The sequence below is a fragment of the Leopardus geoffroyi genome, chromosome B3, assembly GCF_018350155.1.
Source record: "Leopardus geoffroyi isolate Oge1 chromosome B3, O.geoffroyi_Oge1_pat1.0, whole genome shotgun sequence".
In the NCBI taxonomy this organism is placed as follows: domain Eukaryota; kingdom Metazoa; phylum Chordata; class Mammalia; order Carnivora; family Felidae; genus Leopardus; species Leopardus geoffroyi.
In genome coordinates this window covers 56,122,111-56,194,199 of record NC_059337.1, presented here as the reverse complement: position 1 = coordinate 56,194,199, position 72,089 = coordinate 56,122,111, and positions in this window count along the sequence as shown.

The window sequence follows — 72,089 nt, the reverse complement described above, 5'->3', positions numbered from 1 at the left end:
CTAAATTCCTTAATTCTCTCTGTATGTGTAGCTATAGAGGAAAACTTGTTTCTCTGAAAATAAAATGCTTCCTAAAGCATTTTTTAATTCTTTCTAAATAAAGGCCAAAAAAGAAAAAATACTATGCTTTGTTGGAAGAATGTCTCAAGTTTAATTCAATTACAGAATCACATGATTCAAAGGAACTTGAGAGTCATCTGAAAGAAGCCTTCACTGAATTATTGAATCCTAGAGCAAGGAGACATCAGCCTGCACTTGGCTCTTCTAATGACAAGATGTACAAGGCAGGGCATCTAATGTGTTTCCAGAAAGTTCTTATTGTTTCAAGTTTTGAGTACAATCTGCCTCCTTGAAATTCAGTTCTAGTACCGCATACTGGAACCACACAAAAACTTCCTCTTTTACATGTCAGCTTCACATACCACCTTCAGCCTTGAGTGGAATTAACATAGTCAGGAGTGTGCCACTCAAGAAGTCAGGTTCTGCCTGAATGATAATACCCCTTTGTGAGAAAACTAGGGCAAGTTCCTGGTCAGCACCTATAAGCCTTTGAGAATCTATACGGCTGTTCCAACTAGTAGGGTAACCATTGGCTATATGCGATTATTGAGTACTTGAAATATGGCTGGTCTGAATTGAGATGTCCCGTGTGTGTAAAGTACACAGCTGGGGTTTTAAGACTTGTGTAAAGGGGCGCCTGGGTGGCTCAGTCAGTTAAGCAGCCGACTTCGGCTCAGGTCATGATCTCACAGTCTGTGAGTTCGAGCCCCGTGTTGGGCTCTGTGCTGACAACTCAGAGTCTGGAGCCTGTTTCAGATTCTGTGTCTCCCTCTCTCTGACCCTCCCCCATTCATGTTCTGTCTCTCTCTGTCTCAAAAATAAATAAACGTTAAAGAAAAATTAAAAAAAAAGACTTGTGTAAAATAAGGAAAATATTAATTTTTCACCCATAATGATTACATGTTGGAAAGCAGTATTTTGGATATGCATAAATAAAAAATAAACATATTTTTATTAAAATTAATTTCACCAGTTTTTCCACATTTTTACATAGTTATTAGAGAATTTAAAATCACAGATCCTCCAGTCATTTTACCACAACTTATACCAGACGTTATTATGCATGCAGGTATGCATGTGTGCGTGTGTGTGTGTGTTTATGTATTTGCTTAATATCTGTCTCCCTTGTCAAGTATGAGCTCCATGAAGGAGGAGACTCCACCTCATTCACTTTTCTATTCCCAATAATCAGCACAGTACCTAGCATATCATACCTACAAAAAAATTTTATTGTATGTTTGAGCAAACGGAGCTTAGCAGATCTAAGGCCAGTTTGTGCATCATTAGAGTCCTCATACAGGTAGTTCTGAGTTCTGAGTATTCAGCTGAGGAGCCATATAAAAACTTGAGACTTTGTTGGACAATAGTGAGGATAAAGACAAGACATGCTACCAAATGCACAGAACAAGGGACATGGGCTGGTAGGATTGAGGAAAGACAGAAGCAGGCAAAGACAAAGCAGAAACTAGGCTAGTCTTGCATTTGCCACCCCCTTATAGCTTTGTTTCCTATAAAAATACAATGTTAGGGACCCCTGGGTTGCTCAGTCAGTTGAGCATCGGACTCTTGATTTCAGCTCAGGTCATGGTTCAAGGTTTGTAAGATTGAGCTCCACATCGGGGTCTATGCTGACAGCACAGAGCCTGCTTGGAATCCTCTTTCTCCTTCTCTCTGCCCCTCCCCTGCTCATTCTCTCTCTCTCTCTCTCTCTCTCTCTCTCTCTCTCTGAAAATAAATAAATAAATACACATTAAAAAATACAATGTTAGCCATATATGTGAGCTTATAGAGGAACTCATAGAGAGGACTTTTAAGAAGTGCCATTAAAGGGAAGATCTGGAAGTAGGAAGGAGTCATTCAGGTGGAAACAAAGAAGGAATTTTTCAGCAGTGTGAAAGCCTTACAGTGAGAAAGAGTGGTCACATTTAACTAATTGCAAGAAGGTCAGCATAACTGGAGTGTGGGAATCAGGAGGAGAATGGGCCACATTCTGGAGCCTGAAGAAGGAATCAAGGGCCATATCAAAAAGCCTTATAAAATACATTAAGAAACTTAGACCTTAAGCTCAACAGTGACATGGTGAAATCTATGGGTTTGGGTTTTTTAAAGATCATTCTAACAGCCATGTGCAGAATGAACTGCAAAGGTACAAGAAAGGGATCAGGGAGACCAATGAGATTATCATTGTCCAGGAAAGAGATGTGGGTGGGCATTCAGACCTGAGGGAATGGGAGTGTAGACAGTGAATGAACTCAAAATAAGGTCTATAGAATTTGGAACAGACCGGATAGCGTGTGTGATAAAAATATAAAGATGAAGCATTGCTCACTGGTTTCTGACTTCTGCACTTGGAAAGATGAAGATACATTCACTGAGTGGAAGAGGCAGATGAAGGAGCAGTGGACAGAAAGGTCAAGAGTTACGTTTACAAAGTCCAAGAACTCTGTTATTAGCAAGTTGCACACACTACGGTGAAGAGGTGTTGGGGACGGGGTGGAAGTCAAGGGTATGTGAAAAATGGTCAGTAATAGTCACCACCCTCCTCACAGGTGAGAATGAACAATCCTCTGGACCAATCCTGCAGTTGTGAGAAGATTGCCTAATTTTATGACCAAGGGAACATCTGCTCATCTGATTGTAACAGGATTGGTGGCACTGAGACCATCCAGCAAGCTTTGTATTTGCTTTCAGATCTTTTTCTCAAATGGTTATAAAAATGATTTAAAAATTCTGTGAGGCACCTAGGTGGCTCAGTCGGTTGAGCATCTGACTCGTGATTTTGGCTCAAGTCGTGATCCCAGGGTCATGGGATTGAGGCCCACATTGGGCTCCTTGCTGAGGGTGGAGCCTGCTTAAGATTCTCTCTCTCCCTCTGTCTGCTTCTCTCCCCTGCTCATGCTCTCTCTCTTTCTAAAATAAAAAAAAATTTTTTCAATGATTTTCTGAATGTAAGGGCACCTGGGTGGTACAGTTGGTTAAGCAACCAACTCTTGGTTTCAGCTCAGGTCATGATCTCACAGTTCCTGAGTTGCAGCCCGATATGGGTCTGACAGTGTGGAGTCTGCTTGGGATTCTCTCCCTCTTTCTCTCTCTCTCCCTCTTTCTCTGCCTCCCTACTTGTGCTCTCTCTCTCTTTCTCTAAATAAGTTAAGTAACTTAAAAAAAAAGAATTCTTAATGTAACATTGAAGACACAGTATTAGGTAAAAGTAAAAATACTAGAAGCACGAGCCTCCCAGGAAGCTTATAAAAACCAGATCATTGTGTGTTTTCTGGTTGGTAACAGGAGTAAATGTCTGCCTAACATACCTAGAGGGCTTCCTAATCACCACACTGCTGTACATACAGGAGATCCAGTGAAAACAGAGCAAGTCCACTAACCTCCCAGGAAATCAAATATAGCTAAGCCTGTTGTGTCTTTCTTAGAGCCACAAAGAATGCTCCATGGGAAGAAAGAAGCAGCACAAAAACTCAATCAGATGGAAGGTGATGGAAGACTTTTAATGATGAAAAAGGCAGGTACCACCCTGTATGCATAAGGAGAGCCTCTCTGTGGGTCCATTGCCTACCAAATCCTAAGTTCCTATTGGAAAGATGCCCCATCACTCAGGTTCCTCTCTGCTTTTGTTCTTTCTCAAATTCTTCAGTGAGATACTCACCAGATTCTCATGTCTTTTGGAGGGAGAATGCTGCCCCACCCCCATACTTTCAGCCACCAGTTCCCCTCCCCACATGCCCTGCCACCCACCTCATATTCTAGCCATATTATTCTAGAATCTCCTAATATGAATGCTGTTGTTTCTTACGCTGTGTTAACTCCTTGAGTTAACTATGCTATCCATGTTCTACACATTCACATCTCTTAAGTAAACATTTTTTTAAATAAGCAAAGATTATTTAAAATTGTCTATGAACAATTAAGAAAGATGTCAAGCACACAATAAGGGCTTGTCAAGATTGAAATAGTACCAAGGAAAAGTGTTTCAAGGCAGACAAACTGACCTAAATTCATAGTCGATTGTTCTGCATTGTTAGGATTTCACTAATGATTGTATTTGTTCCATCTTGTCAAGGTTGATCCGCCATTTATGCAATGCATTGATCTACAGACAAGAATTAATTATGGAATTCAACAACTTCTGTCAAAGTAAGGTTCTTTGTTTGAAAATATAGTTTTCTTTGGCAGATCTTTATTGGTGGCTTCTAAAATTGAAATTCAGGAGGTAACAACATGAAAGAAGAAAGAAAGAAAGAAAGAAAGAAAGAAAGAAAGAAAGAAAGAAAGAAAGAGAAAGAAAAGAAAGAAAGAAAAGAAAGAAAGAAAGAAAGAAAGAAAGAAAGAAAGAAAGAAAGAGAAAAGGAGAGAGGGAAAGGGGGAGGAAGGAAGAAAGAAAGAAAATCACTCTATGCAAATCTATATTTGCCAAAAGGAATTTGAAAACTTATTTGTCCTATATTTCACAATGAGCTCACATATATTACATCCCTAAAATGTCTCTTTAACATCTTTATGGGAATAATTTTCAGTAAAATTAAAATAAACCATTGCTCTTTAGTTGTGTACCTGACAAAAATAAAAAAGGGGACATGCCATAAGCTATTTTTTAAATAATCCTGGTTTTGAATCTGTTTTTAATATCATGTTTTTCTTCTGATGAAACAAAGGAAATAAATGAATGTCATTTTGGTAATTTTTCCATCAAAGATGCTTATTTATTTAGTTTTAATTTAATGTTTATCCAAGTTACATATACACATAATAACAACTCAAGAGATAATGATAGAAAGCAGGACTCCTTATCTTACGTCCCTTTACTACAGTCCCACTCCCCAAAAGCAATCCCAAATCTAGTTGGTTTTCAGTTGTTCTGAGGTCATCATCATACCTCTAGAGAGAGGCTTGTCACACCATGTCTCAATTTGTTAAATTTAGAAACTTTTCTATTGACTTCCAAATATGAAAGATGAGGATCTGAGTCACTTACCCTGCCCCCTTCTCTTCTTCAGTTCCCAAAATCTGATAGTTAAATTTGTTTCAAAAAATGTCTAGTGTTGCGTTGCCTGGGTGGCTCAGTCAGTTAAGCGTCTGACTCTTGATCTTGACTCAGGTCATGATCTCAGCAGTTCATGGGATCAAGCCCTGTGTCAGGCTCCATGCCTACAGCATGAAACCTGCTTGGGATTCTCTCTCTTCTTGTCTCTCTGCCCCTCCCTTGTTTGTGCATATGCTCTCCCTTTCTCTCTCTCTCTCTCTCTCAAAATAAATAAATAAACACCTTTAAAAATTTTGCTAGTGTCTTTCTTTGTAGCTTTAAATGTTCTCCTATTTCTTGTCCCACTGACTTCCAGTATATTACTTATAAGGTTGAGGATATTTGTGTCCCACCTTTTCCTCCACCCTTTCTCCTACTCTCTACACCTCTCTTTCATTCACCCACACTTTGGCATTTACATTTGCATTCTGTGGTACAATCACAAGCAAGTGTACTTTATTTGTAAACTGATGGTAAACATCAAATGCAACAACAAGGAACAAACAAGATTTTGTTCCTCCCTGTGTCACATAGTACTGGAGGATTATGTTCTTTCTTTGCTGATCTCACCTCCTGATCTCTGAGTCATTGGTAGGAAAATTTCTAACATCGTAGTTTAAAAGCACTTTATTCCATTATACGCAATCAAGTACATAACATCAAATATTCTACTTTGCTTTATAGTGCGACCTTTATGTTCCTTTGCTTTTGTTTGTTTTCTTGAAGTTTTCAATTTTATTTTTTATTTTAGTTTGCATTTTGGCCTTTAAGATATCACCAAATCATCTTGGGAATTTTTTAAACTCAGAATATAACCTCTCTTTTTATGTATGGGGAATTTTCTACTGGTTGAGGCTTTAATCTCCTCGGCATGGACAAGTTACCTATGACTTACCTTCAGATTTCCCTACTCAGCACTTTGAAATGAAAGCTAGTGACTCAAAGAAACAGAGACCCTGGAGAATTTGCTCTGGATGGGATGGTGGTATTGGTGGCAGTGGCCAGTGTACTGGATTCCAGTACTCTACAGTATTCTGTGGATTCCAAGGTAGAGAGTGAGGGTCCAGGGTCCAGCGCCAGCAGCAGCAGTAAGACAAGCCATGTGGTCAGTGTCCCATGGTGTCCTACCTAACTAACTTAGTTGTCATCTAATTCGGGCAACTCTCTGGTTGCTGTGGAGTGCCTCCTTCCCCTCTAATTTTCTCAGGATGATGCTTCAAACTTGCCAGTCACAAGATATACATTTTCTGAGTCTTTGATACCTGAAAAGGTTTCTGTTTAGACCTCCCACTTGAGTGGGCATAAAATTCTAGGTTGAACATTATTTTCCTCAAAACTTTGAAGTTCCTTGCTCCATTGTCTTCTTCCATCCAAAGTTGCTTTTGAGAAGAGTGATGTCAATCAGATTCTTTTGTTTTGTTTTGTTTTGTTTCATTTTGTAGGTTTAACAAAAATTCTGAAATGCGTGAGGGTCTTCTTTTTATCCTTGGTGTTCTGGATTCACAAGGCTATTTGTAGATAAGGATTTCTTTCCATTATTTGGTCAGATCTTTGTGTGCTTCCAATTTAATTGGAAGATCCCAGTATTTTGACTCTGGGAAAATCTCTTTTCTTATTATGTACTTCCCTTTGTTTTCTCAATTCTTCCTTTCTAGGAAGCTTATTGATCCAATGAACTCTCTGGATGTTTCCTTTCCCTATGTCTCTTACCTTTCCTTGCATTTTTCTCCCTCTGTCTTTTTCCTCTATTTTCTGAGAAATTTCTTAGGCTTAATCCTTTTATTGATTTTTCCTTTACTTTAGGCAATGTGTTTTAATTAGTAGGAACCTTTTCCTTTTTCTTATTCTCTGAGTGTTTCTTTTTCATAGGATTCAAATCTTTTTAAAGTATATTTTCAAATCTCCCTGAGTTTATTAGCTAGGACATTTTTAAGCTATTCTCTTTCATTTCATGACTTATTTCTTTTCTCTGTAGATTTTCGATGGTTTGGTTTCTGGTTGTTCTCTGTTGCTTTGTGCTTTTTAGCTGTCTAGTTACTAATTACACAAAAGATTGGGTAACAGCAACGGTGTTCTTCTGATATAGTGAAAGTAAAACCATGACTTGCCAAGATACAACACAATTTAAATTTGCAAGACTATCTCATTTTCTCCCATGAGAAATCTGTGAAATTATAATTTACATATGATGAAAGTGAGGTGCGTCTCTGGACAAATCTTTTTCATAAGAAACACGACACAGGATGGAAGGGTGAAGTCTCTATGAAGCCAAAACACAGACACAAAAACCAAAATACATTCTCTTTGAGCCAGGTTCATGTTATAATGTTCATACTTGCAAGTGGTCTGAGAATCACCCCTTACTGCTGACAGATCTTCCCCTTCTCTCTCTCTCTCTCTCTCTCTCTCTCTGTCGCTGTCTCTCTCTCTCTCTCTCATTACAATTGACCTCTAATCTCTATCAGTCACCTATCAGCTACCAAATTTAAGAAAACTTTGTCTAGATCAGTGGGTTTTAATATGTTCTGGGACACTGACTGCTTTGAGAATCTGATAAGAACATCAGTTCTTTTTCCTAGAAAAATATACGTATCCAAAATTTCTCACATATAATTATAAGGATTTCAGCCCATTCACTGAAAGTTAAAAGTTGTTTTCTATGTTCTGTAAAGTCCAAGTTAGAACACTAATACACAGGCATCACAAATATTAAACTATATCAGAAAGGCACTACCAACATCACTCTGCGAAAAATGAGCAAAGAAGTCTGATATAGCACTTTATCAAAAGATCTTCTGATAAGGAGAGCTAAAAAATAAACTAAATGTCTGGAGCACAAGGGCTCGAAATTCCAGGACTTCCCTGTCAAGGAAATTTAGACAATGTGAAATGTGCTTCAGAATTAGTTCCCAGTCTGATTTTGTTCCTCTGGCCTGAGAATAAACCAGCTATCTGGTCCAGTGACACAGGGACATCTTTCTGGAATTTGTGTGAACACAGGGCTGAATTTGGTTCACAGAAGAAGCTACGCAGGGTGGGAAGCCAATTGCACAGAATTGCTGTGGGTCTGACCCAGATCACTGTTCTCTATGAACTCTTGTCCTTTGGCTTGTCCTTCTGAAAAGAACGTTCCACCCAGTCTGCCTTCTACTCTGGGTGCTGGGAGATAGTCTTGTAGTCCAGAAGATGGAGTTTCATGATAGAAAATTGCATCTAGGTCAAGAGTCACTATTTCCTTACAGGTAATGTTAGGGGATATAATTTCTCTTCTTGAAGTTTGTGTGAAGGCAGCAAGATAAACAGGTACTTGATACTGAATATCCTTGCCCACTTCCCCTTCTACCTGGAGGAATGAGTTCTCTACAAGCCACCTAATATTGCTCTAACTAATACACCTTAACTTCTGTTAAGTACTTGGAGAAGTACATGACCTTTGAAATTGATTCATTTAGAAGTAACCACTAACTAGCTATGAAAACACATTTTGAATTGCTAATAAAAATGCCCATGCAACTTACTTATATTAAGATATAAGTGATAATTTCCCGGCACACACCTTGCACGTTAGAGCTACTTAACCACTATGTTACAAAGGTGTCTGATAGCCTTGGGTCACTGCTGAATGGTGAAAGCAAAGGACCTCCATGGGGTTATTTTGGCTATAATTTACCACCTTGCTCAGGACTTGCTTGTGCCAGAATCAGGAGATGTTGACCTTTTATAATTGAGGCAATCTCCTCAAAGGTCAGTCCTGACAGAAAATGCTGTAATTGCTGTGGTTGGAATTGCTGAATCCCAGGGCTATGTCTACTTACAGGGTGTTTGCTGTTTCCTTTTACTGCTCCACAGACAGCAAATCTACTTAGGCCACCTGGGGTTTTTATATCACCAACTAGGGGGAAAAATGGGTCAAACACAATAGCCACCACTCCTTGAGGGCAGGGATTGTGTCCTTTTCCATCATGGTGTCTATAGTATTTAGTCCAGTGCCCAAGGTTTATTAAATATTTGTTCTCTCCCTGACTGAATGAACAAATGAGCACATGTTCTTATAATACCTAGCTATGAAATGTCGGTACTTCCCTGGAATTTTCCTGGAGGGATTTCACCATTTCCTGAAACACTAATGACTCTACGTTACCTGTGCCTAAAAGCAAAACAGGGAGATAAATTTTCTCACGGTCTCATCCTGTGCTCCCTTTCATGAGGAAGAGCCTGCTTTGTACCTTCATAACCACCCCCTCAATATATGTCATGGTTCTCTTTTTACAGATGAGGAAAGATAGGCTCAGGAAGATGAAAGAACTTCCGAAGAACATACGGATAAGTACGTGCAGATCTGGGATTTCAAATTCCAGTCTATCAGAATCTGACATCTCAAGATTTCTTGAACAAAACGCAATACTGAGGTAGCCTTCTGAGTGGTTCTACTTGTCCCCAAATGCCTTTAACTTCATCCTAAATTCCTGTCACCAACAAAGATGGAAATGATGTCTCCACTAGGCTACAGGTCAGATACAGCATAACGTTTATCTAATGGTGGGCCTGTAGCCTTTTACCACTGGCTCTTTATTAAGTCAAATTTCAGTTAGGATGAACTCAAGTGTGCCATGCTCCAGATTAGAATGAAGACTGAGGGTGCAGAGCATGAAATAAATGCCTGCACTCACAGACAGCTTCTTAGATGGACAACACCATAGACAATCTTTCATTGCTAGGGCAATCATAGAGCCCAATCCAATGCATCTTCAGCAACCTGATCCTAAATGCATCCAATATCCTTCAGAGGAAGAGGTCCTGTGTAATAGGGAGTGTTCTTGACTCTACCAACAGAAGTCCATGAACTGCCATGAGAACATCAGAAACCAAGATCAACAAAATGCCTAGGAAGAGGCACCATGCGCAGAAGCTCATCCAAGAGGCTGCACAGCTCCAGGGACAGTGGGGCACCCAGGTCAGCTGTGGGTCCTGAAGGCTGCTGAGTGGCCCAGAAACTAAGTGAACTCTTTCCCAAGGTATGGGTGCAGGTATTTCACTCTGAGGGACCTCTTACCTCCCTTGGCATTCAGCAACGTGTAACAGGAAGTCAGGTGCTCCTGGGAATGATTCATTAGCTCTCTTGCTACCAGACCGGGATGATTTTGTCTGGTTCCAGTTCAACCCAAATACACTTCAGTAAACAGTGTTTTTTACTGAAGATTGCCTATTCCTGTCTTTTACGTCTCTTGCATGTGGCAAGGAGAAATAAGATAATATATGTGCAATGCTTTGAGCTCCTTGGGAAAGGAGCTCTCTCTAAGTGCACGATATTAATAATAGCAATATTTCTGTTACCACGAAGACAGGCTGAGTCCATCTTTCATGTGTCCTTTCAAGTCATTTTCCCTGCGGCTGCCTCTTCTGGTAAAATGGTTCTGAATGAGCCATACAAATCTCTAGTTTTAAAATACTCATTGGGGAAAACACTAGTTAGGCTCTGTATTACCTGGAAGGGGAATATTTAGATATTTGTTTCTTGAAATGATAGGGCTTTAGTAGGTCAGGAATGTGAGCACAGTCAACCCCTAGGTAACAGAGCTGTGAAAGAGGCAAGTGGTGGTGAGGGAAATAGAAATCCATGGAAGCCCTTTCCACCGTGGTCAGAATCCCAGGCCCACTCTCTGCAGAACAATGTGGTCGAGGGACAAGAAAGTCTTTTCTTGGGAGTCATGAAACACAAGTGTTCTTGCCTTAAGAAAATACGCCCAGGTTCCTACTGAAAGAGGACTTCAGTTACCTCCATTTTGACCTAGGTCAGTACTTTCCAACTGATTAAGATATTCTTTCCAGCTTATCTCTTTAACTCAGGCAAAGGACCCTGCGGGCAAAGCATTCTGCGGTGGGTGCAGGAACTACCTCCTCAAAGCAATAGGGACTGGTGTCACCAGATTGACCCCAAGGCAATGATCCACCTGACCTTTCTTGCTTACCTGCACGTACCCATGGACCTTTGTCCCACATTGTCCTTATGTAAACCTACAAGTATTTTCAGCATTTTGGAGATAGTCTTTGAGATGTTGGTCCACTGTCTTCCCAGTATTGGACTCACTGAAATAAATCTCTTTCTTGTTTCAACACCACCTTCGGATTGTGTTGGTGGTGAGACGCTGACCCTTGTCTGTTTGGGACCCTTGGGAGCCAGGTGCTCTTGCGCCTTTGGGCTCATTATACCACGACTGGTTAGCCAAGAGCCTCATTCTATTACAAACCTGCCTGAAATTACCATTCCCAACATTGGGAAAATACCATGATGGTGACAATAATGATAGCCACCATTTATCAAAAGCCTGCCCCATCCAGAGACTGAGCTAAACTTTTTATACTCATTGTCTCATTTTATTTAATTATCTCAAGAAAATCGCGTGATCATATGGTTATTTTTAAAAGTCATAGACATTTAGTACCTTGCTCAATGCCACACAGCAACAACTTACAATTTGAGGTTCAAGCTAAAAGAACTAAGCTACGGTAATTCTTCTAAAAAAGAAAAAAAGTGGGACCTACTCCTTTGCAGTGATCCCCACCCCTCCCCATCACTGCCTTCCATCCATGCAAATGCATTTGATGCTTTTTGCACATATGTTAGGTAGTGTTTGTTTCAGGGAATACAGTGATGAATCCATAGATGTCTGCATCCTGGAGGAGCAGGAAGCAACCCCAAATAATAATGTGAGGGCTTAAAGTGAGGTCTGTGAGCTTGAACACAGAAGCGAAGTCTGTGTTTCTTGGTTCGCTTCTGGGAAAACCCCCTGAAGGGCAGTCTGTAAGCCTGTGGCTTCCAAGCATTCAGCTTCTGTGCCTGGACTCTGCTCTTCTAATGCCTTCCTTCCTTAGGAGGCTGCAAACATATCACACACACACACACACACACACATACACACACACACACCAGGGTGGAGCCTTGGGCAGTGAAAAGCACAGGCTTCAGTGTAAATTAAAGTTGAATTTGAACTCTGGGTCTGCCACCTACTTGCTGTGTATCTGTGAGCAAGTCACAACCTGAGTCTCATCTGCTCATATTTTAAATGGTGATAATACTACACATTGCAAAGAATTATTGAAAGCATTAAATGAGCTATTGCTTACAAAGGGCTTGGCAGCCACAGGCTCCTCAATTATGATAAATGTTCTTTCTGTTGTAAAATCCAAGAAGACAACGTTCAAAAACAACCGGGCTTTAAGAGCAAAAACCTACTGGCAACTGGCAAAGTGCCAGTGTGATCATTCTGAGGCCCTGTGAAGTTTGTAACATAACCTCCTTCCAGCATCCACACTTGTCCAAAACTCCTCTGCACAGGGAGATTGCTAATAAAATGGGAACAAAAGAAATCATGAGGAAACCATCCATTCAGGCACTAAATAAAGCCAGTGTAAAACCACCCACTGTCCCCTACCACAACAGACTGGTGGGCCACAAGGCAGGGGGCCAGGGGTGGCTGGAGAGCCCCTTATTAAACAGAGCCCTGAAGAGAGGGCATCCATTCACTGGCTGCAGCCCCTGGGGTCTCAGGATTTTTCCCCCTTTCCTAACAAACATCACGTCATCCATAGAGGATTGACACAGCACTGGGAATAATTAACCATCTTCTAATTCACCCCGGTCCTGGGCCCTGTTCTTAGGAAGCTGAGAACAACTTTGATATTTTGCCTTTCATGGAGGAAAACAAGCTCAAGTGTGAAAAAAACCCTCCGACTTTCTTGTGTCACTTGCAAGTGTATCTGGTCTTACTCTTTCACACTGACCACAAACTCTATTTTTCTTTCCTTGCCGAAGGATGTCATTGTGAGGCAGACCAAGTATGACAATTTAAATGTGTACCCCGGGGCTTAAGTAGCACAATGTCAAAAATCTCGTGATCCTGGTTGATACAGACAGTCTGACCCCCAGCTGCAGCCCTTGGAAAAGGAAACTCTGCTGCCCAGAACACAGAATAAGACCTTTTTTATAAAGGGTTCTGTCAAGTGTCTTTTTTATTTATTTTGCCTTTTGTCACACTCAATCAGAAGTCTGAGTATTAAAATTCTTTCCTGCTGTTCTTGGTCTATTTTCCTTTTCTCATTAAAAATATTCAGGCGCCTGGGTGGCTCAGTCGGTTAAGCGTCCTAACTTCGTCTCAGGTCATGATCTCGCGGTTCACGAGTTTGAGCCCCGAGTCGGGCTCTGTGCTGACAGCTCAGAGCCTGGAGCCTGCTTTGGATTCTGTGTCTCCCTCTCTCTCTGACCCTCCCCCACTCATATTCTGCCTCTCTCTCTCTCTCTCTCTCTCTCTCTTAAAAATAAATAAAACATTAAAAAATAAATAAATAAAATACAATAAAAATTTTCCATGCTTCCTTGGGAAAAAAAGATACACAAACAAATAAAGTTAATTATTTTAAGGGAGAGCTTTAAAATGACAACTGATTAAAAGGAAATGGATCACACTGACCTATGTACTGGCAAAAATAGTAGCAATCTTAGGAAGTTCCACAAATACACCAAAGATGCTGAAGCGGATCTCTAGGTATTAATGGCCTTTCCTCCCCGCTGACAGGGATGTAATTTGGTTTTGGCATCTACTCTTTCCTCTCATGAGTCATGGACACATCCTGAATTGCATAAACCAGTGATGGAGATACCATTTTCCTTCATTTAGAGGTGGGCAAGGACGCCAGTCCTGGTCAATGAAATGTGCAGAGAGGCCTGCTGGTTGTCTTCATGGGAAGGTTTTAAAAAAGAATTAGCAAGCCTAAGAACCATCTTCCTTTCATTTTCTTATGTAAGATAATTTTTTCCCATTCTTTAAGCTTGTAGAGTTGGAGGTCTCTTATCTGTCACTGAAAACATTCAAACTGATAAACTGTAACTACTCAACTCATATGTGATCTCCTCCATGGAAAACGCTGTCAGAATCAATGTAACACCATCACAAGGAAATTTGTGTAACAGTTACCTGTTGTCACTGTTCAGCATCCATTCCCCTTTCTTAGCTATCAGTGCTTCTCAAAATCGAATGCGCAGATGAGTCATCTGGGGGTCTTGTGAAAACAGATTCTGATTCAGTAGGTCTGGGTGGGACCTAAGACTCTGCTTTTCTTCCTGGTGAGGCCCACACACCACCAATCTTTTGTTCAGCTAGAGTCTGTGTTTCCTTCTCCACAGACGCATGAGCTCTGACATGTTTGCCTAACTCACGTTTTCCAGGTCCAGCGGTCTGCAGATACACCTGGTTAACAGAAGCTCAACACAAATTTTTTTTTCTGGCTCCACCTCACCACATTTATTCCGCGGGAAATTTGTCCCTCTTCAAATCCTCAAAGGGTTCTTATAGCTATAACCTCTGTGGGCTCTGGATATTAGTCCTTGTGGTTACATTTCCAAAAGTTCTTGCCTCTTCTTCTCTAGATTTATGTGGTAATAACAAAGATGATAGCTAGGCCATGTCAAGGGACCATCATGGAAGCACATGGTTCTACCACTGTCTTCTAAGTTCAGGTACTGAGTCTGAGGCCAATGGCACTGATATTACAGCCATCAGCACTATATCACGTGCATCAGTGACTAACGGCGACACACTGAAGCTTTGCTGCTGCCTCACTTTTGCTCCTGGGTGCTTATTCTAGTCTACCGCCATCTCCACTTGGATAAAATGGCTTGGCTTTTTCAAGGTAATTTCCTCCTTGACAATCTTATCACAGCTTCCTTGACCTACAATTTAGGCATGAGATTTTTGCAGGTGGGCCTAATGGTAGGCCAAATAATGATCCCCCAAAGATAGACAGGCCCCAATCCCTGGCCTCTGTGAGTGTTGCCTTGAATGGCAAAAGAGACTTTGTGGCTATGATTAAGTTCATGATTTTGAGACGGAGGAAGTATTCTGAGTTATGTTGCCAGGCCCTAAATGTAATTACACATGTCCTTAAAAGAGGGGACAGGGGGCACCTGGGTGGCTCAGTTGGTTAAGTGTCCCACTCCTGGTTTCGGCTCAGGTCATGACCTCACGGTTTTGTGAGTTCAAGCCCCGAGTTGGGCTCTGCACGGACACCACAGAGCCTGCTTGGGATTCTCTCGCTCTCTCTCTCTCTCTCTCTCTCCCTCTCTTCCTGCCTGTCCCTCACTCGTGTTATCCCTGTCTCTCTCAAAATAAATAAATAAAATAAAATAAAAACCGGTATTAAAAAAATAGGGGGCAAAGGGAGATTTGTTTAAAGAAGAGAAAGTGATGTGACAAAGCAGAGATTAGAGTGATGTGGCCACAGACCAAGGAATGCCTGCAGCCACCAAATGCCGGAAGAGACAAAAATGGGATTTTCCCTGAAAGCCTCTAGAAGGAACCACCCTTAACTTGCTCTTGACTTTAGCCCCACAAATTTCAATTAGAACTTTGGACCTCCAAATTCTCAGAAATATACAGTACGTTGTTGTTTTAAGCCCCTAAATTGTGGTAATTTCCTACAGCAGCAACAAGAAACAATACAGGCCTAGAGATGGTCATCCTTGTATTCAGAACTTTCCATTCCTTCCAACATCCTTGGATCAGCTGTTTCCTTAGGTCGCTTTTATTAGGATACCCCTGGCAGGCCCACCCTACCCTTCCTCTGAACATAACCACATATACCTAAATCCAAGCTTATGCAAATGCAAGGAAATCTTGATACTTATTTCTTTATAAGTTACTCCTATTACTTTTATTTTTTTTATTTTTTTTAGGGACAGAGAGAGACAGAGCATGAACGGGGGAGGGGCAGAGAGAGAGGGAGACACAGAATCGGAAACAGGCTCCAGGCTCTGAGCCATCAGCCCAGAGCCTGACGCGGGGCTCGAACTCACGGACCGCGAGATCGTGACCTGGCTGAAGTCGGACGCTTAACCGACTGTGCCACCCAGGCGCCCCTCCTATTACTTTTATAAATGACCATAGGATGGTAGCATTTTGAAATACCCTATCATTATTTTTCTCCTCAGTTCACTCACACTCAAGTTAAATTATATTAGTGAGAATAAGGAGAGAGATTGTCCACCCACATTCTAAAGTTCTTTGTAGGTCAATGTTGCTATGGTTCTTTCATAAAGAGAATGCAAAACAATAAATGTCATACTCCTCAAGGGGGGCCATCTATACCATGCAATGCAGAGTGGTCTTCTAGGAAGAGACACCCTGGTGTTACAGAGAAGGACCCCTAGTCAATTTGGCAGAATGTATCAAAAGACTTTAATAAATATGTGTAGATTTTCACCCAAAAAGTACTCCTAGGAATATATTATAGTCAGATTAACCCAGATGTGCATGAAGAAGTGTCTGCAAGGATGTTTATCACAATTTAGTTTGACATTACAAACGGGAAGAATGAAAAAAAAAATAGGCAAACATCTTACAACAGGAGATCCATTAAATAGATCATGCTACCACTTTATATGCAGCCATTAAGATGATGTTATAAAAAATTAATGACATGGGAAATCTTCACATGAAATTATAAAGAGAAAAAAAACAGGCTGTAAAACAATGTTTATATTAGGTTACCATGTATACACACACACACACACACACAAACAAAAAGACTGGGATGACATACATTAAAATATTAAAAGTGTTTATTCCTTGGTCACGGGATTAAAGGTAATTTTCATTTTCTTGTACATGTCTGCATTTTTTAGGTTTTCTACAGTGACGATCTTATTTATGTGATCTAAATGAAAAACGTGAATTAAAAAATAAAAATATCCCTAATCTGAGTCAGAATCCTAAATTCCATTCCTATCTCCATCAAAAACCAGTTAGGTGACCTTAGATAAGTCATTTAATTTCTCTGGAATTTAATGCCTCATCAAAAAGAGCCCCAGGGTTGCACTCAGGTGTCTGAGGGGAGGTTGAGTATATAGACACTTTGGAACCCCCATCCCTGCTTCATCAGATCAGTTGTCCTTTTACCTGTTCTCCACTTGGGTCTTGGATCTTATATTTTCTCTCCTTTCTTTTTTTCTTTCTTTCTTTCTTTCTTTTTTTTTTTTTTTTTTTTTTTTTTTTTGATCTCATGTTTTCTTTGAGAAAAACAGGTTAAGATAATTTTTTTAATGTTAAGAATTACTGCTTGAGATAGTTTCCAAGATTCCTCTCAGCGATAATATACTTTGACGTAGTGAGATACTTGTAAGAATTTCCCAAAGTATGCAATAATGATCGGGAATTCAGACCATGTCCTCCTTGACTTGGAGGCAGCTACCAAGTGGACCTGAGATAAGGTAAAAGTCCCAGAAAGAAGAGTAAGAAAGTTCATCTGCAGGCTTCGGGCATGGGGATGCAGCATGTCAAGACCATTTTGAGTGTGGATTTGATCGTCCATCCTATAAGCCCACCTCCGCTTGGCGCCCTCCATGAGTGAGGTCTGTAGCTCACTTTTGACTCACTCTGCCAACAGTCTATGTGTTCTGCGGATGGATGATCATCTTGGGTCTTTTTCGTCCTTCTTAATGACAACCAACATCAACAGCTGGACATGTGAGTGAAGATGCTTCCAGATGATTTCAGCCTCCAGCTGTCAAGTCACTGTCAACCTTTGATTTCCCCAGCTGAGGCCCCACACACCACGTCTCTGCTGCCGTCTCTCCACATTCCTGACCCATAGAATATGTAAGCAAAATACAGTGGTCGTGTTATGCCACTAACTTTTAAGGTGATGTGTTGTTCAGCAACACTAACTAGTGTGTCCGTAGGCCTCATCAGCTATGGATTCCGATGAAATTGTATTACCTTTAATAAACCAGCTCCCCTGCTTTTGCACTCACCTGTTTAACACAGGCCCTCCAACCCCTGTCAAATCCCCTTGGAGTTTCCAGAGGAGTGTCAGGTGTCTTTTACCGGCCTCTTCCCAGGGCTCGGATGATGATCAATCCTGTCCTCTGGGCATTCACAGTGTCTGACGAGTATCCACCATCTCCTCCAGGTGCCCTGCCACCTCTGCTCCCCATGCAGGTGAGTGCTGTCCTGTTCTGTGCACCCTCTTATCTTCTGGACAGAACTGGAGGTGCACCTGGGTGGCCCAGTCAGTTAAATGTCCGACTTCGTTTGAGGCTACGATCTCATGGTTCTTGGGTTTGAGCCCTGCATTGGGCTCTGTGCTGTCAGCCCGGAGTCTGCTTGGGATTCTAGCTCCATGCTGAGCCCCCAGAAGCTAAAATTGTAACTACAGTGCCTACTACCTGTGTTTTAGCTCAGGAGAAATCAGTGGCTGGTAGTTGACAATATGTCCCAGGCTGGCTCACCAGAAGAGGGGTGGGGGAAACTTTGACCCTCAGTTTTTGTTTATGATTGAAACTGTCCTCTGGCACCTCTGCTTACAAGCTCCTCAGCCTCTGCCTAACAAATACGAAGCCACCATCTGCTAACTCAGAGAGAGCCCAAAGACAGGAAGTTGGCATTTGGGTTTGGCCTCAGGTTTGCCGTGTGATTTTGAGAAGGCTCTTTCTTCTCATCTGTACTTGGGACTGATACCACCTACCTTAGGCTTGTTGGGAGAAGCAATGTACTATGAATCTCTGCAATGTCTGAAAATGTAACGCCATTATGTATTGCCAGAAAGAAAACTTTCATTCAACAGCCACACATACACATGGAATCCAGAGGATGATGTGAAACGTGTTTTGTTATCTCTCACCCAGTTGACTTCTGGCCCAAACAGACCCAAACCTGGATAACATCTGGGAGCCTTTTCTCTCCACGGTCTCTCCCTCTTCCCTTTTCTCCCTGTCTGCCCTCACCCAGAAATTCCTGGCCCCAGCAGGGGTATCTGCTGTTTGCTGAGAGCCACACAATCAAATCATGGTGACCATTTTCCTAACTCCACCCTGGTAGGATGTGTGAATGCAAGTTCCCTCTGTCTCAGGATGACCGTAACATGCCAGCAAGTGCTATAAGCACCTCGGATCATTCTGTCACTCTCTGTGGTCCCCTCAAGTGTTCCCTCCTGGCATCTCTGGCTCTTTTTCTTTGCAGGGATTTCTCTTCTCCTTGTTTAGCTGTCCGGTGCATGACCCCACTTCACCCCAACACACTGGCATGTGAGTCAGAGTGGTCAAAGAGAACCTATCTTAAGGGATTGTTAAAATGCTTAAGAGAAAGAGAGAGAGAGGAGCTCTCCTCATGTAGGGAGACCATGTACAACTGGAGCTCCTGGGGCTCATTTTGATGCCACATGGAAAGAATCAGTCTGAAGACGAAACCAAGACGGAGAAGCATGGAGAAGCATGATGGGAAGTATCTGAGATTGGACTGGCTAGAAGAAGAGCCTGAGAAGAGGATCCTTGTCCAAGTTCTTTATTAAGGAACTGCTCTCAAAAAAAGGAGGGTAGGTGGTGAGGAAAGGAGACCAGGACAAGGAAATAAAGGTAAGCAAAGATGTTAACTCAACTGAGACCTGGTTCTACAAACAACTCCGGAGCAGCAATTGCATGTGACGGGTGGTTATAACTTGCGACAAGGGGGGCTTTCGTACTCCCAAGCTGGCCAATTAGTGCTACGAGCTACTCCTGGAATTGAAGAGGCAGGGAGGGGGTTATTACCTCCCGGGGGTTGAGAAGGCCATGAACTGTTAACAGTCAATACTGACCATACTTAGTGGGTGGTGCACTGCCTGCTAAAGGGGTATCTGCTGTAGAGAGGGAGAGAGAGAGCAAATATTGGTGAAAAGGGCAGGGATGAAGGGCGTGAGCTTTAGGGCCCATATGCCTGGATTTGCATCACACCTCCTATACTTGCTCTCTGTATCACCTTGGGAAATTACTTAACTTTTTGTGCCGTGGTTTCTTTACTTGCCAGACGGGAATATTAGTGACACCTATATAATGAGAAAATGTGAATCAAACACAAAGGCCTGTGCTTGCCACTCAGAACAGATGTGTATCCCTGCACTGGGGTAAGGCAGCCCCTAAGACAGCCAGTTCCCAGAACATCTGATGAACTCCTAATGGGCCCCCGAGCCTCCCCCTTTCTTCCTATCCATGGAAAGGGAGGAAAGAAGTAAACAACAAAAATATCCAGGAGTCTCCTGCATTACTGGGGTTTGATAATACCAGGAACAAGTGTCTCTAGAGAGGCGCTTTTCGGAGACACTTAGCAGAAGGAGAGGGAGGGGGGAAAGAAAGAAGAATTGTTCATCGGGCATTCCCTTGAGTGATTTCTGAGGGTTCATTTCTAAAGGCAAATACAATAAACTGTCCCCCTAAGGAGTGACCCAGTGTACCAGAGGCTCAGAAAATATGCAGATGGAATTTCTGGGATTCGCAATGTTGCAATCGTTGTTTTCCCTTTTTTCAAGAGGCAGCCCCAGGGGAGCTGGGAGCAAGCTCTTCTCAATACCAGAGATAAGCAAAAAGCAGCTGAAAGAGACTCTCTTGCCAGTCCCCAAGGTACAGACAGGCTAGTGACGCAGCAGAGCACACAAAGGGACACAATTGGCATTGACGCTAACGATGCCACGCAGCTCTAATCTTGTGCCCTTTGACCCTGCACTATATTCCAATAGGTCAGAACATCCTTGCTCGGCCTCCCTAATGCATATTATCCTCTCTGGTCAATAAAACTCCCCTCTGTCTCTGCGCTGACAATAGATGTGAAGGTCAGCTTGCCCCTCCAGCTGCAATAGTGTCTGAGCTGTCAGTGGGAATTTACATTAAGGATATAGGTAATCATTTCCTTGCTTTTAGGTAAAAATGGAAGAGTCTGTTGCTTTGGTTGCAATCAGATTCTCGAGAGAGAACTGAAAAGATCTCTAGGCTCCCAAGGGAAAATATTTTAAAGTGCCTGAGGGGGTCTTAAGCACACAGTGGCCTTAAGTGGTAAATTTCCTACGAGAGAGACTAGCCGTTTCATACTGAAAGCTGCGACCAGAAAAGGAAGGCAAGCGGAAAGGAAGACATGGCTGGAGAAGTGGGAAGGGGCGGGACAGGATGCAGATCTGGGGGCCTAGGCTCCAGGCCCCCTGCAACCGACCATTTGTGGGACCTTGAGCAGATCTATTAACCTCCCCGGAATTCTGTCCTTACCAGCAAAATGATTCGACTGAGGTTAAAAGTTCTCAAGGATCCTTTAGGGTCCCAGTATTTCTTAAGCTTAGAACTCATTTCAGCTTAGAGTTGTGTAGTATGCCCTCATCTTTTTTAGAAAGACAGGATGAGAGATGTGGTTTGCCCTCCAAATCCTCAAATCCCATAAAACTGAGCTGGAACGGAGCTCCACAGATTATCCTGTCCAGCCTGCTCATTTAGAAGATGGAGAAACCAAAGTGACTTTTCTACTTAGCTTTTTAAACCAAAAATTTCCCCTTGATCTCCCTTTTCTCTCTTCCCTGTCTCCCTAGCTCTCTTTTCTTGACCTCTACTGATGGAAGATCTTCAAACTCAGTTCAGATTTTCTCAAGAAGTCAGTGAGAAATAGAGTAAAACAACACAGAGAGAAGGAAGTCAGTTCCCACTTCTTTAAAAAGAATCAGAAGAAGATTTCTATTGCACACTTTATATAGAGAATTTCCAGGATGACTAAACATTTAATTGCAAAAATCAAACAGCAAAATACTAGATTAAAACACAGAACAAAAAATATTGCAATATGGGTATTTTTGAACATGATGCTAAAGGCAGAAACCAAATATATTCATATAGTGTAGTCATATAAAAATTAAAAAGAATTGCACATCAAAACACCTACACACAATTAAACGTGAAAAGAAAGTCATGGGGAAAAAGGTGCAATTTGGCTGATCATGTCAGTCTTCTCAATACATAAAGATTTCTTACAACTTAACAAGAAACACACGAGCACAGAGCAAAAGGAACAAAAGGTATAAATTGTAAGTTACAGAAGAAATGTAGATGAGCATGAAAATATAAAAATGCCCCACCCTAATAATTTCCAAATAGATAAAAACTTTAAAAGCTGTCAGGTGTGCTTTGCTGATGAAGTTAACAAGGTTTATTTTGCTTTCATCTTTTATGATAATAATAGCCAACATCGGTAAATGTGGTAAAATGAGTACTTTTAAAAACTCTTAGAAGTATAAATGGGCATAGTTGGTATACTGGACAACACATATAAACAGTCTTTAAAACTGAATATACCCCTTAACCCAGAAATTCTACATGAAGGAGTAGGACTCTGTACTTCTCGGGGACTCTGTACTTCTACATCAAGGAGTTAATTCCAAGGGAATGATCAGAGATGCATTACGAAAGCCCCTTTCCACACCTACTGCAGGAGGACATCACATCTCAGCCTAAGGATAAATGAGCTCTGACCTATGCAAACCCACAGGGGCTCCCAGAATAGACAAAGTTTTCTCTCCATCCCCTTATCATAACCTCCTCAACAAGGCCATGGAAGAGAGACCAGTCTATTCACCTGCTTAAAGAAGCTGAAAGTCCAAGACTGAGGTGCTAGGGTTGGTTTCTGGTGAGAGCACTCTTCTGGTGGTGTAGATGGTAACCTTCTCACTATGCCTTCCTTCAAAAGGCCTTTCCTCTGTGTGTGCATGTGAAAAGAGATGGAGATCACTGGGGTCTTTCCTCTTTCTTATAAAGACACCAGTCCTATCAGATGAGGGGCCCAACTTTATGACCTTGTTTCACTTTAACTATGTCCTTCAAGGCCCTGTCTCCAAAGGCAATAACATTGGAGTTAAGGCGTTAACGTATGAATTTTGAAAGGACAAGATTCAGTCCGTAACGCCCCAAGGGAGCCTCATTATTAGGTCATTCAGTTGTTCGTTTTGCCATTATTTACCAACCAGCAATAATTTCCCAGCAGGGTGCTACATCTGGGGTGTGCAGTTAATACTCTTGTCTTTCTTCCTTGGTCTGTGAGGTGTGGGAATTCCGGCGGAGTTTACCTAACCCCAATTTTCAAAGTTCCATGCTAAAAAATAGTGTTGACACAAAAACCTGCACTTGGATGCTTACAGCAGCTTTTTTCATAGTTGACAAAACTTGGAAGTAACCAAGATGCCCTTCACTAGGTGAATGGATAAATGAACTGTGGCACATCCAGACAATGGAATATTAGTGGGCAATAGAAAGAAATGAGCTATCAAGCCATGAAAATACATAAAGGAGCCAACTGGATATTACAAAGTGAAAGAAGCTAATCTGAAAAGGCTGCATTCTGTATGATTCCAATTATATCACGTGCTGGAAAAGGAAAAACTATGGAGACAGTAAAGAGATCAATGGTTGCTAGAGAAGGGAGGGACACACAGGCAGGGCACAGAAGATTTTGAGGGAAATGAAACTATTCTGTATGATATTACAGTGGAGGATCCATGTCATTATACATTTGCCCAAACCCACAGAATATACAAGAACAAGAGCGAACCCTCCTTAAACCATGGGCTTGAATTCATACTTGGGTATGGCTCATTTGTGTGGCCAAAAACACCACACGAATGCAAGATGGTCATAATAAGGAAAACTGTGGGGGAAGGTGAGGGAGTATATGGGAGTTCTCTATACTTCCCACGTATTTTTCTGGAAACCTAAAACTCCCTAAAAATGAGTCTATTAATTTATTTTTAAAAGGGAGGAAAACAGGGGTGCCTGGGTGGCGCAGTCGGTTAAGCGCCCGACTTCAGCCAGGTCACGATCCCGCGGCCCGTGAGTTCGAGCCCCGCGTCAGGCTCTGGGCTGATGGCTCAGAGCCTGGAGCCTGTTTCCGATTCTGTGTCTCCCTCTCTCTCTGCCCCTCCCCCGTTCATGCTCTGTCTCTCTCTGTCCCAAAAATAAATAAACATTGAAAAAAAAAAATTTAAAAAAAAAAAAAGGGAGGAAAACAGACTGTCAGAAAGAACTCCTCTCTGTACCCTTTCTCGAACTCTCCATGTGCACTTATATATGTTCATTCAGTATTCAATGTTAAGTGAGAAGCCTTAAAATCTGAGTATCTTCACACTTGGGACCCTGTCCCAGCCTGCCTGTCCGGGTTGCTCTTCCTTCAGTCTGGCACTGTGTACACTCATTTGTCTACATGCTAGAGAGAAATTCAGCCACAGCTACTTTGTTCACTATTCTCCAAGTTCAGTCTGGGGATGCCAAAACAACTCCATGATGCCCCTGGCGTGGTAAGTCAGCCCAGGAAACATGTCCAAAAAGGATGACCCCTCCTCCCTACTGCTGCCTTTTGGTTCTCAAAATCACTTACAGGCAGGAGAGCTCTGTCAAGGCACAGTGGAGTTAAGCTCGGAGGTCAGTGGTCAGGAGGAAAAAAACTGAAAAGGAGATTGCTAAGGATTTGGAGTTAGCCGATCTTGGGATTTTCTTTTTCAACTCATGCAATAGAAGCCCGTTGTCTTTTAAGAATAGTGAAATCTGCATCTGAAGCTTGATGGTTTATGAATGGGTTCAGAAATCTGTTACATAACACAAAAATTAGCATGTCAAAGAGTTTTCTATCCAACTCCAATGCCCACTGCTCTGCCTGGTCATCAGACCTTCACATGGATATCTCAAGGCATGGCTCATTTCCTCATGTCCTGTTGGCATCAGTGGGCGCTGACCACTGGCTGGCTGGCTCTCTACCCCATCCCCCATGTTCCATGGTTGGTCCTGTGGACAGTGGGTGAGAAAATACTTAGTCTTATCTGAAAGAACACAGGACAAGGAGCATGGTCCCACTTCCGAATCTCTCTTCCTCAGAGAGATAAGGGCATTTGATTGCCAATGCAATTCTGGCCTTAAAGGAAAGAAATACACCCGATGACAAGCAAAAGGAGCAAGTGATGCTTTCAGATACTGTGCCCAAAGTGGTTTTTGATTACTAGATATTTACTGTCAGTATTTGGGACTTTAAAAAAATACTATAATTATAAAAGCCCAAATTTATGTCTTAGTTAAGTGCAAGCTGCCTCCCCTGCCCCACAGTTGACAATAATATATGGAGCTACTCTCCCTGGAATTGGCATGACTAGAGATGGTTAGGAGGATGTCAGAGGCCAAGTTTAACTGACATTTCTCCACCTCCCACAGAAAGGGCCATTCTGCTCCCTTGCAAGGGTAAGAGTGCATTACTGTGGCAATAATGGCAATAATGCATTAAATCGTATTCTGCATGGCCTTAAATAGTTAATAGGCATCTTTAAGCACCTAACGTGTTCCTGGGGAGGGATTCAGACAGAGGGGATGATGGCGCTTATAGCTTATTATCTGTACCGCACAGGCTTCAGATGACCAATGAGAGCTCATGTTCTAGCCCCTTAGTAATATCACTGCAAATTGGAATGCATTGAGCATCTCTGTCTGTAAACTACTCAAAATTGAAGCTGTGTCTAATCAGCTGGAACGAAAAGACCATAGAGCAATAGAACCCGTCACTTTGGATCACTGTGGCCTGTCTACTCAATCCAGATGGATGTGTCTCATGTGCCCCGACCACTCAGAGAGTGATGCCCTGTTAAGATGGTGCTGTGGCTGGCTCAGTGATGCTTCCGGATGGTTGTTTCACTGCCCAGAGGCATGACCTTGAATCAAGCCATTCATTCTAACTGTCTGGCAAATAGTGTTCAAAGATATAAGTATTTAAAATTTTAAACTGATGGCTCTTCTCCCCTCCAAATGATATGCCAGAAAAAAATAATTATGTCTGAAAACTGACATTCATCTATCCTAAGGGCTGCTAAGTTAATGTCTTTATGTGAAGGTTTGCTTAGGGAAAAGGGGAAGAGCTTTCTGTCCCTTCCACAGGCCCATCCAGGCCTGCTGGATAAATTGGCCCTAAATGGCCCCCACCAGAGCCATGGCCTTTTTCTTTTTTCAGTCTCCAGCATCCATTGTCCATTTGTCCAGTTGTGCTAGTGGGTGACAGACTGGAAGGAGAATGAGGTTCTGCCAAATGTCCTGGTTTTACGGGTCTGGCTTCTCGTGCCAGTCGATTTTATTGACATAATTGTTTGTCCCAGTTTCAGTATATAATTGGCTAATTTTTTATCTGTGACTGTGAGTCACTCATTTCTCTTTGATGTTAATTGTATGGAAAGCAGTTGAAAGGAGAGTTCTGTGTTTCTCCTCTATCTAATAGGAAGCAGGGCTGAAAGTCAGAAGAGAGGAAAATGAGAGGATCTGATTAGTCAAATGTGCCTTTGGAAGATAAATGGCGGTCATTGATTGTGTTAGAAGATTCGATTTCTGAATGATCCCCAATGCTCAGAAGTGCAGCACAGGGCTAACGCCATTTGACGTCACATTGCAGGTCAGCGATTGATCAGCTTTCAGACAAAAACCAACTCCAGATTCTAGTCTGCTGAATTTCAGCAGGAATGTCTGCTGAAAATGTGACTCAAAGTGCATTCTGCTTTAACCAAAGGCCATCTCTCGCTTCGGTGTTCACAGAGGGTCTATTCTGATTTGGGAACTATCCAAATGAGGAGTACCAAGTGTACAGAACATAAGACATTTTCCACTTTCCATTCAGATAAATAAGTGTCATTGAAAACTGACATTTCAGAGACCATACAGAAAAGCCTGGAGAAATGGGCAGTCAAACTGCTTAAAAGACATTTGTCTTTGATTATTACTATGTTTATCTAAAAAAATATTTCCTAGCCTACAGAATTCAGGTCTTTGACTTTTAAATATGTTCTATGATCTCTGGCTTGTCAGTTATGTCAGTCTTTTCCTGAAGTCTGTCTGACAATACCCTCAGAAGAATCCTGTAAAGATAATTCCACCATTCCCTGGCAACCATTTCAGGAAATTTTCAACTGAGAAAATGGTGATTGGAAATTGAAATCAGTAAATCTGTGGATTTAAAAAAAAAAAAATCTAAGCCCAAGTCATAATATTCTTCATGTTTCAGATGCAAAGATTTAACCTGAGTTCAAGTATATATTAATGCTTTTACAGGGAATCTTTAATTGTTTTTTAACGTTTATTTATTTTTGAAGAGAGAGAGAGAGAGAGAGAGACAGAGCATGAGCAGGGGAGGGGCAGAGGGAGAGGGAGACACAGAATCTGAAGCAGGCTCCAGGTTCTGAGCTGTCAGCACAGAGCCCCACATGGGACTTGAATCCACGAACCTTGAGATCATGACCTGAGCTGATGTTGGACACTTAATAGACTCAGCCACACAGGTGTCTCTACAGGGAATCTTAAAGTAATGGAATAACTGTTACAGTATACGAGGACCAAGATAACTATACATAACCACAAAATTGATATAAGCCTCATGTTCATTGTCATGTAACGATCACACTTTTGCCTAATTATCATATCTAGTCTATTTTTGTTTGAGCTCACATGGTATATTGAGTGCTTGAATGACTAATGATTTTACACTATACAATTGCTAAGGATCATGATAGTAGCAATTTAGAAGCATATCAGTGCAATTTGTTTGTTGTACTGCATCAATCAAAATATTGTTCCCAGTTTCTTTTTAATGGTTTTACTGAAGTAATTTAAAATATTCTAGCTATCCATCTTTGACACTTTAATTTTTGAAGTTACCAAAGAATTTCAGATTTAGGGTGTGGGTAGAGATCTATGGAGCTCCATACACAGAAATCTGTTCTTATTTTCATTTAAAGCATTTCTATTAACTTTGTTCTATAGACAATTTCCTTACAGTATTGCTTTGAAATAGGAAGTGACTTGATGAAGTATAACAGGGCGTTTGGCTGGGCTGGACTTAGGGGTCAGATATTTCTGATCACTAACTTGGTAAGTAACACTTTTTACTCCCTAATATATATATATATATATATATATATATATATATATATATATATATTTATCCCCTGCCTCATGTAGGGAATAGAGATAGTCCTGGCAGTGGGTGGGTGGCAGCGGGGGGGAGGAGGCAATGAGCAAAAACATAGTGTGGGAAAGACACATTTAATCAGGGTCACAAAATGAATTTATAACTATAGACTATGATTAGTGCCCTTACATTGAGAACACACTAAAAGAAGTCAAGAAAAACTTTCTGGAGAAGTGATGTTTCAGTTCACATCTAAAAAAGAAATAGAAACAGTTAGGTGAAGAGGGGCAGTTTGGAAATAGAGGTATGTGGACAGAAAAAACTATGTGAGCAAAGGCCATGTTTTAGGAAGGAGTAGGCGGCATCTAGAAACATGGAGAAGTCTGGTATGGTTGGCTCACAGAGAGTGCCGGGAGGGCATTGATGAGTGAGGCTAAGGAAGTAGGTAGAGGCTGGATTATATACTGCCTTTTCAGGGATTCTGGTCTTAAAGACAAGAAAAAGCCACCAAAAGTGTCCTTAAGCACTGTCACATTTGCATTAGATTATTCTGGCTCTATGCAGGAGTAAAGTGGAGGAAGCCAGTTAACATAGTAAGCTGTTTAGGTGAAAGACAATGTAGCTGGAACCAGTATAGGAGATAGATGGAGACAAGTTGACAGTTTCAAGGCATTTAGGAGACAGAATATCAGGCTTAGTGATAAAACCATATGGTAGGGAGGTAGGTGAAGCAGGTGGTTTCTAGTTTGTCACTTGCATAACTGGATGGTTGTGATATTTGCTAACTAGATAACCCTCAAAGAGGACCAATTAGGGAGGTGGTGTGAATTTGTTTTCAGATAAATGAAACTTGAGATGCCCTTGAGACATCCAAGACATCCAAATCAAGATGTCATATAGACAGTGGACTACATAGTCTAGGGCCCAAAGAAAATATATGGGCGATAAATATATTTTCTATCACTGGCATATAAATAGTAATTAAAGGACATGAGTATGTTTCTTAGGAGGAATGTACAGAATGAGAAGAAAAGAAGAGCAGTGTTCAGCCTTGAAGAACTCAAGTATTAATCACCAGGTGAAGGGAGATATCAAGGAGAGTCTTTGGACAAAGAGAAGCCAGATAGCCACCAGGAATATATGAAAAATATGGTACCACAGTGACCAAAGGATAAAATACCTTCATGAAAAAGGGATCGTGGTCAATTGTAAAAGAATTGCCAATCAATTGGATATAAAGGACACTGAAAAATATTCCATGGTGACATGAAAGCCATTATCAGAACTGCCCCTAGCACCTAGCAGGATGGAATCAGAGACCAGGCTGAAGCAAGTTAAGAAAAGTGAGGAAATAGAGACCTCAGGTAGAGAAAACCTTGTCAACTTATGAGTCCCTGTGTGGATTCCTAGGAGTGTATAAGGAGGAGAACTATAAAAATATGTCACCCTACTAGAAACTCAGACCAATAAGTACTAGGTGTTAGTGTCTACATTAGTTTATCTGTACGGACTTCAGGCTGAAGCTTTATTAGTATTCCACAAAGCTACTAATCCTTAAACAATTAACCAAAATATGATCAGATCACATTTTGCCACCTTAAAAGCTAAATTACATCACTGAGCACAGCAAACCAGTTGATTACCAGTTGACCTCTAAAAGATCTATCTAGGCAAACATAGTCTTTGGTTCTGAATTGCATCTACCATAAGCACAGTTACACATCTACTCATGGGGGCATTTGGTCCTGACCAATGTGGAAGAAGGTAAACAAATGGTATCTCCGTGAGAAAGGTGTCCATGGAGGACACACAGGTAATACAAATGATAGAAAAACAATTGTGGGAAACTGGAGGGAAAAACTAAACTAAAGGGTCAGCTGCCATTCTTTTCAAGGTGCTTATAGCCATGGGAAATTGCCAGACGTCCAGGGTTTTACGTGAAATCTGCCAATAGGTGACTGTGTCAAAAATTTAGGTATTTCTGGCCTGTGGCTGGCCAGTTTGTAACTTCTGTTGCAGGACTACAAATATGAATTTCGTGGCTGTTTCATGAGTACCTGCTATTTGCAACCCTAGTGCAAGAGATGGCATGGCCCCTGTCCTCCCAGAGACCATTATCTAGTGAGAGGATGGCATGAAACAGCTATCATATGAGGCAGAGGGACCAGAAATGCTAGAAGGAGGTACAAATTACAAGTTTCCAGAATGCAGAGAATTGAGCTGTTAATTTTGGATGGAGAGAGGGCTGTCAGAAGACTCCATGAAGGTGACATTTGTGCTTGGCTTTGAAAGATGCAGTGGGGAGGAAGGGCATGGGAGGAATAAATAAAACTTCTCAGCAGTACCCCAAACCTCCTTTATAATATGAAATGTAACCTTCAGAATCAAAACAAGTGCCAGCACAATGTATAACTTTAATAGTTGCAAAAAGCTATGCTTTGACATGGTAATAGTGCCAAAGCAGGTAGAATCCTTCCATCAAGAGATGATTAATTAGCAAATGACATCACCTAGTAATTTGCTGATTGCTGTTAATGATAAGAGTAGCAACTAACACACGTACTGCTTTATAATTTATCTACAGCTTTCACCTCCTTTTACTCATTCAGATACAATTTAGCCAAGACCATCCCAAGCCATGATGGCTACCTCAGCACCCGAACTATCTTAATTGTTCCTGGCCAGCACACCCTGCCCTCTGGTTATGTTAATGGAACAGTGTGATTTGCAATGCCTTGCAAGAGCTCACCTCCTGGTAAACAGTTCCCAGGGCTTGTCCAGTTTGATTCCTTGTACCCTTTCTAGGTCCTTTTCCGTGGGAGGGGCCAGGTATTTTTTCAGGTACCGAACAAATTCTTTATCCAAGTAAAATTCAGTGTGTGCCTGGATGGTGCAGGAGGGCTGACCTACGTGCAGGTTCTTAGGAACAGCATATTCTCATTGGCCCTAAATCTCTGAACTTCCATCTCACTCCTGGGGAAGTTTAGCCTATGAAGTCTCGGAGTTGAGCCTGAGACAGAATGTATAGAGTGGGGTCGGTCTGGGATGGTATAGTCCTGCCCTGCTACCCTTCCTTCATCTCCCTGGTGGGCCCTGTTTTTAATAGTTCTCTGGAGCCCTGTCCAGAAGAGAGGCATATTTCCTTCAAGGTAGTGGCTCAAGACCCCACCAGCAAGGAAACTTCAGGAGCTTCTTGGGCCCAGAGTATCTGCTTCACATGTTTCATCATAAGAGGAAGACCAGCTTGGTTTAAAAAAAAAAAGTTTGGATTTTAAGACTGGCCTGGTCAAAATGTCCCTAGTGGTTCCCAATCCAGTGAATGATTCAGATGGTCCCAAGCATAGAAGGTAAGTAATAAAAATATGGCCATTATAACGTAGTATTTCCACAGAGAACATGGGTGACAACCCTTAATCCCAACTCATAGCTCGGTGGTTCTCAAACATTGCTGTGCCCCCAAATTCACATAAGCCTTGTAATAAAAGCAAACTCTGGAGTCTCACCCAAGGAATGTTGACTCAGAGGTCTTAAGTGGGACTTAAGAATCTGAATTTCTAATGGGAATTCTAGATTTATTCTGAAGCAAGTGACAGTTCAGGGACTTACCTTTGAGAACCACTGGTAAGAATCACCCATTTCCTCCAGTCACTCCCACTCTCAGACCTTACTCATCATCATGAACAGGTAGAAATGAAGCCAGGTGATAGACTATCAGGAATGTGCAAGCAACAGAGGTCCTTGTGGCCGGGGTCTCCCATTCCATGGTTGCCTGAAATTTAGATTTCTGACATTATCTCCAAATGAAGTTATTTGTATATGTAATTACAGAGATGAACTAACAGGATTGGAAAAGATGACATTCATCGAATAATTTTAAACTTTTGTTCCGTTACCAGATTATACTACTTATAGGCGACAATAATTTAAGTTTTAAAATAAATCCTCTAATTATGTTTGAAATAGTACAATTATATTAAGCTCTATTTTCTGTGTTCAAAGTGCTAATATCTTAAGTGCAAATATTTAAATTGTATCAGCTTTTGTAATTTTTATTTTGGCATTTTTTTAATTTTATAATTCACCAAGAGCTCCCCACCCCCGACCTCTGCCCAAAATGTGGTAGTGACCTGGATATCTCACAATGTCTGTATAGAAGCCATCTTAGGAGAGCAGAAAATAAACAATAAACTTTCAAAAATGCTGCTTGGTAGGATTTTAAACATGCACCACTAAACTCTTCTCATTTATTTCATCTCAGAGTTTCAGCCTTAGTGTGGCCAAATTCCTTCCCAACTGTACCACAGTACAATAGGAATGTATCTACATTAAGATGAAGAAAACAACTTATCATTTTCAAAAACTGAACCAAAAGAAACCTTTCCATAGTGATTACTAAGCTGACCTATCCCTCGACACCTTGTAGTAAAATATTCATTCACAATTAGAAGATCCAGAATGTTTGCCTACTCTTACTGAGTGTTTACCATCTGTGTATGGTCTTGTGCTCTCTTGCCCACTCTCTCTCTGTCTCTGTCTCTCTCTTTCTCAATCACACATACACATAGCCCACACCCAAACATGAAAACAAGTCCTTCAGTTGGTAGAACTGGTGCGTCAATGGTATATAAGCCATTTCGCCCTTCTTATTTTATGACTTCCAGAATTCTAGTGGGGAGTTCATTCCACTCTCAGTTTCCTTAGCACATTCCAGAGAGGTGCCCATGGTGGATATTTAGCAGAGCTGTACAGTTAATGAGCTGCTGGGCAATTTTGTCAAACTGGTTGTTTTCTGGTGACTTATCTGTAATACTGAGGAAGCTACACAATGTTATCTGTTTGTAAATAATTGGAAATCCTTCCTGAGCTTGCAGAGGGAAATGCTTTATGGCTAAATGGAGTTGATTCCCCTGGTAGTTTAGTTTTCTTACATAAATCTCCTTGCTGACCTCAAACCAATACTTACCTTTTCTCATCTTTTTTTCACCCTGGAGGAGGAAAATCAAAAAAAAAAAAAAAAAAAAAAGCCAGACTTGTTAGAATACAATACTTTGTTAAGAGTGAGCTAGATTAGTAGGTGATTAGTGTTGTTTTAATTAAATAGGATACAAAGATGGAGCCCATGGGAGGTTATTTACCTTTTGAGGAAATAAATTTGGAGTGAGAGATTATTATTGAGCTTCTACTGGGGAAGAGTTTTTATTTTGCAGTTTGGTGGTCACTGGTTTTTTAGGATTACACTGGATCTGGAGACCAAGAGCGTTTAGATAATTTTTAAACATTTAATTCCTGGAGGTCATTTAAAATAACAGTGTTTTACATTTGTGCCATGTTTTACAATTAATAGTATGCCTTTAAATAGACACGTTTTCTTTCTCAATACCCTATCTTGAAGCATCAAACTGGGTGGCCTTCATCCCATCCAGAGCAATTATATCAAATAATAGTCCCTAGTTGAAATCTTAAAGTTCTTTTAAATGAGTTTCAATGGAGAGTAGTAATCTTCAAAAAATATTTTTAATTTTTAATTAAAATGCTCTCTTTAGGTTGTTGTATATTTTCCATTGTGTGACTTAAAAGTAATCTACCACCTGAGGGGCACCTGGGTGGCTCAGTCAGTTAAGCGTCCGACTTCGGCTCAGGTCATGATCTCACGACTTGTTGGTTCAAGCCCTGCATAGGGCTCTGTGCTGACAGCTCAGAGCCTGGAGCCTGCTTCAGATTCTGTGTCTCCCTTTCTCTCTGCCCCTCTCCAGCTCACACTGTCTCTCTCCCCTAAAATTAAATAAACATTTTTTTAAAAACTTAAAATAATAATCCACCACCTGAAAACTGTATCTGTCTATGTTCTGGGCACAACCCAGTGGAGACAGAAATAAAGACACCCTTCTCAGAAGCCCTCTGCTTCTTCATGACTCTGAAGAGCAGGCAGCCAGAAATTGTGAAGACACTGGTAATTTTCAGTCAGGAAGAAGGGGGTTGGTATGAAAATATGCACCCAGATAATCATCAAATGAATTCAGCCCACAGTGTTAAATAACAGCTGGAAAGAGGAGCCTCTTTCAATGGGTCAAGACTGCAAAAGGACTGTCATGTGTGTGTGTGTGCGTGAGATACAGCTGCCATTGAACAGAGGCCATTGAGGAGGGGAGTGAAGCAGGATCTAGCAGCCCACTTGATTCTCCTGCCTTGAAGAAAGTCTGGGAGCCCAATCAGGAGTTTCTTTTGCATGAAGAACACTTTAGAGAAAAGTAAGAATTAATGAAGGCTTTTTAAAATTGTAAAATAGAGGCACCTGGATGGCACTGTCAGTTGAGCATCTGACTCAATTTCTGTTTGGGTCATGATCCCAGAGTTGTGGGATTGAGCCCTGCATCAGGCTGCACACAGAGTGTGGAGTCTGTTTAGAATTCTCTCTCTCTCCCTCTGCCCCTCTCCCCCACTCTTGTGCTCTCTCTCTCTTTCAAATTTAAATAAATAAAAAATCAATAAAATTGTAAAGTACCCAAGAAGATGTAAATAAGCTAGAAAGGGGGTCTTGGAAGGGGAACCCAGACCTAGAAATACATGTATTTAGTTGAGGACACCCAGAAAGTAAATAATCCTCCTTCAGAGAAAATTAGCTTCAAAATCACAATATCAAGAACTCATCAATATCCATCTCCCAGCACCCTCCTCTCATGTATCTCTCTGCCTTTTTCTTGCACCAAAGGTTGGCAGTCAACCCAAGGCCAGCAGTCATGGAGGCAGACACATTCCAGATGGAAAGATCATTTCATTTCTAGACACTATAACAAAGAACTTGCCAGTTGGTGAGTAACCCTCCTGCTGGGAGCAGGTGTCTTCCCTTTGACAAGATTGCATTTTATACAGAAGAGCTTAAAATGGACTGTAACTAGGAGCAGGTCAAACAAGTTGGGATTTTTGAAGAGGCTTGGCTAGCCAGCTTGAGGTAAAAAGCAATGACATGGGAAATGAATTACCTGCTTACTAACTAATGTCACAATAATTCACCCATTCATTTTGACTGGAGCATGCAGTGTTAAGGCTCCTTACTGTCGTGCTCAGGTTCCAACCACTGAAGGACTCAACAGAAACTGTTGGTCAGGAGGACAGTATGTCCAAACACACATGCACGCACATACACACACATGGAAAAATATAACCTAGATTTTGGGAAATAATTCCTTAATTCTAAAGCTCCCACACTTTTCAAAGGTGAATTTATTACCTTTGAGTTAATGTTTTCTGCAACCAATTCAACACAATCAAAAATCATTAGGGTAACTATCCAAACACCCAACAAGAACAGAACATTAAATACACGTGATGGGGCGCCTGGGTGGCGCAGTCGGTTAAGCGTCCGACTTCAGCCAGGTCACGATCTCGCGGTCCGTGAGTTCAAGCCCCGCGTCAGGCACTGGGCTGATGGCTCAGAGCCTGGAGCCTGTTTCCGATTCTGTGTCTCCCTCTCTCTCTGCCCCTCCCCCGTTCATGCTCTGTCTCTCTCTGTCCCCCCAAAAAAATAAATAAATAAACGTTGATAAATACATGTGATATATTTGCACCATGGATGAATTACAAATAAAGGCAATGCTGTGGGTGATCCTCACAAGCACAAGATTTAGCAAAAGAATTCAGACCTTCTAAATACATACTGCATCATTCCACTTATATGTACATAACAGGAAATATTAGTGTAAGTAGTTACAAGAAAGGAGGGTGGGTACTCTGGGGACAAGGGTGGGGTTGTTAGGGACTGAAAGGGGGGCTGCAGGGGATGCTTATATTGCGTTGCTTCTTCACCTGGGTGTTGCTGAAATAAGTGTGCTCAGTTTGTGATGATTCATCAAACCAAAACCTTATATGCACTTTCTTATATGTATATTGTACCTTAATTCAAACTTAGAACATGACATTTTCCTATTACATAAGATGTTCTGATTAATAAAATCTAATTTGTATTATTTTTTAAAAAATTGGATAACAACCTATTGAACTGCTTGGCAAAATAAGTCAGCCATCAGATTTCATTCTTGATGTGTGATGGCTGTGTCTATGGCTCAGAGAGTCGTGGATCATGAATGGACTTGAGTCATGAGGCATCTGAAACAAGCAATGAGTATATTGTAGTTAACTTCAAACATGTGTTTTCAATTCCCTTACCAACAAAGTTCTAACCGTGACCTATCTTGAGTTAACCTTAAATTGGTAATGCACTCTACTTCTGTCTCATGTTGAATGTAAAATTGTGCCCAACATATAAAAGTGAATTATTTCAAAAAAGTATATATATGAACTTGGAGAACAAAGTCGAATTGAGCCTTTTTTCCCCCTGGATTCTTCTACTCCCTATTACATGAATGGCCATCCACCAAATCTTTTTCCCATTCCATGGATTGGAAGTTGCTACTGTGACTTGAGTTTTATTAAATGGTGAATTGCATCGCAGAGATGGGATCATAATGAACTCAGACAGGTACCGAGAATTGATGTTCAATCCCAGCTTTTCCACATTCTCACACTGGAATCTTAGTAAACCACTTCCTCTCTCAGAGTCCTCAGTTTCTTCATCTGTAGAATGAGCTAGTTGAACTGAAAAACCTCTTTCTTTTTTTAAAAATTTTTTAATGTTTATTTATTTTTGAGAGAGAGAGAGACAGAGCAAGTGGGGAGGGGAAGAGAGAGAGGGAGACACTGAATCCGAAGCAGGCTCCAGATTCTGAGCTGTCAGCACAGAGCCTGATGTGAGATCAAACCCATAAACTGCGACATTATGACCTGAGCCAAAGTCGGATGCTTAACCAATTGAGCAACGCAGGTGTCCCAAACTGAACAACCTCTTGAAGATTCACGAATCGACACAAATAAAGAGACAAAGGTTTGATTAAGGTAGGTATAATGCACTAAAACTATCCCACTGAAAGGATTTCTCAGATTCTTTTACTGGATGATTTTTAGGGGGTGAGGGGAAGAAAGACCCTAAGATTGATTGGATTATGACAGAGTTTTCTTGCCTATCCTAGAATAGAAATTATTTTAAATTGTCTTGGGGTGGCAGTGGAAGGTTCAGAAGTGATGACTAGATTTTTTCTTGTGCCTCAATTCTGTCTTTATCCCTGTCCATTATTCATTATTGTCCTTACTTAAAACACTGCGGTTCTAATAAAGAGAGAAGAAAATAGCCCCCAAGAATGGAATATGTCAAGCCAGAATGACCTTTGTCCTTCAAAGTCAAGGAAGTAAGTCTTAACCTGAAGCTCGGGTACCCTATAATTATAGTAAATCCACCCCATCAGCTTATAACCAGGATCATAGTATTGGGTTGGGCCATACTCTCATCCCCTAGAGGAGAAGTGGTTTATGATGGACTGGCATGTTTGAGGTTAAGGGAATGCTCTTGGCTCAAATAGATATCGAACTGAGCAATATCATTGTCACAAAGGGGCCGTTTTCAACACTGTAAATTTTCCTTATTTCTTCTAAGACTTAGAGTTGGTATAAGGTACAAGGCTATCAGAGGAGAGGACCTAAGTCCTTCTGGGCATATAATTCAGGCATAACATGAAAAATGTCAAGTTTTGGATGTGAGAAGAGCTGCCATGTCAAATTGGTTCAAACCTATTTCCATCTGGCAACATTGACAATTGGCTGCCACTTATCATTTATTCACGGAAAACCAGAAACAAACAAAAAGCAGAATTTCTTGGGGCCATTTTAATCAGAAAAGCTACCTCTCATCTCCCTGCAGTTTGATACTTGGAAGCAATTTCAAGGTATCCCCTTCAGCTCGTTTATTACAGTTTAAAAAAGTGAGGGTGACTGGCTCTGATTTTTCTCAAGGTGGTAGCATGTCCATGAGATTAGCTTCCTTACTTCTTGGAGTTTTCTTCTTAGAATTAGAAATATCTCCAGAAGAATTTCCTGTGACTCTTGGAATTAACCCAGAATCCTGTCTGCTGCAGGACCTCATAGAATGTCCATAATGCATCTTTTCTGATAGGTGAAGGCAACACAACTGAAAACAGGCCCCTGAGTAGTCATGGTTGTTTTTTCAAAACTCTTGTCAGGTTAGGATTTTGAACTCCCTACTGATGATACTTACAAGGCCTAAAAAGTAGGCGTTTTACTTTGTCCAAGTTACAATGGCTTATTCGGTTTGGGGGAGAAGAAGGCTGTTATTGGTTTATATCAGGGTGAAATTAAGTCAATTCTCCCACTTGTATAATATGAATCTTATACACAAAAGATGATGACAACATTGGGCTTGAAATCCCAATTTGTGTTCAGTTTTGTTTTAGTTGTTCCTAAGGCAGTTAGCTTCCCCCTTAGGGTGAATTATTTGCATTCAGTAACATATTTAAGTCAGTGCACGTGTTTAAAATGTTGGGTGGTAATTTCAGCTTTACATCTGTATACGCCCTATTCATTCTTTCATTCTGATCTCATTAAATGAACTCTTTTTGTAAACAACTTCTACATTTGATTCCCACATTATTTCACTTAGGCTCTACTTAGAGTATAGCTGGACTCTACTGGATTGTTAAACAGACCTTATACTTTTTAAACACAAAATGAGATGCTGTCTGGCTCCCAGCACACATTCTTCCTTTTTAATAATAATCCTTGAAAATGAGCTATACGTGTAAACTTCATTGTCTGAACTAATCTCATCTGATCTAATTTCATCTGAACCAACATCTGAACTAATTTCACATATAGGCTCCAAAGATACCCCATGTAGGTATTGTTTGCTTCTAAAGTAAACATGACAATTAGTACAAATGGTACATTACTGAAATGGTGTTGTATGTATTGGATAAGAGGTGTTATAACTGGTGCCTTTATTTGTGGTTAGAGGAAACAGGACTTTCAATTAAGGAAAAGTAAACAGAATTTGAGTCCTGTGAGGTATGCATACATATTCAAAGGGTTGTAACATGTCACTGGGGACTACCCATTATTAAAATATTGAAATACTTCCTCCTTACCAATTGAAACACAGCCACTCCCCCCCAGCGCCAAGGAGGCTGCCCCAGCTCTTTCCTAAGATTCCAGAACTTGCCTGTGATCTAGCAATTAAAGGGGTTTAACTGGCACAGCAAGAGGCCTACAGGGCTCAGTGGAGCATTATCACCTTATCTGATTGAATTAGGGATTGCTGATAAGCGAGAGCCAGCAAGAATGTATGAATGTGCTATCAATTAATAGCATGGGCCTTGAGCCAGCATTCTGGCTCCTCAAATTATTAGCTGAGTGACCTTGGGCAGGTAACTTAACCTTTCTTCTGTTCCTCAGTTTCCTTACCTGTAAAATGAGGATAATAATAGCGTCTACCTCATGGAGCTGTGGATACAATTAAACTGAGTTTATGCAGGTAAAATGCTTATAACAGGGTCTACAATAAGTGTTGGGATGATTATGCTGGTAAAGTTAATGAAAATGGTGACTGGTCTGGACACAAACAAAGCCACCTGACCATGAGGCAATCTCTGATTTAGTGATGTGTTTGACACTGAAAAGTGAAAGCTAACTCAATCATATCTTCTCTCTTGGGAGTTATGATTACTCATTTGCACTGAGCCTAAGCATTCTTTGTTTGAGCAATATTCCAAACAGTAGAGAGCTACCATTCTTATTCTCCATGAGACTGAGTGGATATACCACAGGGATTGCAAGAAACCCCCATTATCAAAGGTATTCTGGAATTGTACCCATGTTGCCTTAAAAGAACAAACATGGTACAAGTAGATGAAGGATAGTTCTGATTGATAAATAACATACCTATGCAAAATGCTTATTACTGGAATCTTTCAAGATAACAGAAATTCCTAGAGCAGTGGTCTCACTCTTTAGAATGTCTGCTGGTTTTCTAGAGTCCTCCAGATTACCTATAGAGAAGTATAGGGTGATAGCTTTGGTCTGGTTGAAATTCATGGACAGTCTAAGTTTTAAAAAAGAAGAAGAAAGGAGAAGGGTAGAAAAGAAAAGAAAAGAAAAGAAAAGAAAAGAAAAGAAAAGAAAAGAAAAGAGATTGTGTAACTTGTGTGTTTATAGCAATTTGTTCCCAATAGATGGAGAGTGCTCTGGATAGATTCGCAGTGATGTCCCGATTATTACTGGTTTGTACACCATAAGGTCCTTTGAGACTAAGGCAAGGAATACTGTCCAGAGGTTAGGAGTAAGTGTGGATGAAAGAAAGTACATCTGATGGGCTAGCCTAAGCCCACTTTATATTTAATTCCCATTCACTGTTCCCCTCTCCTGCATCCCCTTTTCCTTTTCAGTGCTCCACCAGTAGACACAAGCCAAAAATACAGTAACAGAGCATGACCCCAATAAGCATGACTGGAGTGGATCAAGGGGCACTGTCTTTGGGACTGAGACTACTGAAGAAATCACCTGCCCCATGACTGTTTTTATGCCCTCGGTCCATTTCCTCTACAGTACTAAGCAGGTTCACAAAAGAATACAGGGACTTTGTCTCAAAGAAGTCCATGTAGTCCAAAAACTGGAGAAGGACTCTTCTTGAAAAATCAAAGTGTATTTTATGGCTCAGTGCCATCCCAGATAGCTAGATAGGGAAAACGCCCACAGGGAATAAAGAACAACAAACGTGTGTCATTCAGATGTTCTACCTACACTGTATTGCCTGCTCTAGTCATATTCCTCATATGCAGTGAGATTACATCTGAAAGATGAAAATCAGTGGTGCAAATGCACTCAGAATATTAATAGCATTTTCCCCTTTGCTCTGTACCTCTGTTTGCAAGAGAGTTCTTTGCCAAATTGTCAGGGAGCATGTGACTCTGCCATTGATCTTGCTTATATTTTTAAAGACTTAACCCACAAAGAGAAAATAAGTTTACTTTTGGTGTGAACAAGAATTCTATTTACTAAATAGTCTAACAGTACAAGTTCAAATGGGAGAAAAATGCAGGTGCCCTGGAAGATTCTGATCAAGAGACTCTCTTGTTGCCGCACACAGCTTTTCTCATTTATCAGAGCAGAGTAAGAACGTAGTTTTCTTGTTTTCCCGATTCCCAAAATATGTCAAGGGTAGGGAGCCCACAGAGCAATATGAATGGCGAAGGAAATACAGTTAGCAGATCTCTAATTCAATACGTAGTCTTGAGAGCCCTGAGCAGATTATGGAACGTTGGTCACCAAGCTCAGAACGCTGAAAAGCAGCAGAACTGATCCTTAGGCAAGGTAAAGATCCTTATCCCTAAATGTTTTGTCCATGTTGGAGTCTTTGTTTCATCAAGGGGCTAAGGAATGAGGCAAAGCTGTCAAGAGGACATAAAGATTACCCCCAATTGCTGACAACAGATGGTGGCTAATGGCAAGTGTTTTTAACGGAGCTTTATTGTTCCAGGTTGAGGCGTTTACGTGTCTCCGTGGGGTTTTTCTGGCTTTATTTATTTATTTTCTATTTTAAAAAGTCACTTTGTAAAATGACAGTGTGACATGCATTGTAATTTCTGCCTGCACCGGGCTCCCGTGTCAAATTTGTCTTCTCATTTTCCTGATGTGGGGGTGGTATTTGGGATCCAACCAAAAGCAAATTTGTGTTATTTTGGGCCTTGACAATTAGTAAGGAAAGCATCAGTTCTTCCAAATCAGAGCGAGGAACTGTTTCCGGTTTTCAGAGCAATTGCTAGAGCTTTGAAATCAAAGTAAATATAGCTTGTTTCCACACGTGAAGTGGGCTTTATATCACTCAATGCAGCCCCAAACCTGTTAGTACCAACTACAACTGTTTAGTAGCCTTAGAAGAAAAAGCTTCTTAACACTTTTATTTCCTTAACAAAGCAACTTTATTCACTGCAGATTTAAATCTGATTTCTGGGTGGTTATCTTTTTGTTTGATTTTTAAATCCCAACTCTGTGGTTGGACTCCAGCAAGTTGTAACTAAAGCAAAGGGCAGTTGATTAACATAGACACAAAAGAAAGCTGAAAATGGAGAGTGTCTGAGACTCTTAGACCCTTTTTCACACTTTCCTCCCCTACGGGAGCCCATCCCAATTACCAACAGAAGAAAATCATAACAAGTGAGAGAGAGCCTCCCTTCCACCCTCCCTGCTCCAGTCCAGAGACCCTGCAAGTCTCCGACTCAGCAGCCCAACTGCAGATGTAGAACACTAGTGGCAAGTTAGGGACCGCAGTGATACTAAGGGAGCATTTTCTGAACCTCTCATAAATAATTCCTGGGCACAATCTGATACATGTTGCTCAGTTCTAGAATATTCCTTCCCTTCTCCCCCTACCTCCTACTCCTGACCCTTCCCCTCACCCCCCCTCCTCTACCAAAAACTTAAGACATGTCTTCATGTCTGAAAAACTAGACGCAGCAGAGTTGTGATAACAAGTACTCTGGGATCCTACCTACAACCAGGTGTCTCTGGTTGTTACAACTGATTGGAGGGAGTAACAGGAAGGAAGGATGGCTATCTGTCGCTCCTGGGGTATTTTTCTGTTTGGGCGTGAACATTTAGAGCACGACCTTCCTAGGAAGGAAATTCTGGCATGAATCCTTCATTCTTGGGTAGATATCTTCCCTGCTGCACGGGAATTTGGGCAGCCCCAAGGACCTGCCTCAGTCTGTCCAGGAAGGTTCCACAGTTGGAAGCCTGAGATCTCCCTGGCTGTCAACCGATTCCAATTTTAAGAGGAAATACCAAGCAAACAAAACAAAACAAAAGATAATGTTCTTATTTGGCAGTCATCAGCTGCTTAGAACTGTCGTATTCACTCAGGAGAAGTTGGAGAAAGTCACCCGCTCTTTTCAAACTGCAAAACAAGCGTCTCACCCTCTTAGACTTCAATATTGCCCCAGTGTGAGGGTGCCAGATAAACAGATTTTCCGCATCCCTCTTTCCTCCCTGCAGTGTCAGGCATCTTGGACAGTGTTTGTACCACAGGAGAAAAGAAAGAAATGGAGAATTTTGTACTTTTGATGCAGGCAAGAGCCCCATTACTAATTAAACCACAGCAGCCTGAACATGGAATGATCAGCTAGTGGGTACCTCCAGCAGAGTTAGAAGGTTCTGTTGAAATGGGTAATGGAGTTTTTGCACCTCAGATAGAATTCTAGAAATAGCCTTGATGTTACACCCTACAGCCTCATGATTTCACATCTATCATCCCTCCCCACACTAGGCTGTCTGGGAAGGAAAAAGATCTCTCAATGCCTTTCTGCCCCTGTCCTCCAAATCTTACAAGGGCCAGTTGATTGGCGATTAGGCCAAGACCTTTCAAGATTGGTATTGTCTCAATTAGGATGACTTGGGCTATAAATATTAGAAAATCCTACCTCATCTGGCTTAAACAGTAAGGACAACTACAACCTTATATAACAAGAAATCCTAGCATAAGTTGGCTCTATGGTGGCTCAATAAAGCTGCTCAAGGACATCAAGACCCTGGTTCATTCTTCTTTCTACTATTTCAACCTCAGTTTGCCTTTGACAAACTCCTCCTCAAACTTGCAAGACGACTTCCAAAACTACAAACATTATCGGCAAACAATAATGTCTGGTCAAAGGAGAGTGTTGTTTAGTATCATTTGTCCTTTTTAAAGAAAGATTCCTTTGCTAGAAAATGCCCACCAGATTTCCTCTTAATTCTCACTGGCTGAGTCACATTCCCTAACTACCCCTACCCATTTACTGGCTGGGATAACGGGAATGGAGTGATTAACTAAGATGAAGCAGGAGTTTTACCAGAGTCACATGGGGAAAAGGTAGGAACCTGAATGAGATTAGAGATTTGTGAACAAAGAAGAGTAAATGGCTGTGGGTTGTGTAACCAGCATACTTCAAGAGCCAAATAACCTCCTGAATGCCATTTAACCACTATTCCAGTAAGTCTTTTAGGAGGAAGGCCCTCTCTGCCAAGGGTAGGGATAAAAGAAAGAAATGCTTACCTATTCACGTTATGTGGCTCCAGTGCTCAAAATTTCAAGATGTAAGAACATGTAGAATGATTAAGACTAGAACAGAAACACATATGGTACATATTATTTATTTCTCTAGGTTTATCTTTTTTCGCATTGAAACCTTTGCGGTTTCAGAGACATGCTTTTGATGATATTATCTTATTTTCAAGATTTTTTTTCCTTTCTTCAAGTTTCTAGAGAAGCAAGTTGTTCTATCTGTCTACTGAATAAATGCAGTTAGTGTATAGATGGGAGCCTCTATTCTTTTCAACGAGGATGTGTGGATCTTGCCTGGTAGAACTTTTCTATACCATTAAGGTCCACACACTTCGCATCCATCTTTTCTTCTAGGTGGTCACCCATTCCTGAATTAACAATTCAGAATGGGGCACAATTTTGACTCAGCTACAGGGCATTGTCATAGTGATGGGAGACAAAATACACATGGAGCTGTGAACTGATCAATATTAGTATTTTTAATAAATCCCATAGCTTATAAGTCCCATGCCAAACGGGATGATTTTTCTTGACTACCAGGCCATAAAGAAGAATTTCTTGTGTCTGTTTTACTAAACAATAATTATATTTTCTACTGCATGGCATAGTTTTAAAAATAATGTATAGAAATGGTGAATCATGCTGTGATGGTTAATTTTATATGTCAACTTGTCCGAGCTAAGGGATGCCCAGATAGCAGGTAGAATATTATTTCTGGGTTTGTCTGTGAGGGTGTTTCCAGATGAGATTAGCATGTGAATTGGCATACTGAGTTAAAAAGATTGCCCTTATCAATGCAAGTAGGCGTCATCCAATCTGTTAAGGCCCTGAATAGAACAGAAGGCAGAGGAAGGGGGAATTCGCTCTCCTTGGTTGAGCTGGAAATCCATTTTACTCTGTTCTGGGACAGTTTCTTGGGCCTTTACATTCTGACCTGGACTTACACCACTGGTGCTCTGTTCTCAGGCCTTTGGACTTAGACTGAATTACACCACTGATTTTCTTGGTTCTCCAGCTTACAGAGAGCAGATGTGGGACTTCTTGGCCTCCATAATTGTGTGAGTCAATTCCTATAAAATATCTCTTAAAAATTTTTTTTAATGTCTATTTATTTTTGAGAGAGAGACAGAGACAGAGAAAGAGAAGGGGAGGGGCAGAGACAGAGGGAGATATAGAATCTGAAGCAAGCTCCAGGCTCTGAGCTGTCATCACAGAGCCCGATGTAGGGCTCAAACTCACAAGCTGTGAGATCATGACCTGAGCCAAAGCTGGATGCCCAACCGACTGAACCACCCAGGCATCCCTAAATCCCTGTATGTATGTGTGTGTGTGTGTGTGTGTGTGTGTATATATATATATATATATATATATATATATATATATATATATCCTGTTGGCTCTGTTTCTCTGAAGAATCCTTGCCAACAGATACAAATTTTCCAGTGTCTGTTGTTTGGCAAATCCATCTACCAGAATCGTTTAGAACTCTCTGTACTTATGGACTTTATAGACTATGTTGCTACCCGGCCAGGCAGGTTGGTAAAAACTTGTAATGGGAGGAGTTCTGGTCTTGGCAAGATGGTTGATGAAGATAATATGACCATCCCCCCAGCTGTAAAGAAAGAAAATGCTGCAAAAATATAACAACACAAAATGTTTAAATGCACAGTGAACTCACACGTAAGAACACCCAAGTTGCCTAAAATAAAGGAGGAGCTAAAACAACATTTGGAAGCACACAAGCTAAAGGATCAGGAGTATCCTCCTGTGCAGGCACAGGAGACAGAGCCTTGGAACCAGGTGAGAAGGGAGTAGGAACCAACACTCTAGAAAAGAGGTGGGAGCTCCCAAGGGTGGCAGCTTCATTGGAAGAGTGGACTTGAAGATGATATCCTTGTTAGCAGCTTAACATAGAGGCTTATCTGTCTCTGCCTGAGGTTTTGGTGGGAAAATAGTTCTTCCCTGGGACAGAAAAATTGAAAGCAGCCCTTTACTTAGGATAATCAGTTATCACAGATTGCCTGGGACTGTCCAGGCTTTGCATTTGAAAGCCCTGCATCCTTGAAACCTCCTCAGTTCTAGGCCAACCCTCGCCCTACCTGTACCTTGTGCCGTCCAGGCATCCAAATTCACACTAGCCCATTTCCAAGATCTACTGCACCAAGTAATTAACATAGCATAGTCTGAAACCTGGTACTTAGCAGAAGCAAATGCACCTCTCAGGTTTCATGTTTGATAATGTAGGGAGGTGTAGCCTACAAGCCCAGGCCCTGCATACCTCCAAGATGCTATTAAACATGCAAGAAATTTATTTTTGTCAGAGAAAATGTTGAGAGAACTGGGAGAAGTTGAAAGCCTACAATACAACCCTGACCCTGAGGGGAGGAAGAGGAAGGAAGGAAGGGAGTGGAATCATCTTAGATTGCGGTCCAGCCTAAAAAAGGTTTGACAAGGCCATTAGAGGGTCCTCCAGCAAGTCACCTGTCAGAGGACACCCATGTCTCCAGGGAATTGGCCTGTTGATGTATACCTGCCACATGGAGCCAGTGGCTGGGAGTAGCCTTTGGGATCCAGAGTAGTCTTTGGGATCCAGCTTGGATCCAGAGTACAACTGCCCTTGCCCTTGATCAACTACTCCCCCTACAGTGAGAGATCTGACAGGTGCACTCTCATGTCTGCCAAGGTTAGTATTGCACCAGTATTTTTGTATTTATCATCCCTTTATTTTCACTTTTTCACAGCATTTGGAATGTGTCAGTTGTAAACAGTTTATAGCTGGACTTTTAAATTTCCAGTCTGAAAGTCTCTATTTTACAACTAGTGAGTTTAATTCATTTACAATAATTATAATTTCTGATATAATTGACTTTGTTTCTTCTATGACATTTGTTCTTCTAATTTACTATATTTTTTTTTCTTTGCCTCTGTTTCCTTCCTAACTGCATTCAAATGATGATTTTCAGGGTCTGTAAACTAAAGGTACTAATAAAATAGTAAAATAGAGGCGCTTGGGTGGCTCAGTTGGTTAAGCATCTGACTTCTGCTCAGGTCATGATCTTACAGTTCATATAGGCACTGTTGTCTGTTGTCTGTTGTCGGCACAGAGCCTGCTTTGGATCCTCTGTGCTCCTCTCTCTCTCTGACCCTCCCCCACTTGCATGCTCTTTCTGTCTCTATCAAAATAAATAAATATTTTTTTAATTAAAAAAAATAGTAAACATAACATGTAAAAAAAAAACAGTGTATGATTGTGAAGATGTCAATTTGCAAGACTGTGCTTTCTTTCTTTCCTTTTTGCTTTGGACTGGTTTAGAAGTTACATGTTCTATTTCTAGTTTTTAATGGTTACTCTTGGAATTTTAGATTGTATTCTTATCTCAACAAAGTCTAAAGTTAATCAATTTTCTCCAAATTAATCTTAATTCAATGCAATTATGAGAAAAACACCAGCAGGCTTTTTCTGGAACTTAACAAGTGTGCATTAGCAATTGTGATATGATTCTAAAATATATATGGAAAAATTAAAAGACTGTGAATAGCCTAGATAACTTTAAAGATAAAGAAGAGGAAGCAGGGAGACAGGAAGTATTCACCTTCTCAGATAAGAATTTCTATAGAACTAAAATAAAGTGGTATTACCACAGTGATACACAAACAGAACAGAATAGAGAGCCCAGAAATAGTCTCTCCCTTACTCCCCTCTCCCTCCCTTCCCCCACCACAGGTACACACACATGTACACACACACACACACACACACACACACACACACACACACACGCTTGCACACAACACACACACATACACAGGCACACATATACACACAATATTGGGTTTTGACAAAAATGGCATTTGAAGACAATGAGGAAAAAATAGCCTATTTAATATATGATGTTAAGACAATTAGATGTCTAAGTAGATATCTTTATAGAAAAAAGGTGAAATTTAATTTTTTTAATGTTTAGGTATTTTTTTTTTCAACGTTTATTTATTTTTGGGACAGAGAGAGACAGAGCATGAACGGGGGAGGGGCAGAGAGAGAGGGAGACACAGAATCGGAAACAGGCTCCAGGCTCCGAGCCATCAGCCCAGAGCCTGACGCGGGGCTCGAACTCACGGACCGCGAGATCGTGACCTGGCTGAAGTCGGACGCTTAACCGACTGCGCCACCCAGGCGCCCCTAATGTTTAGGTATTTTTGAGAGAGAGAGAGAGACGGAGTGTGAGCGGGAGAGAGAGAGGAAGACACAGAATCCAAAACAGCATCCAGGCTCTGAGCTGTCAGCACAGAGACCGATGCAGGGCTCCAACCCATGAACTGTGAGATCATGACCTAAGCCAAAGTTGGATGCTTAACCCACTGAGCCACCCAGGCACCCCAGTGAAATTGAATTTTTAACTCATCCCATGACAACACACACACACACACACACACACACACACACACACACACAATTCCAAATGAATTAGACTTAAATGTGAAAAAAGCAAAACTTAGCACTTCAGAAAAAAGTACAGGAGACTAATGTAAGATTGTGAAAGGAAACAGTTTTTCAAACTAAGATACAAAATATATAAGTTATGAGGGAAAACTGATAAATTTGATATGAAAAACTAAAACCAATGTGTCATGAAAAGCATTTTAAAAGCTGGGAAGCATTTGTGGCAACATGGATGGTCCTTGAGGGCATTACACTAAGTGAAATATGTCTAACAGTGAAAGACAAATACATATGATCTCACTTATATGTGAAGCCTAAAAAAGTTGAACTCAGAGAGTAGAATGATGGTTGTCAGGAGCTGTGGGGTGAGGGAAAAAGGGAGATGTCAGTCAAAGGTACAAACTCTCAGTTGTAAGATAAACAGGTTTTGGGGACCTAATGCAGAGCATGATGACTATAATTAATAATATTGTATTATGTACTTGAAAGGTGCCAAGAGAGTAGATCTTAAATGTTCTCACCACAAAAGCAAAGTGGAAATGATGAGAGGGGATGGATGTATGCACTAACTCCATTGTGGTGATTATTTTGCACTATGTAAATGGATCAAATTATCACATTCTATACCTTCAGTTTATACAATGTTTTTTCAATTACATTTCAGTTAAGCTGGAACAATTTTAAATTTAAAAAAAATTAAGTTTATTTATTTTTGAGAGACAGAGAGAGAGACAGAGCGTGAGTAGGGGAGGGGCAGAGAGAGAGAGGGAGACGCAGAACCTGAAGCAGGCTCCAGGCTCTGAGCTGTCAGCACAGAGCCCGATGCAGAGCTTGAACGCATGAACCACAAGATCATGACCTGAGCCAGACGCTCAACCGACTGAGCCACCTAGGTGTCTCAAGCTGGAAAAAATTTAAATATTTTTTTAAGTTGGGAAAACACTTTAGACCAGAAGATATCTGCAATCTTGTTTAACAGATATAAAATTAATATCTGAAAGGGCTCTTACAAATTAATAAGAGAGAAACTATAACCCAATCAAGAACAGACAAAAACAATAAAAAGGCAATTCACCACATAGCAAATGGTAAGAACCAGTAAACACAACAATATGCTCAAATTCACTAATAACAGAAAAATGCACATTGGAGCAAATCAATGAAATACCAATTCACCCTTATCACACTGGCAAAAAATAGTTGCCAGATAACACTGCATTTTGGGAAAATGTGGAGAAATAAGAATGTTTATCTCACTGGTAAATGTAAATATGTTTGCCTCAATGTTGATGAGAAATCTCGCAGTACCTAGAAAGATTCCAGATGTGTTCACTCTCCCCCTACAGGGGTCTTCTCTTGAGAGTCCCTGTGTTTTCACAAAGAAGCACATATAAGGACATCACTGCAGCACTGCGAGCCAAAGACAAGGAGAACAAATCACCAAACTGTCCATTAGTAGGAGAAGAGGGAAATAAAATGAGGCCTATTAATGCAATGTAGCACTATAAGGCAGTTCCATCAACTGGATCTACATGTATCAAAACCTAGTGCTGTGTCCTAGGAATATACCCAAGAGAAATGAGAACAGCTGTCCACAAAATAGTATGTACCTGAATGTTGATAGCAGCATTGTTTATAATAGCCAAAAGATGGAAACAACCCATATGCCCATCAACTCATGAATGGATCATTGTGGTATGTCCATATAAGGAGATTTTACAACATGGAAAACCATGAAAATGTTATGCTAAGTAGAAGTGGCCCATCACAAAAACTAGAAACTAGCTTAATGGCTGCTTACAACTGGGGACAGGGGAAAGATTGACAAAAGAACAGGGGTGATAGCTAAAGGGTACAGGATTTCTTTTTGAGGTGATTAAAATATTATAAAATTGTGGTGACAGTTGCAAATATCTGTAAAGATGCTAAAAGCCATTAAAATGTACACTTTAAATGAATGAATTATGTGTTATGTGAATTGTATCTCAATAAATTAAAAAAAATACATTTAGGGAAGAAAACAAAAGTAGATGTTATAAAACTTCACAACACATATTGCAGTGATGTACATCATATTCAACATAGAAGGTGCTATTGTGGAGGGCAGGAGGGGACAGATGGGAGAACGCTTGAAACTATAACATAGCATTTCTTTTAAAAAGGTATATCAAAAAAGGGGTGCCTGGTGGCTCAGTCAGTTCAGCTTATTAACCAATAGTCACCACTGGTTTTGACTCATAACATGATCTCAGGATTCATGGAATTGAGCCCTGGGTTAGGCTCTGAGCTGACAGCATAGAGCCTGCTTGGGATTCTGTCTCCCTCTCTCTCAGCCCCTCTGCACCCTCTCTCTTAAAATAAATAAATAAACTTAAAAAAGTATATACCAGAAAAAATGTAGAAAAATGTAATACAAGTTTACTCTTGACTATTCATACGTAGATGCTATTAGATTATTCTCTGGGTTTGAAATCTTTCATAACTAATTTTGCAAAATTTAAAACAAAAACCAATTTCTTATAGCCTACTGAACTCATTGAAATGAAACTTGAACCTTTAAGAATGAAACAAAGTATTTTATCTCCTTGCTCTAATCTTGTAGACAATAAATCCATCCTCTTTCTCCCTTTGACTATGTTTTAAATTTTTGTTATTTTTTAAAAAGTTTTTAAGTTTATTTATTTATTCTGAGAGAGAGAAAGAGCATGTGCAAGCAGGGGACAGGGATATATAGAGAGAAAGAGAGAACCCCAAGCAGGCTTCGTGCTGTCAGCACAAAGGTTGACACAGGGCTCCATCCCACAAATCGTGAGGTCATGACCTGAACTGAAACCAAGAGTTGGACGCTTAACCAACTGAGCCACCCAGGTGCCCCTACATTTTATAATTTTAGAGGGTGGTCTCAGATGATAGACATTTCAGCCCATAGAGTGATTTTTATATGTATCACAGACCTTTGGGGTGAATGTGGTGTAATTCCAGCAGTAGAAAACTACAGAATGATGCTTTTTGTCCGTTTGGAACAGATTTTTGTTATCCCTTCAGGAACAATATTAATTAAATCATTCTTTCCCATGATAATATGATAGCACACTTTAGCCTCCGCTTAGAAAGGAATCACATTGGATTGTTTTTCCAAAATGTAGATTATTAAAAGGTGGCGATAAGAAAAAAATCAGGCATGTGGACGTTTTTGTAAACGGGAAAAGAGTCGGGAGTCTCTTTGCATTCAATCTGTCAAAATGGGAACTTGTTGGTTGTGAAAAATGTAAATATTTTGTAGTCCAACTGAATCCAAGTTTGAAATGTGAAAGGCACATAAAAATCAGTATCGTGCTCTCTTCTCAGAAAGGATTTCTTTTATTGCAAACTGTAAAACAGATTCAGCTACTCTAGTCCTTCTGAAATGGCATCTTAAACTGATATCTGCGCTGTTCTGCGGATTTCATGAATACAGGAAAGAAAATGATATAAATCTGTGCTGTGTAATAAAAGAAAACTAATTGTAAAATGTACACCATTCAGAATTATTTTTGTCAGAAGAGTCACTGGGTAGATCTTGTTGGGGGAAGTATTTATGGCCAGTCCCTAGAGCCTCTGGATTCACTGTGTAAGATGCTGGCAAAATCCACTGTGCTTACTGGCTTAGCTGACCATCACACCCAAGAGGAAAGATTTTTATGGAGAGAAGTCTTTTAAATATGTGGCTGACTGCTAATAGATGGAACCAATTACCCAAGAAATTAAAATGAATAGATGGTTAGTCATCACTGCTTGGATTACTATAATAGTCTGTTTGTGACTAAGACTTCTTTCTGCATAGACAATGATATCCCCTCTTAGGACAAATACCAAAGTCCTAAAGACCATTGATAGCTCATAATTTCCTTCTGGAAATTACTCTTGGTAGACCCTTTTGCACCTCTGTAATCCACCAACATGTTGGTTTATAATGAACTTCAGCATACTCAGTATATACCCCTTGAACCAACCAGCATAAAGTCTATTCTTTTTTACTGGACCATTTTCAAAAGAAGTTTTTGAGCAATTGGCTCAGCCTTATAATCAATATGATGTGTTCTTAAGGCAGCCTAAAACACTGGATCAAGTATACTTGGAGCTAATGTTTAAAGCACATAAACATTCCCCTGATCAACGAATTAATAGAGCAGTCCCAAGAGTGTGAATAATTCGCTTCAGATGCCGTACATGAAGGTATTGGATTCATTCATGCTTTCATGATTGACATCAAATTCATATTATATCAGTGAAAAAGCAGAGAGGAATGCAATTTCTTAATGCATGTGGGAAGTTTCTGAAAATGTTCTCTAGGCTGGCAACTTGAGAATAGAAGCCAATAATATCCTTTCAAAATAACTATGAGTTAATTATCCAGTTAATAATTCAGAAATTATTTGGATCATCTTTTCTCAAAACATGCTCAATATCATGCAATCCCCAGGAAATTCTACTAAAGTGGGGGGAGGGTCAAAGGAGAGGGGCTCTGTGATCAAATTTTTTCAGAAATCAGCATATTCTGGCCTCTTTGTGGAGAGTTCCGGTATATATTAGGAGATCAAGGACTCTGAGAAGTCTTGTAACAAAAATGGTAACCCTATCTCAGCATTATCCATATTTATTTGATCAATGAATCCTATTTTCCCCTAACACTCATTCCACACAGTACACAATGGAAAATATCAATACAGGCCAATCTATCTCTTAGGGACAAAGGCCTAGAAAAGTTCAACCTACTTACCCAAGACCATGAGCACTTTGTTGAGTCAGGAGTCCTGGCTCTCAATCAGGACTACTTCCTTGGATGAGCCAGGTAAGGTAAGGTTATCTAAAAGATACTCCTAAATTATATGAACATTTTGAATAACAACAAATCAGAGTGGTTTAGGAGTTATTAAGAAATCAAAGAATATTTTGGTGTTGTCCTTTCTGGTTTAGGATTAGCTTGGTAATAGGTAAGACAAATGGAGTAGAAATCCTACATTATAGACCAGATAATACCATCTCACCCTGAAGCATATCTCCCTCCCTGCTTTCCTCTACTTTTTCATCATCCACATGAATACTGCAGATCCAAGCACAGTTCTCAACTGAAATTTTTTTTTGTTTAAATTAAAGAGCGGCCTCAGATCGCAGAAACAGTGATGGTACTGAGACCTTGATAACCCAGAGGCTGAGCATGGCTCTGGTTCTCTTTCTTACATCATGCTTCCATTTATACATCAGTATTGTAGGAGACCCTCAGGAAAGTCCCCTTCTGTGCCTGAGACCCTCTGACTTCACCATGTAACCATTTTTCCTTCCCGTCAGAAGCAGATGGAATTAATGGACTGTGACAATTGTCTATTGTTCTAAGCAAGTTACGCCACCATCTGTATGCCTCTTTCCCAGAAGATGGACAGCAGAATGTAACGAGGAATGAGAATGTGTCACGTCTGCAACTTTCTTGTTAAATGTCCTTCTTTGTTTGGAGATTATACTACTTTGGCTTTCTGTGTTCTATCAGATAACACAAGAATTGTGATCCTCAGTGTCCCAGATGAAATTAGACTCATGATTGGGTGTCACCAAAGTCTCATGTTTTTCGGCCTTGAGGAAGAATAAAACGGGTCAGAACATCTCCTCCCTGGAAAGGAGGTCTGCAGACCACCCTCATCCCACCACAGAGCCAGGTACCCCATCTGTCATTCTGTCTGCCCCCTACAGAGAGAGCCAAGTCAGCTGGGGCTCAGAATCACTCAGATAATTGAAGAACCCACCTTCAGGCAGAGGGCTAGAAGCTGTGTAGGTAACATCTGCATGTTCTCACCTTCGTCCTTGATAGCTTAATCTTTGGTGAGGAATAAAGATTGGTGAGGCCCTTTGCCTTTGGGTTTCTTTGAAATCTTGATCTCATTTTAGACGGCCTAGATTCAAAAGGATGTCACCCCCGATTCATGCAGTTTCTAAGTCTGTGTGATTACATTTTTTCCACAGTGATTAGTTTGTATAGTTCATGCTTCTGTTTTAATAAATAGTGCATATTTTAATGGGAGAAGTCTGGCTTGGGAATATCTGCTCATATCAATTATTAATGCCTGTTTACCCCTTGCACTTACAAAAATTGCCTGCCTAGAGCTCCATAAGAAACCTAGGAAGGTGGAATAAAATAAACTAGTATTTATTTAGCATCTACTGATGTCAGGCACATGTGCTAGGTCTTCCACATAACACCATTAACGTTGATTTTCAATCCAACATTGGAAAAGGAAACTTCATTGCCATCACTACTATAAATGATACAACTAAGAATCAGAAAGTGTCATTCATTCAATCAGCATTTGTTACCCACTAATTTGAAGGAGGAGGAGAAATAAAAGGGAAATTTAAAGAAGCAGAGAGGCTATGGAGAGCCTGGGTGGCTCAGTCGGTTAAGTGTCTGACTTCGGCTCAGATCACGATCTCACCGTTCATGAGTTCGAGCTCTGCGTCGGGATCTGTGCTGACAGCTCAGAGCCTGGAGCCTGCTTTGATTCTGTGCCTCCCTCTCTCTCTGCCCCTCCCCACTCATGCTCTGTCTCTCCCTGTCTCAGAAATAAACATTAAAAAAAAATTAAAAAAAAAAAAGCAGAGAGGCTTAAGTAATCTACATTCTTGCTCCCCAGAGTGTAGCACACATCAACATCACCTGGACACTTAGAAATGCAGACTCTGGGGCACCTGAGTGGCTCAGTCAGTTAAGCGTCTGACTCTTGATTTCGGCTCAGGTCATGATCTGATGGTTTATGAGTTCCAGGCTCAGGTCATGATCTCATGGTTCGTGAGTTCAAGCTCCACATTGGGCTCTGTGCTGACAGTGGGGAGCCTGCTTGGGATTCTCTCTCTCCCTCTTTCTCTGCCTCTCCCCCACCTTGCATGCATGTGCACATGCTCACTCACTTGTGCACTTTCTCTCTCTCTCTCTCTCTCTCAAAATAAACTTAAAAAAAGAAATGTAGATTCAGGGTGCCTGGGTGGCTCAGTCGGTTAGGCATCCAACTCTTGATCTCAGCTCAAGTCTTGATCTCAGAGTCATTAGTTCAAGCACCACGTTGGGCTCTGTGCCAGGCATGAAGCCTACTTTAAAAAAAAAAAGAAAGAAAGAAAGAAAAGAAAAGAAATGCAGATTCTTGGGCCACTCTTCATCTACTGTGTCAGAGTGTATTTTAACAAGATCCCAGGTGATTCATATGCCTTTAAAGTCTGAGAAGCGGTGTCTACCCAACTAAAACTGATCCAGAGGGAAGGGTGGAGAGAGGAAAAAGAAAGTCTCCATGGGCAAGACTGGGAGAGCCACAGAGTTGTGAGAAATGTGAGATCAAAGATCTTGAAGGCTGTTGTGTTATGTCTAGAAGACTGAGAAGGTGGTTGGGAAAGTACCATTCTAATATTTTTTTTTTTCTGTGCTGTTTAAATTAGATTCCCTTTTAATGTTTTTCAGAAGAAAATAATACAATTTTGAATTTTATTTTCAATTATTCTTCATTTCTGGTCTGACCCTGGCCTTTCACTGCACCAGGAAGCTGACTGACTTTCAAATAGGTTGTCACTTAATCAAGCTTGTTGAGCTGACTGGAATTGAAACACCAGATGAGGGGCACCTGGCTGGCTCTCTTCAAAGAGAGTGCAACTCTTGATCTCCAGGTCATGAGTTTGAGCCCCATGTTGGGTGTAGAAATTAAATAAAACTTGAAAGAAAGGAAGGAAGGAAGGAAGGAAGGAAGGAAGGAAGGAAGGAAGGAAGGAAGGAAGGAAGGAAGGAAGGAAGGAAGGAAGGAAGGAAGGAAGGAAAAGGAAAGAAGGGAGGAAGAAAAGAAGGCCCAATGAGATTTGCTGATTCTGCAAGAGGAGAACGAAGCTTATGATGCTCATGTCCTCCTTATCTTCCCTCAGTTTATTAGATGTGGGACGTTTGGCTCTATAAGCTTGATTTTACCTAGAAAACCACAGAGGAGTCCAATTTGGGACAGCATATTGACGTCCATGAACTCCTCAGAGTCTAGGGAGCCATGTCACTTAGCATGTCCACTGGCTGCCCCGGGACCCCACAGAGCCTTGTTATTTGATGTATGAGTCAATGGACAAGCAGCACTGGCATCACCGAGGACTCTGTTAGGAACGCAGCATCTAAGCCTCTTCTTAAACCTACTGAATCAGAATACCCATTTTACCAACATGCACTCAGGTAATCCATGTACATGTCAGTCTGACAACCCTGCCCTAGCAGTAATTGTATTATTTTTCTTAACCTCTTCCCTTAAATTAACCCCCTTCCCATCTTAGTTCAGGCTGCTATAACAAAACACTCAGACCGCTAAACAACAGAAATTTACTTCTCCCAGTTCTGGAGGCTGGAAGTCTAGGGTCAGGGTGCAGCGGGATGGGTGAGCGTTGTCTTCTGTCTCAGACATCTCCTTGTGTCCTCATCTGGTGGAGCCCTCTGGAGCATCTTTTACCAGAACACCAATCCCACTCAGGAGGGCTCTGCCTTAGAGACCTAATCACCTCTTACGGGCTTCACCTCCTGGTACCATCTCCTTGCTGTGGGTTTCAGTATGTGAATTGGGTGGGGAGGTATATTTAGACCACACCACCTCCCAAAGCTCTCTCTCTCCCAAACCTGTCCTAGGCACATACATGGGAATGTGGTTAATTTTTTTTTTTCTACAACTATTTCTACAAATTTTCTATAATTATCTCCCAGGCCGGATCTCTCAAAGTGCCTCAGGAGAGAGTGTGATTCTGAACACATGCCAAATGCAATTTTTGGCAGAGGTAGAGCAAAAATCCTGGATTATCTACTCTGTGCCGGAGGGCAAAGGGATGTTACTGTTCCTGGGTTTTGTTTACTTAATTATAAAGCCATTTATGCTGTGGCTATTCCAGCAAATCTGACTCCAAGTTCTGAATCTAAATATAAAAGATTTTGCCACTATCTAATTTGGAGGCTTGGGGATTTTCATATTCAATGTCTGCTTTGGTTTGAGTGATGTTGATAACAGGGACTTCTTTTTGTAGTGATGCAGACAAATGACTGGCTATACCATATGACCCAGAAACTCCATTTCTAAGTATATGCCCAAGAAAAACGAAAACATAGAACCTCACAAAACTTTGCGCGTGAATGTTCTTAGCGGCGTTATTCATAATAGCCCCCAAATGGAAACAACTCAAGTGTTCATCAACTGATGAGTGGATAAATTAAATGCAGTATATACATTCAATGGAAGGTTATTTAGCCATAAAAAGGAATGAAGTACTAAAGCATGGTACGAAATGGATGAGCCTTAAATACATTATGCTAAGTAAAATAAGCCGGACATTAAAGGACAAATATTGTATGATCCCATTTATTTGAAATATCTAGAATAGACACATCCATAGAGACAGAAAGTAGATTAGTGGTTGTCGGGGGTGATATGGGGGGGCACTGGAGAATGACTGCTAATGGGTATGGGATTTTTTTCAGGGGCGCTGAAAAATTGACCATAGTGATGACTGTGCAACTCTATGACTATATTAAAGAGGCACCGATTTGCACACTTTGAATTTTATAGTATGTGAATTATAGTACAATGAAGTTATTTTAAGAAATTACTAGCAATGAAACAAGAGCAGCTCCACCTCGGAGGGGAAGTTGGCTGGAGGAGGGTGTACAGGCCCCACCCAGAACAAGGGAGAGGAGCAGCTCACATGGCCATCAGCTTGTATCCTACAGGCCCCAGCACCGGCCACTGAACATGGGAGAAGCTTCTTAGCACCCAAGATCCCAAGATCCCAGAGATGGGGGCGTTCTCAGTATAACCTCCTCCTCCCTGATTGAGGCAGGTGTTTCTGACACTGATTCCTTTTCTTTCCACAAAATTGAACCTCACTTAGTTTTTCACTAAGTCGCTTTGCCAGGATGTAGATGTCTGATGCGGTAATAGTAAAGAAGATAATCTTTACTGGAAATGTGCTATTAATTCTCCTCTATTCTAAGTGTAGCTTAAGCCCCATTGTGGAGAGTTATTAGACCCTGCAGAGAAATTGCTCCCCAAATGAATCAACTCTGCATTGTGAGGTAGGTCCCATCACAGACTGAAGACAGGCACAGCATAATTTGTGGGTCCTAGTGAAAAATGAAAATGCAGGATCCCTTGTGCATAAATTAATAATTTCAAAAGAGTGACAGCAGAGCCAGCAGAGAGACCTTCAAGTATATGATTATACAAATCTACCATGAAGCTGGCCCTGGATATTTATACAGATGAGAGAGAGAGAGAGAGAGGAAGTTCCTGTTCTTATGTACTTGAGAATACTTCCATGTCCTTTATTAGGCTTGCTATTTCTTGTTAATAAAAGCAACTTCAAAATGGTATATTTCTAGGGAGTGCCTGGAGGTAATAGTATGAAATATAATCTGCTTTTTAAGGAACTCTTCCGATATTTTATTAAAATAGTCTTTTCGAGGGTTTTAATTTGCAAATTATTTTATTTTACCTCCCAACAGTACTGTGATGTTGAAAGAGACAAAATTTCAGCATCCATTTTACATATAGAGAAATTGTGATGGAAAGCATTTTAGGGGGATATCCAAAGGCAAGGGAACACAGAGGAAGGGGAAGCATTTAACATTTCCCCCCTATCTTTTTATGATAAGCTACTCTGTCCGTGAGAGTACTATGGAGATATTTCATATTAATTCATAATACTGACGTGTGAGGTATTAATAATTAATTAATAACATGTTATCTAATGTTCATCATGCACTGTGTTAATCCCTTTATATATTTTATAGTGTTCATTTTTCAATTTGAAACTCTTGCCCAAGTCAATCATTTGTGAACTGAGATGTTAAGTACTTGTCTGTGTCAATTTGTATGTTGGTTTGCATGTGTGTTGTGTGTCGGCAGAGTGCAAGCCTAAATGAGCTTTAGTTAGGAGTAATTCTAACAGAAATATTTTATGGAAACGGTTCCAAAAATATCCTAAAAGTCGACCACTGATAATATTGTGAACCTAAAGTGGCCTTCTGAGTCAGAGAGGCAGCATAGCATGATGGTGAAGAATGTGGACTCAGGGGTCAGAATATCTGGGCTTCAAACTCAGCCATTCGCTCACGAGCTGCGTGACCTTGAGCACGCCAATTACCCTCTCTGTGAAGGGGTTTGCCTCCTTATAAGAATTACAATAGTACTCAGCATAGGGTTGTTATGAGGACCAAATGAGTGTATATCTAAGGTAGAGTATATCTGCGTTAACTGTTGTTGCTGCTGCTATAATTTTTGTTACATAGAAAATCAGATATTAACATCACAAGTTATCAGTTGATATTGTCTACCAGCATTGTTCTTATGTACAAAGTATGTCTCGATAATTGATTAAATTGTATTTAAGTGCAATGTATGAGGATTCTCCAAGAAGCAAGATAACCAACTGCCAGGGCAAAATGAGTGCTGGGAGAATAATGGGGCTGAGTGCTGGACTAGGAAGAACACGTAAAGAACAGTACCAAGCCTTTTTAAACAGTGTTTAAACCAGCACCCATCTTGGTCACAGTTTAAGGGACAGTTGGTTACCAACTGGGGCTCCCAGTCAGCAAGGGACAGTGGCCCAAAATCCAGACAGCAGAGCATTAGTGAGACAGAGGACCATCTTGCAAAGCTTCTCTGGGAAATAAAATCCCAGCAACTGGGCAGGGGTTAGGGGTAAAACTTCCCATCTCACAGAGGAGGAGTGATCGTCAAGAGTGAGGCGCAGCCATGAGCCCTGAGTCCAGGGACCTGAAAATAGCAGGACTCTGGACCTAGAAGAGCAGGGAACTGAGCAGGAAGTAGGTTGTAACTTGAAGGCTGTGATTTCAGGCATCGCTCCACACCAAGTGGTCTGTAACTGGTTCGTGGATAAAGTACAATGTTAGGGTCCTACAAGTGTGTCTGGGTCAGGTCTGTAATGGTGACATAAATCTAGGCAGACATCTCCTGTGGGAGAAAGAGAGCATGGCTGTAGACATACTTTCAGTCTCCATAAGGACTGGCAAAGAACGGGACGAAGATGGAAACTACAAAAGAGGAAATCAGTGGTCTAGTTATGACCAAATGGGGAGCCAGAGGCAGAGGAAACAAGATAGAAGCAGCACTACCAGCCTGCCCTTTCTTGTCACCTGTGCCCACCTGACCTTTGGTCTCCACTCAGATCCTTGTGACTCTGTGAGCCCTGTGTGTTGTGGTCCCCCTGGACAAGAGCAACCTCTCTATTCTTCTCCTCTAAGAAGAAGAGCACTTGCTTTCAAGGCCAACCTGAGACTCCACACACGTATGTGTTGACCTTCCCTGCTTTCCCTTTTCTTTGGGGAAGCTCTGCTGAGTACCTGCTAGTGACTTAGACAGGATGCAGGTGAGGAATGATGTTGGGGCCATACAGTGGATGCCAAACTCCTGAGTTCTATCGGTCATCATAGAACCTCCTTTCCTCTGTTCCCCATAAAACCCAAAGCACACGTGGGTAATGTGAGTCAGTCCTTCATCTTTACATTTGCTTTGCAGTCTGCAAGCTGTCTTTATGCTACTCTTTTTTATGTCCCACATTGAAATTAAGATGAGCCTAATATTGCCTAAATAAAAATATTGGAGAGAGGAGGGTACAATTGGAAGAAAACAATGTAATTTGCTTTGGACCTGAGTCTCTGAAATGGCCTGAGCTAGATCTTTGTACCACAGGCACATAGTAGGAACTCCAAAATGCTTCTTAATAAGTACATGGATAAATAATTCTTATTAATATTCTGAGTTCATAGTAGGCTGTCTAATGTCTAAGGGCTCTGTTGAACAAGAGAAGAATCAGTGTATTAGGGGAATGCATTTACATAATGAGGTTTAAAAAATGCTTAGAACATCTTCGAGCAGAAATCACCTTTTCCTTAGATGCTATGTCATCGTGCCCACGCTTCAGCTTAAGTCTAACGGGAAAGGCAGTGGGGGGAGGGGGGGTGAGATTCAAGGCCCCGATCTAGGATGGAATCAGGAGAATGGGAGCCCTTGGGTAAAGCACATGTGATGTATATAAATGTGTATTTTTAATTCCCCAAATTGCTTAGACAGTGTGCCCACATGTCTCATGCCAGCTTATGTAAAGCTCACGCCCCACACCACAAAGGGCAGATGATCCTGAGCACATCCACTAACTTCACAGTGACAGAAATGAAAAGTGACAGCAGCTTCCTGAGAGCTTTGTGAACTGACACATTAAAACCTGCCTATTGGCAACAACTGAAGTGGGGGGTGGCAGTAAGCAATCTGAGTGTGATGTTTTGTGAGCAACAGTTTTAGCAGGCTGCTTCTCAAAAGCAGAATGTGCTAAAAATGCCCATGCCTGAGGTTTACCTCAAACAGCCAAACCTGAGGTCATGAAGACTAACTTTCAGAGAAGTTGGGGAACTTCTGCAATATCAGCAATTTAACCTTATAGCCTAGGAACTCGCAATGAACATTTGGGGTTCAATAAAATGATGACATAAAGAAAAACACACATACTGTTTTTAATGAACTATGGTCAGCCTGGGGTGTGTTTCTGTCAGTCAATAGGTCAGAAATGATATTGGCTCCTGCTCTCCAAGGGAAAGACTTGAGACTTTTATGAGATGCAGAGACTCTATCTGGTGTGTAATGAATTCAGACGGGAATTACACCAGGCTATGAGTTGAAATCAGCTGTGTAAATTTAGCTGGACTCTCTTTTGCTGATTCCCATAATTATGGTCCTAATGGTTTCTGTTTTCCTTTCACCTCCTAAAGCAGAGAAACATTGGCATGTTCTATTACATTCAGAGGGGAAAGCTTTTGAACTAGCCGATGTCATCACCCTCCATGTGTGCTGCTGAGATTTTAGGAGTTACACACAAATGAACTATTCATGATTTCTCCTGAAGTCTCTAACTTGGTATGGTTTTCCAGGAGCAGCAGTTTAGAATCATTTCTGTGTTCCAGAAGGGTATGATGTACCCTAATAAATGACTCCAATGTGTCCCATGAAATTACTAAATCATTGACAATGGAGATATTTGTGCCTAAGAATATATAATGTGTTAATTAATCTAGTCAATAAATATCTAGCCATTAAGAGAGGCATAATGAAATCCCCATGCTTTAAATCCCTAGACACATCTGTGCAAAACCAGAATATATAAACATCATCTTAAATGCTCATCAGCAAAACCAAACACCCACATATATGAAAGCAAGGTGAACAGAGTTCTATCTGTGAGCAAAAACATCAACAACAAAAAGTCTATAGACAGTTTGTATAAGTAGAGTAAATATGCTAAGAAATAGCCCAGTTTCCCTGACCCAGGCAATTCCAGGTGGATTCAGTTTGCTTGAACTTCACTGGAAAAATTCCAGCTAATTCCAGCAGTTATATTTTCATCATCTCTTTTTGCAGCAGCCATTGGTCATACTTGTTAGTCAATGACATCAGGGTTGGCCAGAGCTACTGGCATGGAAATCCCTCTCTTATATAATACACAGCAAGCACTCACAAGCCTTGTAACATAATCTGAAGAAGACCACTGGTCTCCCATTCTCTAGTTACCCATCAACATTACAGCTCCTTGCTTCTCTCTCCAAAGCATTCACAATGAATCAGGACATCCCTAAATGCAAATATATACTAAGGCCTAGAGTATCACAATCCCCTGGTAGTTTTACAGAAAAGAAAGAGACCCAAGTAAATTTCCAGGCTGACAGAGTCCTTGTCTTTCGGAGACAGTCCACATTTGGATCACTTGTAGCTGGACCTGGACAGCCAGCTGTCGATAGAAGAAGCTTAGAAATTCACTCCAACTCTGCTTTCTTGAGGGAATAGACTGTCATCTAATATCTTAGCCTAGGCTCCCTTATTGCACAAAACAGAACTCCACGTAAAATAGGTTAGGCCAAGCAGTCAATTTCATTGATAGCAGCCTCTCCTAAGACAAAACAGTGAGGGTCAAGAACTGAGGCTGCTTGTCTGCCTGTCTCTAAATGAACCCCATGGATTTTGACTTGTTTTCTACTCTTCTTTTTGCAGATTGAGAAGCTTCTCTGTTTCCCCAAAGTTTCAGCTTGCATAAGATTTTGCTTGGCCCCAAACTGACATGACTTCAGTCCACATTTCCTCCGTGACATAATTCTGGCCCCCTCAAATTGTGTCCACAGACCATCTGTGAAAGATTTTTACCATTCCGTATAAGAAAAGAAAAAGCACAGAAATTGAGAATAAATGTTAAGAAACTCTCATAGCAATTTGATCTTGGCCCCCCATCCAATCTGGGGCATGATGAGTGTATCTGCCTTTTTGGGTAAGATCGAGACTAGTGTGGGTGTTAACAAACTGAAGTTGGGAGTTGTCTGAGACACACATCATCTGCAGCAGAACCATGTTACAACATGTGACAGTATAAGGTGATTTTGTCAACTGTAACCCCAAAATGTACAAAATCCCAAATTCCTTTAACTCATACAAAATTATATTTAATTGTAACTTAGTAGGTTTAAGGTTTGGGAAACGGGCTACTGAATCAAACTGAAGGTAACACTTAAAACTACACTACCATCTCCTTCATTTGGGATAAAATTAATATCTTGAGCTTGTGAAAATCACTTTGAAACATCTTCCATTTCCATCCACCTACTTTTGTAAGGCTTATTTATCTACTATAAGCACTATTAAAATAAAACATGGAAGCAACTGAGACATATCATCTTTTGTAAATAGTGTCGTCATCAACGCAACCCAGGTTACATTAGTTAACAAGCAAGAAGTAGGCTCGTTTGTTACATTAAAAACTTTAAGTGTTGATATGCATGGTGTTTATTAAAACAGGTATGCACTATGGAGCATTACTATTAAAATCATAACCTTTAGTTTAGCTAAGATTCTGAAACACCCAGAAGTTACAAGTATAACAATGACTGTCTATATTAATTGAATATATGTGTATTTCTAATGAATCATGAGCACAATTTTTATAATTATTTTTCCCTATATGTTATGTTTGTTCTATTTATATTTGTTGAAAAGTAATTTTATGTCTGCTGAATCTAATAATAAAAATTGAGGTCTTGGGGCATCTGGGTGGCTGTCGGTTAAGCGTCAGACTTCGGTTCAGGTCATGATCTCACCATCCCAGAGTTCAAGCCCCGCGTCAGGCTCTGTGCTGACAACTCAGAGCCTGGAGCCTACTTCGGGTCCTGTGTCTCCCTCTCTGTCTCTGCCCCTCTCCCACTCATGCTTTGTCTCTCTCTCTCTCTCTCTCTCTCTCTCTCAAAAATAAATAAACAATAATTTTTTTAAAAAAATTGGGGGCTTATGGTCTGCATATCATTCAATTGATTTTTTTTTTTTTTTGGTAATTCATGTTTACCGTATTTTACAATAATATTGGTCCACAGTGCTTCAGAAATTAAGGAAATCTCTGAGGATGTCCACGGAACTTAAGAAAGTATATATGTATTATCCCCCTTGTCATACATAGTGTGAGGGTAGGTCTCCATAACAAGGGACAGGGCTCAAAAAGCAACTTAATCATTTAGGAAACATGTGCATATTAATTAGCTGCTATGGACCATTCTCTATGCTATGTTCTTTTTTAAAAAACAAAAAGGAAAATAATAATGGCTTTTTTTTCCCTTCAAGGGGCTCAAGATCCACTTAGAAAACAACACAATATGTAAGTGCCTAAGGTACACACGGTGATGCAATACCTTGATTCCCCTTCGAGGAAAGTCTTATGGCCCAGTTGCAGATTATGTGCTCCCAGATGGCTTCCAGCTGTCAGCTTCTACAGGGTCAACCTCAGCTGCAGAGAGCTGCCTTGCCCAAAGCCACACCCTTCCTGGGGCACCCACATCCAGTGATTGACTCACACAAGGATATAAAATCTTGGCCATTTTGGCCCCCAAATAGACATTCTGATGGGCAATGCCCTTTCCAGAGTTCCCACTGGGTTGGCCAAGGCTTTATCAAATCTGAGTCATAGCTTAATGTCTTTCTCTACCCCATTTGCTTCCTCCGTCTTCCATTCACAAATGTTGACCTTGAATAAATATGTTGTACCCCAAACTCTGTATCAGTGTCTGCTCCCAGAGAATTGACCTGCACAATGTCACTTCAGCCTGACATATAAGGGGCAGGTAAGTCCAGAGAAAGAAATATGAACCAGAGCAGCTCAGAAAAGACTCTCTAGGAAGGAATAACATTTTAGCTGAATCTGGAAAAATAAGTACAACATTTAGGCAGGGAGCAGCATAAGGTAACCACATTCCTCTGGGTATACAGGTGATGGTAATGGTACAAGGAGGCATGGTTTGGGCCAGTGGGCTTTTATCACTTGGGTCTCAGCTGAACAATCACCTCCTCTAGAAGTCTTTCTTCTCTGACCTTCTAATTTAGAGTAGCTATTCCTGTCCCTGACTAAATCACTCTCACATCCCACAGAGATGTTAAGAAGCATATCTGGAATTATACATGAGGAGTAGACCAGAAAGGGCTGAGAAGTCAGGACTCAGTTCTCAGGGCCACAGGAAAACCTTGGAGGATTGGAAGTGCCCTTCCTGTACCGTCTGAGTTTTGCCTTAGAAATGCACACGGTAGCCGAATGAAGACAGAAATAAGTGGAGTAAGAGTGGTGACAGGAGATCAGTTAGTTCAAAGGCTTTTTCTGTGACACAGATTTACAAGATAGAGCCCAAAGGAAGGTGTAACAGACCACAAAAGCAATAGTCCCCAAATGTTAAAGTATATTTGAGTCAGGTTAAATATGGCTCATGTTAAAATACATGTTCTGATGCAGGAGGTCCAGTTTCAAGATTCTGCATTTCCAACAAGCCTCCCAGTGATGATACCACCACTGGTCTACAAGGACATCAAAGATCTCTTTGGGAAGTTGTTAACCAGTAGGTTATGTGGACTGAACTCACATGGAGAGAACTACAGATGTTCATAATTCTGTAAGGCCTGACCACCCTCTCTGATACCAAATGACCAGGATAGATATGCACAGGTCTTTGACGCATAGATGGTTGGAGACATACCAGTCAAAGAGATATCTATCTCATCTTAAATGACATAACTCCCCAAGGGTGATATTCTGCTATGTTGTTCATTTAACTATGGCTTCATGTTGCCCGCTATTGACCAGGGATTAGATCATTTAACTACAAATGGATTGAGTCAGCTTTTGGCTTCTGGTGGAGCCCTAGATTCATTACAGTTTCAGCTGTTGTTAGTTCATCAAAATGGTTTTCACAGAAAAAGAGAAAACAAAAAAAAAACAAAAAAAAAAACACAAAAAAAACACTGCTAGCTGAATTGTTGTCTCAGTTACTATAACGCAACATTATTTTTTTTATTTTTTTTAATGTTTATTTATTTTTGAGAGGGAGAGAGAGACAGAGTGTGAGTGGGGAAGGGGCAGAGAGAGGGAGACACAGAATCCGAAGCAGGCTCCAGGCCATGAGCTGTCAGCACAGAGCCAGATGCGGGGCTCGAACTCACCAACCACAAGATCATGACCTGAGCCAAAGTTGGACGCTTAACTGACTGAGCCACCCAGCCACCCCTAAAACTTCTTAATTCTAGGGGTGCCTGGGTAGCTCAGTCGATTAAGTGTCCAACTATTGATTTCAGCTCAGGTCCTGATCTCACAGTTCGTGAGTTCGAGCTCCACATTGGGCTCTGCGCTGACAGCACGGAGTCTGCTTGGGATTTCTCTCTCCCTCTCTCTCTGCCCCTCCCCTGCTTGCTCTCTATCTCTTTCTCAAAATAAATAAAATAAACTTTAAAAAATAAATAAAAATCCTTAATTCTATACACACGTGTGTGTTCATATGCACATATATTGCTGTAATAGGATTTGGATTCACACACATCAAAATATTTTAACTTTAAAAATAAGACTTTTTAAACTAGGGACTTTGAGGTAAGGATCAATATATTTACATGCAATTATGCAGGTATTGTTTGGATTTTATTTTTTCATCGTTTCTTTGGGGAAAAATGAAAAGCACATCTTGCTATTTTCAGTTCACATCTAGCAACATAAATCTGTAAAGAATAAACACTTGCAAGTACTGTGAAGTACCAATAGGACTGACAATTTCACACAGGGAGGAAGGACAGGAAATATTAATTATAAGGTTCTGATTCAATTCGGAAGCCTCTAAGGATATTGTCTAAATTTAGAATGAATGTGCCATAGAGTGTTAGTAATCTGCCCCTCACTGCTAGTCATTTCCGCTTGTATCCTGAACTTGGTTTAATTAAGATTGAACCTTGTGAACTGAACAACATATAACATTGTTAAAAGAGCAAACTGGAAGGATCACGGGGTTTTAGGATGAAATTAGAAATTCTATATAGAGCTAATAGCTACTTCTGAGGCAAAAATAATAGTACAAGCAAATGAATGTATATGCAAACTGCTTTGAAAGGTACACAGTCGTATAAATGTAGAGGATTATCACCATTATTACTTAAAGGGAGGCTGTGAGAGGGAAACATGCCTCTTGGTGGGAGAATCACAAATCTTCAGGCTGGGAAAATAAAATAAGTGCATACCTCTGGCACAAGAAACAATACTAAATGTGAAAAGCAAACAGCAGCCAAGTGATACCCGTTCACATACCCATGGCTGGAGTGTTTTCACGAGCACCAGTTGAATGTTGTAGGCCACTGGAGCTCGGCCTTGCTGTGGCTATCACCAAGGGATTTTTCATTCCCACAGAATATTTCCAGAGGACCCAGGAACAAAGACACAGAGTGCTGCAAAGACACAATTGCGCAATCAGCTGGGATTTTCATACTGTGATTAGCGGCGGATTGACCCCGGGGTTAATAAAGTTGATGTTTCAAGGCTCTTCATTGGCATGGGCCCCCCAGGATGCTGGGAGTTGTAGAGTGTTCTAGGTGGCAAGGGGAAGGCAGACAGACAGCATTAGGTACCATTTCTGTGTAAGCATTCCTAGTAAACTCTCTGAAGAGATCACAGGAAAAAGGGTTCCTCATTGCCAGAGCTCCAGGCATTTGCTGTGATTTCATTTCTCATTCTAAGTAAATATTTACAGCCATACCTGTTTTTGTATTTGAAACAGAAATGAGGCATCTGACTTGATTTCTTTCCTTTGATTCATATATTTCCACATTACCTGAAGTTTAGTAAAAGTGGACGTGTCTCAGCTCTTCAACAAAAACTCTAAAATGCCCACGTCTAATTTATCAGTCAGTCACCAAGTCTTTATAGAACAAATACAATTGTCAACAGACCATTTAGAATGGTCTAGATGTTTTGCTCAGGGCACCTAGTACGAGGCACACACCACGCTGACCCTGCTGTAAGTCTTGCCTCTTTTCTCGTCGCACGACAAACATCTACCCTTTTGCCAAGCCCTGCTCTCGGTGTTTTATAGATATTATTTGATGACAACCCCAAAAGATAGGTATTTACATCACCCCCCATTTTAGAAAACCCAAGGGAAGCCACACAGCTGGTAAGTGGTTTGGTCTTGACTTAAGACAAGGGGTCTACCTCCAGAGGACAACGTAACCACTAGTTGCACTGGCTCAGTGACTTGAAACCTTCCTGACCTCCTGTTGGCTTTCTTTCTCCAGGACATCTTGGTTCTAATCTATCCATTAAGCCCATGTTTCTCAACTAGAGGCCATTTTTTCTCCAGTGGACACTTGGCAAGTTTGGAGACACTTTTTTTTAAGTAAGCTCTGTCCCCAACGTGGGGCTCGATCTCATGACCCTGAGATCAAGAGTCATGCACTCTACCGAGTGAACCAACCAGGCGTCCCTATTGGAGACATTTTCATAGTCCTAATTGGGGAGGTGCTACTCATCTAGCAGGAGAGGCCAGGGAGACTGTTATACATCCTACAGTGCACAGTGAAACCCCACAAGAAAGAATTGTCCAGCCCAAACATCAATAGTACCACCGTTGAGAAACCCTGAGTTAAATCAATACCAAATAATCCACCTCAAACACATCATCTCTTTTTTGTGACTCCTCATTCCTTTCCAAATCAAACTGATAAGTTTTGCACGTAAATCCTCTGCCTTCCATAAGATATTTTTTCTATTTTTCCATTTTTATGTTTTCAATTCTGCTGCCATCATCTGTAACCCAAGGTAGACTGTATCATTACACCGAACCGAGAGACTGAAACCTGGGCTTTGCTCCTGGCTCTATCACCAGTGGGCTCTGTAACCACTAGAATATCACACAACCTCTGTAAGCCTCAGTTTCCTCATCTGTGAAATGATGGAATTGGGCTATGTGCTCCCGTGGACCTCTTCCAGAAGAGCCGTTTGTCCTGGTTTTCCTCGGCAGGAAGACGCACTCCCGGCAGGAAGGCTGATCTCTTTGACTAGCACCTGACTGATGACCAGATGTGTTTCTAGAGCAAGGAGGAACAGAAGTACACCAAAGGAGGAGACTAAGGCTGCAGGTGGGAGGGGAGGCAAAAGATCAAGAGCCATGGGGAGGAAGAAATGTGAACTAGAGTTGTTGCAGTGTAGGTCATGTGCAAAGAAAGAATGAGTAAAATAGGAATTATGGAGGCTCATTCCCTTCAGGTGTCAGACACCTGCATGGCAGGACATGTGTCAAGATTGTGAGTGGACTCGGTGTGCTGTGCACTGTACCTAGAACAGCCCAGGGTGTCAAGGATGAGGGAGCCTGCTCCCCGACCCCCCCATGGACTGGGACATGATGACCAACAATGACAGGACATTGGTTTAGCCATCAAAACCATCACAGACAACTACACCAATCTGACCCAGTGGGCTTCACTAGCTGGAACCAAGGCTCCACCCACTTCCCAGTTCTATGTTGTCTCATCATTCCAGAGACCCCCTAACAAATGGGAGCTCTATGCTAGCTGTGGCTAACAGAGCTAGGCTAAAACAGCTGTGTGTGTGTGTGTTTGTGTGTGTGTGTGTGTGTGTGTGTGTGTGTGTGTGTGTGAGAGAGAGAGAGAGAGAGAGAGAGAAACAATCTCACATGTACAAAAAAATTGCAAGAATAGTACAAGAACATTTTTTCTGAACCACTGAAGAGTAACTTGTTAACATGATGCCCCATCACTCCTGAATGCTTTCATGTACTGTTCCTACAAACAAGGACTGATTCTCCCACATAACTCACTACAACCATCAAAATAGGGAAAGTAACATTGATGCACATTTAATTCTGAGGCCCATTCAAGTCTCACCTGCTGTGACAATAATGTCCTTTATAGCAAAATAAACCAGTCTCTAAAATCACAAGTTGCATTTAGTTATCCTGTCTCGTTAGTGTTCTTTAACATGAAAGAGCCTTTCAGTCTTTCATAACCTGGACATTTTTTAATTACAGACCAGTTATTTTATAGATTGTCCCTCAATATGGAGTTGTCAGATGATTCCTCATGATTATATTTATATTATGCATCTTTGGCAGGAATGCCACTGAGGTGCTGCTGTGTTCTTTTTACTGTGTCCTATTAGGTGGCACATGATTTTAATTTGTCCCATCACTGATGATGCTGACTTTGATCAGTTGATTAAGGTGGCATCTGCCAACTTCTCCACTGTAAAGTTTCTTCTTTGTATTACTGAGTGTTTTGTAGAGAGGTACTTTGAAACTTGATAAAATGTTCCATTTCTCATCAAACTTTCAACCTATTTATTTGTTTATTGATAACCGCATGGAGCAATGGATGCTGATTCTATTCAATGATTTAGAATCCATTACAATCATTATTTGTTTTGATGCTCAAATTGTCCCAGATTTGGTCAATGGGATTTCCTCAAGCTAGTTTCTTTGACATGCCCTCATCATTCAAAGACCACATCACTACTTTCTGGCACTATGCAATGTTCCAGGATTACCTGTGTTTTCTTTGCCCCATCTCTGGGGATTCTTCAGGGATCTTTTTGAGTGGAGAATGGCATTTAGTTACTAAGATCCGGTGTTTGATGTGTTTATTGCTATTGGAGTGTCACTGCTCCCAGACTGTCTCCAGGGATACAGTTAGAGAATATATGCTTGCCATACAGACATTTACATCCATATCTATCAATTGATTGATCTATGTATCAAAAACTATGACTTCACATCATTATCTCCAATTCCAACTTATTACCATAGGGTTCATTCTAGTTTTCTTCCTTTTCAGATTTTAACTCCCTGACAGTGAGAAATCTTGCTTCCATCACCTTTAAAATATTTACTTCTTTGCTTCACATCTCTGTGTCCAACATTCTGTCGCTGCTGGATTTATTCTCCCCTGCTTCACAGATGCCCTCTTTATCCCATTCAGGCTCTGAAACCGTATAGGTGGCTGCCCACCCCTCTCCCCCCACACATATATTCACGTACACTCTCACAGATATCCTTCTCATCTTTTCATGCTCCAATCACCCCACATCAGGCCACTGCCAATTCTGTTGGCCTCCATGGATGCTCTTCTCATCTGGGCTCCAGTACCTTGCCCTGGCTCCTCCCACCCTAGCCGTGTGCACACAGAGACAATATCTTCACCGTTCTCGGGGTGCGTGCCTTCGTCACCTCATTGAAGCTCTGATGGCGTCTCCATGCTTGGACACACTCCTCATTTTGCTTGGCTTTTATGGCCCACACCCAACCACCAATGCCACCATCCTCCTCACCTCCTCACATGAGCTCTAATGCCACTCCAGGATACCTCCTATCCCATGGATGTTTATCTTGCTCTGTCCACATAATGACCTCTGGATTGATACTCTTTTATCAGTAGGTATCTATTTGAGGTAATTGGATGCTTACATGTTCACTGGAAAAAAGAAGCA